General features: G+C 41.5%; 2 long non-coding RNA genes across 4 annotated transcripts; one reads left to right on the forward strand and one right to left on the reverse strand.

Annotated features, from left to right (window-relative positions):
- Positions 1-28439: 28439 nt before the first annotated feature.
- Positions 28440-49899, forward strand: LOC308058126. The gene is made up of 4 exons (XR_013925672.1): positions 28440-28494; positions 28541-28875; positions 41940-45906; positions 46308-49899. It is a non-coding gene; the product is annotated as an uncharacterized lncRNA (long non-coding RNA).
- An 87-nt stretch (positions 49900-49986) lies between these two features.
- On the reverse strand, positions 49987-54159 carry LOC308058127. Of its 3 annotated transcripts, none has more exons than XR_013925673.1 (3): positions 53748-54159; positions 52194-52915; positions 49987-51517 (listed from the first exon to the last, which is right to left on the reverse strand). It is a non-coding gene; the product is annotated as an uncharacterized lncRNA (long non-coding RNA). The 3 variants fall into 3 exon arrangements; XR_013925674.1 differs by lacking the exon at positions 53748-54159 and having other exon boundaries at positions 52194-52481; positions 52521-53544; XR_013925675.1 differs by lacking the exon at positions 53748-54159 and having other exon boundaries at positions 52194-53544.
- Positions 54160-72089: the final 17930 nt, after the last annotated feature.

The raw sequence follows: 72089 nt of genomic DNA on the forward strand, positions 1-72089 counted from the left end.
AAATCCCCCAGATACCTGTGAAATCACTTCTCCAGCACAGAAATAGGTCTGCCTTAAGCCACACCAGCCCGCTTGCCAAATTCACCGTGGTCAGAGCTCTGCAGTTCCGAGGAAAACCTGTAGCTTTTATGTAATGAAAAAGTAACTGGCACTGTGTTTACCACCCCTTCTCAGATGATTTTTGCATCTGGATTGTTTCCAGTGTACATATATGGTTCATATATGTTTATAGCTTTATAAAGTTTTAAAAACTTTGGCAGTCTCTCAGCCAGAGCTGTGATGCAGGTCTGGTGTGTATTTATGGGGCCTGAGCTGTGTACCAAAATACTGGGAAGTTTCAAGTGCCTTAATGGACTTGCAGGTAGAGCTAAGTGGAAGCTGTAACCCAAGTGAGGAGGATTTCTTCCATGTGTTAAAAACAAAGTTTTCCTACAACAACAAATTCCTGACAGCCTCACTGCAACCACTTAATTCACCTGATCCCAGGCAGCACACTCCTGCAGAGCCCCACAGCTGTCTGAATGGACACGCAGGCTCAGTGCCACCCCAGATCTCACACACCCTTGGCCCCTCTACAGCCCACGCTGCTTTGCACGTGATGATAAGCCTGAGTTACAGGGCTGGCCCACTCTCTAGCCTTCAGCAGCCTCATGTGCCATTACCACAGTCTTCCTCTGCCAGGTGGGAGGGCCCTTGGCATCACTTAACCCTGGCCTTGCTGTGCCTGAATCGTGGCAGACTCCACTGGGGGGTGGGAGAATAGAGCATCAGCAAGTGCCCATCTACTCTCGGATGCAGAATTTATGTTTAGTCTCAGCTTTGGTCCCACATCCCACCCCAAACATCCCTGGGCTACTTGTCAGTGGGTCCTCCTGCTCCCACCCTTGCTCTGTCCTTAGGCAAAATCATACACAGTGACACACTCCGCTCTGTGAGTACCTGGCAGTTGCATTAGAAGTCTTTTTCTGAAAAAACCTCACCTCGCATGCTTGTACCTTAGCCCCTATATGGGCTACACGTACAGTAATATTGTGGCTGTACTGGTTTTACCACCTCACTATAAAGGCTCTTGAAACCTGATAAATAATTTTTGATGGTAGGCCATAGCTGGCTTCAAGCAGGCAGTCCAGCAAGCAGTAGAGATTTTGCATATACAGCTATTAAGGTAACACGAAAGGTCAACTTCTTTCCGCACTGCTACAGGAAGCAGTGAGGAGACAGAGACAGAACACATTTATGTAATGAGTTAATTACAATTAATACAAAAGATTAATATCTACTCAAAGAGTCTGTATTCAACACTGCCAAATCTAGGAATGCTGGACACTGTCATTTTTGCTCCTTACAATACCTGAGCATCCATTTCAAACCCTTTCCTGACAATCTAATTTCCCCCTTGAAATTTTTGAATGTATAGGCACCAGTTTTGTCTCCCCTCACCACCCTCAGAAAATGAAGCACAGCTATTTTTACTAGCATTACAAAACACCTTTCATTTTAGTCAGACTTGTAAAAACAACAGAAGACCTTTATTGCTTTTTAACCTTATGCTGAGCATTGTTATTTCCCTTTTTGAGAAAACATCCTCTATGAATATATATTTAGAATTCTTCCCACAAACTTATGAACTGATTGCAATCATAGAATTACTAGAAAACTGACAAATTTTAAACAAATATTTCGAAAGGTAAACATACCTGATCTTTTATTAATGATGTACTAGCAGCTTCCTATAAAATAGTATCTATCATTTTGAAAAGACTAGATCCTCAAAATGCAAAGAAAACATATACCAGCTCAATGTCCATACTCATACACAGAGGAAGGTTTCAAGAATGTAATGAGAGAGATTGCACTTATTGTTGCAAATAATTAAAGAATCAGAATTTGTAAGCATTAGGAAGTTTCCCTCAGATAAAGAGGCAGAAATGTGCTAATTTCTGCCCTTCATAAAGCTAGCGGAGTCCTAGAATTACAGTTAAGGTGATGATACAACCTAGTCAGTCAATCATCTCATGTCTGCCCAGGTAATTATATTTTAACTGTTAAAGGGCTTTTGTAAAGGGAAATTGTCAGCCACGTGAATGCTTGGTTGATGCAGCACATGCATTTACTATCTTAAGGTGACTAATGTAATTCCCAGCCCAGGGGAGGCCAAATGATGAATTCAGTACCACCCCTGGTATTTAAGAGCAACTGACCAAGAGAAATAATGCAGGACATACCCACACTGCTCTTCATTTGTGGCAGATAAAGGAGTTTAGAGAAGAACCTGTATAACTTCCACTACAGACAGCTCCTTAGCTTTGACTGAACAGACTGAGGCTGTTTTACTCCACAAGGCCTCCACAGGGCATTAACTTTGCTCCTAAATAATTTAGCTGGTCAGTGAACAAGGAACAAATGCTTTTCAGGACTTGTATGAAGGACCAGGAGATGAAGTGGCATGTGCTGGGTGGGGATTTCATATGCAGTTTACCACTTGACTTAGCATGTAGTGCTGCGCAATATGAACAGTGTTGCTGGTCCCGTTTCCCTGCCTTTAAAAGGAAGAGGGTACCTGGGACCTAGATATGAGTTCCTCCTCCTAAGGCCATAAGGCTCAATGTTTGAAAAATAGCTTAGGAACTTTGGAAGAAAGATGTACAAAATCATTATTGATTCCAAATGTTTTGTATACTCTGTTGCTGCACTCAATAAAACACTCAAATATAGAACATGTTTCTGCAAAGCCAGCATGCAGAAAATTCTCTATTGTCTCTTTCTACTCTATCAAGCAGTCCATGGAAATCTTTATAGTCAATACTATTTAAAACATCAAGACTGATTTTACACTCCACATTCTTTGTAATTTCTCTTTCTCTCAAACAGGTAGTACACTTGTGGGAAGAATGCCTTCCTGTGGATAACTGGCTAACTGAAAAAGTTCACATAGACATAGTCCAGCTGGCTGGACAAAAATGCACACCGCTCTCAGCTTATCTGAAGTAAAGCAAAAATACACTGTCCTTGGCTGTTCTTGTTACACAATATCAGGAAGATTTCGGTGGGAAAAGAATGTTGCAGGTGGGAACAGATAACTACAGAAGAGAAACTAGGGGCGGACTTGATATTTAGGCAACTAACCATTGACTTTTGTAATATGTATGAGCTAATTATAACAAGGCATAAAAGGTGACTGTAAGGGACAATAAACGAAGCCTGCTGATCACTCATATTGAGTGACTGTGTCTTCCCTCCGTTGTGACACCTTCCCTTCATAATTATAACACACAAAGCTTCAGGCATGCACATTTGAGGTGAAGGCCTAAAATTCTGAAGGATCTCATTATCCTTCCAACACAAAAAGACTTTCCTGGGGACCACTGCTTTTCTGTGAAAGGATGTGTATTTTGTTTCCTTTCAATGTTACAGTAAAAGATAATGTCATGACCACCTCATAGACTTACTGGTAATCCATTTCATGAAAAATCAAATCCACCCACTGTATAAGCATACATTTATTATAATACAAGAACCCATACAGGGTAGCCTAGAAGCAAACTGGTTCCAATTTGTCCCTCCCAATCATTCAGCTTCCACTGCATGTCTCTTGGAGTCATGGGGCAAGCCAAGTGCATCTTGACAGCCCTGGAAATTATTCTAAACCAGTTCATCATATTCATCAACACTTCTGATTACAAAGTTAATAGCTTGAAATGGACATTCTGGAGTTAACCCTGTGACCTGCTTAGCAGAAGAGCAGCAAAGTGTGGTGCAAGTACCATGCTGAGAGTGACAACACCTAGTGATGCTTGAGGCTCCAGTACTAGAAGCAATGCCAGAAAATGGAGGTAATTGAGGGGATTTAATTTGTTCTTTCGTCCTGCATAAGTTTGCTTTCCATAATTGACTTTCACATGCAACTTATGATGTGTATTTCTCAATAGGAAAATACCAGTGATGAGGGCCGACGATGCAGCTTGATCAGGTATTTGGCTAATTCTCTACTGTCTGAAGGCATACTGGAATTTCTCAGAGAGTGTAGGGCTCTTAGGACAGAACATGTATTCAGAGCTGCCCAACAACTACTTTTGGCCAGTACCTGAATGATTCACATCCAGTCCAGTAACAGATGACATTAAAGTATTATGGGCCAGGGAAAAATATTTATTTCTTAGATAAAAAGGGGCTTTAAAATTTCCTTCTGAAAACAAACACCACCACCCCCCCGACCCCTGTTTAAAAAAAGGGATGTACACTCAGCAGGTTTAGCCAGCTCACCACAGGCTTGAATGAGCAACACTGGCACAGTAAAGGGGGCAGGAACACGAAACTAGGGAGCCGCAAAAGGAAGCAGGACTGTGCTACTGACCCCATGAACCCATTAGATTAACTTTGTTGTAAAGCCACTCTGCTCTCTGACTGATATCCAGGCTATCTGTAGAAACATGTGAGACAGGAATCAACTGAATGAGTCTCATTCTCCAAGTGTAAGACTTGACAGGTCTGAATGTGGGTTTTAAATGCCTGAACAAGGAAGAAAAGAGATTCTGGTGATGAAGACTTTTTGCAAAACAAAAAGATTCCAACCTGAATCCACACTGTGTAAAGCATTAAGGACATCTTTTTATCTTTGGAAATTATTTTACAGTTAACTGAATAACAACTCTGAAAACAAAGCCTCTTTTTATTCTCTCTCCTTGCATTTGCAATGGGAAGGATTTAAAGAACTGTATTTGATCCATTAGGTTGAGGAACTCACAGCACTGTACATTGGTTTAGTGTACTAAATTTAGTTGACTTCTGTCTCTTTCAATTACCCCTCTAAAAAGGACAGGTGAAAAATGTCTCTCTTTATATCATTTTGTTTGCTGTTAATTCTTCTCTTCTGGTGCTTGCTTGTTTTTTAGGGTAGGCAGAACAGAACAGCTTAAGGGGGAAAACAGCCCTATAAAAAGCTCTTTTGCTGCATTTGAGCTTGTAGAGTCTTCCATTTCATATTTATATCTCATCAATAAAGTGTCAGGATCGCTGATAAGAACTGAAAAGTCAGATGGAGAATGGACTGAATCTTAACTTTGGTAAAATAGGCTAACTGTAAGAAATCCTGAATGTAAAAATAAATTCCCATGCATGCTATCCTCATCATTAATGGGAAGCAAAACTAAATACAAGTTTTACATAATTAATCCACTGACTTGTCCATTTCTTCCACAGCAAAGAACTGTAGAGGAATAGCATGCCCTAATTCCCAGAACTGTGCTCCACATCAGAGGTGCTCTTAGACATTTCAGAAACAGTTTACATTCCATTTGGTATCACTTATGTGTATGCCCTCTGTAGGCTATGTGCTACTCTTAACACCCCTCGACCTCTCAAAAGGAGCTAGAAAGTAGGCGTGAATTCTGGGGCAGGTCTTGAACTCAACTTTTTCTTTGCAAAGGATATAACAGTGAGAGGCAAAAGGTTTCTGACTGTGAAGTCCTCTAATCATCAAATGGTAATCAAATACTTTGATGAGGAGGAAGCAAAAATATTGATGTATTTTAGTGATCTGTTTAAATTTCCAGAACAGTAATTGTTGAATTTGACTGCTCTCAAAAACCTTGTTCTGAAAACAGAAAGATGCAGCAATGATTTGTTCTGAGTTTCTTCAGAGTCTGAATGATCAAAGACATATTGAAGTTTAATTTCTCCACCTTTTTTCAGTGTTAGGACTGGGCTGATACTCCACAGGGACCAAAAACAAACAAACCCCCCACCCAAAACAACAACAAACAAACTACAACAACAAAACATTTTAGCCCCTGTCAAGCTGCAAAACCCAGCTGACCCACAGTGATCTAGTGGGTTCCCCAGTACCTGTGCAGGACTCTTACTTCTGGTCCCAGGGCTCTGAACATTGCAAGCACGGCCCTGATTAGACATCAGTTGTATGATCACAAGTGCATCAAATAGCGGTTAACATTGTCTGCACTTAAAGGGGGAAGAAATCAGATTGAATAGAACTGACAGAGATGAAGGGAAGACCCAAGGTGGATGGCTCTGTCTTGTTTTGTGGTGAAGAGGAAGCAACAAGGCAACCATTGTTGTAGGAAAGGCCCACACCTTGGAACTTCAACCCTAGGCAAGAATCAGAGAGCCTGTCCAGGAAAGCAATTCCATTTCCTCAGCTCTAAGCACAACGCTCTGGTGTGCCCTGGCCTGTTTCAATGCCTGCCAATGCCTCAGGTCTGCTATGGCTCCTCTCATTTTCAGTGCTCTTCAGGGCAATGCCAATTTCAATAAAGCTAATAATTAGCTTAATGAGGCTAAATAATTAGTCTAATAAAGCTAAACTACTGGTTAGAATAACCAAAAAATTATCTTGGAAGGCAGAAGGAGGAAGTATGTTGACATGAAGTAAGCAAAATACCTGATAAAAGAAAATTCACTTCACCATCAGCACTCAACATCTCACATTCTAGTACACGAGGTACTATGCACATGGGTAAGAAGACAACCACCTCTTGAAAGAGCTTAAAACAAAGCCAACAGGCAAAAACTGTGAAGAACACAGCAAAAACACGACACATTTCAATACATTTGTTTCTCATGCCTGTGGTTCCTCATTGCCTTGCTCACAGTACCTTGAATGTCAGAATGTCAAGTTCAAGCATAAGTTCTGTGAGTTAGCTTAAGAGTTACAGTCTTGCAGCATGCAATTTCATTAACAAATTGCTCATTCTTTGTTAGGGCCTATCTTGCAATTTTGCTTCTATCACTGCTCTTAAAGATAATTCAGCAGTGTGCTAAACAGCCAAAAATATCATCATCTTTCTTGCAGGCAAGGGGTATATTTTTAGAGGAACATAAACCTGATTTTCAGTGATACTGGATAACTGCAGCTCTTACTGGCTTCAAATGATATCTTGCGCACTACCACCTCAGAAACCTCAAGCTTTCCATAGAAACAATGGAATTCATCCCCAAAACAGAATAGTTTCCACACAGAGAAAAAAGTATTCTGGTCAGATTTAAAGAAAACCTTGTGTTGCACTTACACCAGAAATGGATGACAAGTTTCAAAGCTGTTTTTAGGAGGGCTTTGACCTGAGGAAAGGAAATAAGCAATCAGTGAGGTAACTCACTGCCGCACATGGAACCAGCTAATGTATGAAGATAACAGAGGCAAAAAATGTTGTCAGTCTCTAAAGTGGTATATCAAGTAACATTTGGTCTGGATAAGAGAGAGTTTTAAATTCCACCTCATCCCAGGTTTGACAACACTGATTAAAAAAACCCCAAATCCTACAAATTACTGATCATCAGCTCCATCGGTGACAAAAGGAACTAGTTGTTAGACCATGTCCAGATATTTTCAGCACCATATTGTCTTCTGAATGTGGTGCCGTTTACTCTATACCTTTCACTATGGCTATCGCCAAGCATTATTAGAAGTGAGTCAGGGACTGCACATGTGCTAGTGCAGATCCACCTTCACCATTCCAAAGCAAACATTTCCATAATGACAGATTAGTGAGAATGCAGGAATAAAGGCATTTTTATAGATATATCTGTTTTCAGAAAGGAATTCAGTTTATTAATAAGACTATTTTTCTTGAAGTTTAGCAGCAGATAGACAAAATTAGCTGGAGGGTTACTTACTTTCAAGTAGATCCAGTGTTCCACTCCTCTCCTGGCAGAAAAGAAAAGTACCTTCAGGTTTTCAAGGCACAGATTGTGTATTTCTTGTGGTATGAACTAATTTCTTTTAACATTCAGCTGTGCAACTCACCAGTTCCAAGGACTGCGTGTTATAGTTTGCATTCTAATAAAGCTAAGTACCTTCCCTTCCAGGGCTCTTTTGTCTTCTAAATGCATCCTCCTTGGTTGTATTTCATCTTACTGTGTTCTCACTGCTTCTCTATAAATGAACATATTAATCCTTAATTTTCTAGGTTTCTTGCTTCATTTGCCAAAGAAGCATTTTCCTTCTCTCAGGAGCTGCAGATGCAGATTACCACTGTGCCAGCTTCTTCCTGTCTGGAGCGGTTTGGCAAAAGGAATTAGTTCAGGAAAGTTCATAAACGTCTATTTTCTTTTCACTTCTACTACACTTCACAGCTGTCTCACTGTACTCTTGTCACTTTTCTTTCGGGTATACTTATGAAAACCCATCACAGCAGCTAAGGTCTGCAGGGTTGGAAAGCTGACCTTCCAACACAAGGGGCAGAAATACGGGAGGCAATCGTTCTCCCATCAAATAACAGTTCCTCCACAACCCTTTTACTGTTTGGGATATCGCTGAGAAAATGCAAAGCCTCAATTTTGGCTTGTTGCAGCATTCACAATGATGGAGAAAAAGCTGTCAGGATTCACTTGTCAGCAGCTTAGTTGTGGAACTTGAGGTCCATTTGAAAATGCTTCAGTTATTTGTATGCAGTAGACCTAAATGCAAGGGCATTAAAATCTGGCATGAAAGCCTATATGAGCAGGATATGCTCTAGTCTGAAAGAAGACAGGTTTTGATTGAGATAAGATGAAACACAGACAACTAGAAAGAAGTACAAGTGCAATACTGCTGGTTGACTTCATGTTTAAAAACATGGCACATCAGTGCAGAGAAAAACTAGTCTGTAGCATCCAATTAGAGCTACTGCATTTTTCTAAGCTGTCCGGCTTACTCTGCATCCAGGCAAAACAGTTCACAAAAATAGTATATTCCCTTTTTTATGTATCACTTCAGGAGAAAAGGAAAAAAAACCCCAGACAACAAGACACACAAACCCCCAAAACTGTTGCTATAGAGGTATCATCTACAGAGATAAAGAAGGCCTAAAATGAAGCAAGAATTCATAGAATCACCTTTCTAAATCTTCAGTTGCTCAGTCTTGAAAATATGGGGGAAGAAAACTGAAATGCATGTGAGTTAGCATGCGGTTGCATAAAGCTATCCATAAGATCAACTAGGACTCTAGGAATTTCCAAAGAAGCTGATCCCACCACACCTGCTTTCTCCCTACCTGTGAGAAAGGACATCATGAAAATCAACCTTCAGACAGATAAGATTCCTTCTCCCTTCGAGTACTGCATCATCACAGAGAGCCCAGCACCCCAAAACAGCAAGAGAGATGAAGGAACTGGCACTTACTGCCACAGAGCATTTCCAGTTGGTTTGATACTGCAGGTCAGCTACAAGCAACAGGATCCAACTCATGTTCAAAGAGCTCCAGCTCTACGTCTTATTGAACAATGGAAGTGGTGCACTCTGGAAACTAATTTAGATGTCCCACTATATATGCTGGTAAAAGCATATATATATATATATATATATAGAAAAATAAAAAAATACATATACACACACACACACTGATTATTCAGACATAATCTGGGGTTTGCCTCACACCTCCTGCAATGAATCTACTGATACTTACCTATCATCACACATACAGGGCATTGCAAACCATCCTTGAAACAACTCATCAGCAACTAGTAGACTCTGTATTAAAACTGTAGCAGTATTAATATTTGATGTCTTCACAACAGTAAAGATTTATTTATTTTTTAAAAAGTAGAAAAGTCTGAGAAAGCCATTATTTGTCATGGGATGATTCAAAAGCTGTTAATCTCCTGCCTACACCTTAAAGAAAGAAAAGAGGAGAAAAATCTAATTTAAACAAGTGTTATTAGGGATAAAAAATTCAGACTGATGTTACATTAAATTATTTGGGAGGCTGAGGTATCCAGCCATGGTCTTCAGTATAAAAGAAAATTATAGGGTCTATCAACTAGAGAAGCGGTGCTCTGAGCCTATGTGCTGGCATGCTTACAGGTTTTTTAATGTCTGGCAGGTTGTTTTACAAACTAAACTCAGCAAGATGACAATTCCACCAGAAGGTGCTTCAGATGGTTTTGCTAATAATTTTGATCAGCTGAAATGGAGAAAAACATAACTTCATTTATTTGGCTTTTCCAGAACCTGTCAAGTCTGAGCAGAACCATTAATTCCCCCTTCTGCATCTCCCCCACCTTCTTCCAGAAAAGACACACTTCAATTTTATTTTTTTTCTACAAGTATTCTGCATAATCAGCCTTTGTTCCCAAAACAAACTTTGGTCATTCTTTGTTCACTTCCTTTGCTAGAAGGAAGTGCCATTTCTTGAGAATATTCATTGGAGGCTGGTACTGCTACTGCTGCAAACATGGAAGTGCTAACCACATCTATTGGCTTTTGTTTTAAGAGCCTTTTAACCAACTTTGTTAATGGACTGAATGCAATTCAGATATGGAACTTGGCTAAAATGTAGCTTCAATTGGCTATGAAAATTTAAGATCCAACTAAGATAGCTAATTACAAAAAAGTTCCAGTGATAATGCTAAGCAGAATTAGTAATAGCAAATGACAGTCTGTCTAGTCTTATTCCCAAAGGGAAAGAAACTCTTAACTAAGAAGTCAACCAGACAACGTGCAGAAAACCTAATTGCACTACTGTTATTATGGCATCCCAAATCTGGCAGCTCACTAGGATAAAACAGTGAGTAAAGTCTGTCAAACTACTCAGGAAAGCAGCTGACCCCCTTCTTAATGCTAGCTGTAACAGACATCGGGAATTACATTATCATTTTATATTAACTTATTGGGAAATATTCCTGTAAAAATTAGCAAAGCAGCACCATCTAAAAAATATCTTATACCCATCCTGAATTTGATTCTTTCGCCAGATATTTTAGATTAAGGAAAAAAAAAATAGAAACAATTTGTCTGCAAAGTGTTCAAGCACTAAAAGAAGCATTCTGTGCTTCATTATCAATAGCCTCATCACACCATCAGCTGAAGTGCCGACTAGTTCTCCTAGTGGCCACTTTGAAACATAGGTAGCGGAGTCTTTAACATTCCCTACTCAAGAGTCTCCCTGCTGTGCCTGTAAATGTCAGTCCGTTTTTTTCACGGCTGTGCTCACAGATTGGAAACAGCAGGAGAGCTTGGGAGTATGACTGCAATACCAGTAAGGACACTTGTCTTCACGGCACTGCTCAAGTGGCTCTGGGAATGCAGGACCCTGCTGTTCTCTAATATTTACACACACCTGGAGCCATCAAGAGCAGTAGAAGCAGTCTAAAGGCAGCTTGCTTCTTTTGTGTTGGGGGCTTTACTTTCAAACAGGCATGGCAACAAAATCCTACTGTTTCCCTATCCCTGTTCTACAAAACAACACACACGTGTGCAAGCACATACAGTACGCGGTATGTACAGTAGTACTACAGGATTATCACAGCCTTCCACTTCGCTTATCCTGACCATCCCACACTTTAAAACATCATTGCAGGTCACAGTGAGCCAAAGGCGTTCTTGCTTGCCAAGGCTGTAGTTTTGCAGTCTCTTGTGAGCAAAGGCAAGCCCTGAAACAACATTCACCTAGGATGGAAAGCACCCCTTTTCTTCACAGAACACTTGCCAGTACAAACTTTTTCCAGAAGTTTTTTGGGGTGGGAAGAGGCAGGGATGGCTTACAAAATCTGCACCTCAGAACATTCTTTTCAAATATATGGAAATATCTGTGTTTCCTGCATTTGGCTTTGGCAGTCTCAAAAGAAAACACACTGCTTGTAAACTTCAAAATAAAGAGAGAAAGTTTACTGGTAAATAAGTTTCTAAAACAATTAAAATGTCAAACAACTAAAGTACAAAAGAATGACATTAACTTTGAGTATGCAAGACAGCAAGAGAATACAATATGCTTTCCTGACAACAGTTCTTCGGAATAGTGTGACATACTTTTTGAACAAAATGATTAAATGAAGTCATTAAAATGATAGTTTGGTTTGAGGAGTTTTAAATATGAGAGAGGCTTTAGCAGTCCTATTTTTGCATCTGAAATGAAAAGCATGCTATGCTTAAAGTCACCAGCCACACTTTGCTGATTGAGTCTGTATAGCAGCCAGAGTAGAAACGAACTTTTAAATATGTTATTCCAGTTTTATTTCAAAACAATGGATTCCCTTGTTTTCAAAACATAACCTCAGCATTCATTCAACATTTTATGCTACAACATATTTATTTCAGTAGCGATTCAGACATAAAATCAAGCTAGCAGAGCACTGGACATCCACACAAATACACCACCCACTGGCTCATATGCATTCGTTTTGGTTTGCCAAGCTTCATAAAGCACTCTCCCTGATAAGAATAATGTTCATGCCCTAACTGGTTTGGTTTTTTTTTTCAGTATCTAAATGTAAAGTAGTGGTATTTCACACCAAAATTAAACACTGCATTTTTTTACTTACAGCTCTGAAAACAAGACTCAAAGCCAGGCAAGGAAGTACTTTTAAGAAAGGTTATGGAAGGTTACATGCTTCTCAACTATGAAAAAAAGGTAAACCATTATTTTGTTATGAGAAGCACATGTGAGTCAAGCTTCCACTGGAACTAGACACTTTACAAAATTATTAATAATTACAGCTTTTCACTAACATAAAAAGAAAACCTGAGGGGGCAGTTGAGAATGGACCTTGGGTTTTGGTTTGTTTTCTTCTTTGCCCTGGGCCCTATGTCTGAAATTCTGGTCTCCTCCTTTCCAGAGAAAATCTGAATAATTAGAAAAGTGACACAAACACAAATACTATGAAAAAAATAACTAACATTCACTACCTGTTCTCCAAATAATTGTTTAAACATATTTTGTAAACAAACTGGAATGCAAGGATGTGATTTTTGTCTTACATTCTCTTTTTTTAATTCAAACACTTGAAAAATATTTAAAAGGTGTCTCTACCATTTCAGACTTCCTCTTGGTGTACATCTAAGTGGCCCTCAATAGGACTTACTCAAAATTAGAAGAAATCAGATGCAACACCACTGTTCTTTATAAAGTACCCACAACAAAAGTAAATGAAGCTTTATTTCTACATTATAAAGCAGAAAAAAGCACTTTAGTTTGCCTTTAAGATATGAATTTGTGTATATAAAGAAAACACATCCTCACTTCAAAGTTGGCAAAACTTTGCATTTGTATTGAAGTATTCATAAATTGTGCAAATATTTTAATAAAATGGTTATTTAATAAACATCTATTTTAATAAAACATGTATTCTTCAAAACAGGTACAAACATCATTTCAGGATTCATCACTTTATCACTTTATCACTTTATCAGGATTATCACTTTAAAAGGAATGAAATAGATTCCAGTGCTACAGTAACTGAAAAAAAAACTGAAAAAAGACAACCCAGAGGTAAGCCAAAGAGCAACTTAATCTGTTGTTCCATCTATAATTTACTTCTGGACTCCTCTTCTGGATGCTGTGCCTTTCTTGGCTTTTGGTGAGGTCATCTTCCACCGTCTGGTAGCTACTGCATCAGCAATTCAAACAACAACAACAACAAAAAAGACAAGACTTTCTAAAAAAATATCAGAAACATATCAGAAGAAAATATGTATAGTCTTAAAGAGGACAGATCTACTCAAATCATGCATTTAGTTTTGACTGGGGGGCAGGCGGACACATGATAGGGACTCAGAAGAATTTACTACAACTTCTGGGCACAACATTTTTTCCTGAAAAACATGTTGTACAATTCAGCTTCTCAAATGGTAGAATTACATACCTTGGAGCCAACTTAATAGCTCAGGTCCACTAAAGGATGAAGAATCAGATCCTCTTCAAAACCTAAACCCCTCCTTCGTCCCCACGCACCAACTTTTAGTTCCATGATCCCTCCCAGTATTAAGCCATTTTTGGTGCTCTTTAGCCCTTCCGCTAAGCTGATCCAGCTCCACAATCTGGCAAAGAACTTTTCTTTGGTCTAATAGTTTAGTGAGCTGCAGCATCTTAGAGCATTCTGAATGAAGCTTATACAAGGGGAGGTGGAAGGCACACAGGTAGAAAAAAGGAAGATTTTTGTTTGGCACTGTTGAGCTGTTAAATCAGCTCAGCTATCTGTGCAACTTCACCTACAAATTTCAAGCTATTATTTGGCAATATTTTATTAGCAAGTGTAGCAAACAGTGCCATCTAAGTAAGATTCCTAACAAACTTGGCGGGCAGGTTGTTCAAAAAGACCATACTCAAATGCAGCAATAAAAAACTCCCTGCACTTTGATTCTTTCCTGCCCACTAATAGGGAAAAGGGGAAAAAACCCCAACAAAACACCACAGCTCATTTCTGTAAATCACATTCAATTGTAGTCACTTTGAGAAAAAAAATATTACTTACCAATAAAATTGCTACCATTTTCACAAATGCAGTAACAGTAATATGTTTTTCATCTCTTAGCCACAGTATTATTTGGTTTACTTTTTTTTTTTAATCCTGACTTCACCCTTGAAGTCAGTATGCCTAACTATTTAAGTTCTTGCTTGTAAAACTATATGTAACTCTACAGTTCCTGTTAACCTTTTAATCTGGATTACTGACAAAGAAAAAAAGATAAAATTGAGTTTCATGGAAGTCTGTAAGAAAGAAGCTGTTAGCGTAAGACAACAGCCTTTGAGCAGTATGAGTCACTGATTGTCCAAGCTCAATGAGTATGTCTGGGGGAAAGTAAGAGGTAGAGAACAATACAAACCAAACCCAAACAGTTCTGAGTCTACCCAAAGCCAAAACCACACCAAGAAAAGCAGCAAACTACTGCAGACAGTTTTGCTTTCCTGTTTGCTTAATTTTACACACCTTAATTTGCTCTGAAAATGTTGATTTGAAATTAAAAATACCAAAATTTGCTTTGAAGAATTCTAGTCTTGAAAATAAAATGGAGAATGAAAAAATATTCTTGTTCCTTTTTTGTCCAAAAGCACTTGCTGCATTCAACACATAACTATAAAAAAATTGCCAGACAATACATCTTTGATTAATAAATCACTTTAAAAAAAACAACACAATGGACAGTTCTGGTGATAGTCTCTCATTGAGCAGAGCAGCTTTACCAATGAAAAATATGTTCTGGCAAAACAGACCGCTGCCTCCCCCCCAGCTGCTATGTAAAAATCAAATCCATTCTGGTACCCTTACATAGCTAAAAGATATACAAGCAGGTATCATAAACGGAAGTAGTAAATTAACTATGTAAATCTTTCCTTCTCTCAGCTAAATTCTGGTTTATGTTCAAGAATTATTTTATAATTTTCAGAGTCACAAAATACAGAAGTATTTCAGCTACTATAACTGTGAATTCTAGCAATAGACGGTTCTCCTGAGTTTTCAAATGGAGTATTCAGTGGTATGTAGGTCAAGCTGTCCTACCAACTGCATGAGCTGTAAGTTTTCCTCTCTCCACCTCTCCCGAGATTTTTTTTTTCCTGGCATCTTTGTATTGCAACAGAAAGCAGAGAACGACCCAAGTTTTCTCTTCAAGAAAATACAATAACCTGATCTTTTCCCCTTTCATTAATCCTCACCGGTTATGACTGAGGTAACCGTGATTTTTCTTCTCATCCAATCATAAGACTGTGTGATCAAACACGGCAAAGACAGGTCAAGTTCATGGTTCTATTATCACAAAGATGGTCAATATGAAAATGATGAACTTCAGTAGGAAGGTGTCGGTTTATAGAGAAAAAAAGAAATGAGTTACCAGATTTTCACATTTGTATTTCAAGAATGTAGTATTTCATGGTTGTCACAGACAATACAGGCAACTGCAGCTCACCCATTCCTCATTCAGCAAGAGCTTACCCGTTTCTAGTGCCTATGCTGGAACATCAAAAAGGAGAAGACAGCTGCCCTGTCTCTGATTTGTCCTTTATGTTTATTGCATTAATGAATTGTTTTCAAGGCTTTTCTAAACAAACCACGATCATGGAGAATCTCCAAGTGAATCATAACAAAAAAGGGAAAAAATCCTTGTCATGGTTCTTCTATTCATAATTTCAAATTTCAGCAGCAGAAAGACTCTCTTAAACTAAATTAATTATGTTCAAGTCAGAATGACTGCTCTGAACCCAGGTTTATCTTCAAACTTTTCAGCTATTTCAGAACTAAAGGTCTTTTGTACCAAAAAGCTTGTCTGCGTTTTCAAAATTAATTAGTTTGATAACATATACTGCCCCCTCCCCACAAACTTTTCGTGTGGGAGAAACGCCAACTCTATTCCTGAAAACAGGAGAAGTCCTGTGTGGGCAGCACCGAATGAGGACACAAAGCTATTACAAGGAAAGGAGAGAGTTTTTATAAAGCAGCTTAAACTGAATTAGGTTGAAACAGCAATTTAAATGCAGAAGAACTCTATAGGCAAAACCAAACCAGATGGTGTCACTGCACAGCTTGTTTTGAGACTGGAACAAAGTTCAGCAGAGGCATAGAGTCTCACAGGCTCTAGAGGAATTATTAGACGAGTTGACTCTGATATCTGTGTAAACAATATTATAAAGCAGCTTTAGAAAAGAAGCCCAGTATAGTTTTGGGCTCTATCCTTCAAGAAAGTTCTGAGCAAAATAGAGGTAGGGGAAATACCAGGAGTGGTGATCATGGTTTCTAGCTTTAGGAATAAATAAATAAATTGAATTTAACCAGTTTATCTGAAGAAAGGAAAAAATTAGAGAGAGATGTGATGTGCAAATGTGTACCACATGTGCAAAAGGTTGCTGCATAAAATTAGAGCAATTTTCATGTCCACAGTGGATAGGACAACTAATAAGCTTAAGGGAAATTTGTATTAGGTACTGAAGATATCAAAACAAGATACTCAGCCTTTATGGAATCCTTTTTAGTAGTAAGGACAGTAAAGTATTGCAAGTGGTGTTGACCGGGGCTGTTTTAAAACCTTAATCATAGAGGTTTTAACAGAAAATATGGGCACCCATGTAGAGAGATAAGCCTGTCCTTAGGCTGGTGTATAGAGCAGGTGACCTCTTGTCGTCCCTTCTCCTCCTGTTTTCCAAATCTACATACACTGTTTTAGAAACACACATAAGTGTTATAAGTAAGAGAAATAAAACTGTACTTGAATCAAAAAATGAGAGTTTTTATGAAATGACAGAAGTTCCTTTGGTAAAAATAAGCAGACACTGGAGTCCCAGGTTTCCCACTCAACTGCCTGTTTTGATGGAAATGAAGACAGTGAGAGATTCTGAGCAAGAAAACACAGCTAATGAGCAGATTAAATCAGGTATGATTTAGGTGATAATGGTGACTTCTAGGTTACATCATAGGCTAGCATATTTGAAAACATACATTTTTAGTCATATAGATTTTTAGACTCTAGGCAAACATCAGTAAGTGAAAAATCTCTAGTAGCAGGCGTGCTGGAGGTTACCAGCTGCATCACTTGCATATGCTGAATTTACACCTGACAGAGGCTGAGTACATGCCAGTCTCTGTAAAATGGCTGAAGAGTTCCAGGAATTCTAGTTAATGCAAGCTCTTAAACTAGGCTTGTAGTAATCATCATTAAAAACACACCTAATACCTTTCACCCTCAAAAGAAGCATATGCATCCAAGTACATTGATCACACACCACCAGGTTTCCTTTCTTTAAAAAAAATAACCTAATGTGTGTTTACACATGTGTATAATCTCACGCATACACACTGCTGTATGTTTATCTCTTTAAGAAGTAAAGGTCAACAGACTGGGAGTGTTGGACCAGGCGCTGAAGAATTCTCAAGTGGTTTCTGGAAGAGATGTTCTCTAGACTCCACATAGATGGAGACAGATCATCATTTCTGTATAGATACCTAGTGTGCTACAGCAGGACACCTATGACAGAACCGACGTTTCTTTAATGCTGGTAACTTCATGCCACATACACTGAACTGCCACAGTTAAGCTGAGAAGCAATGAAGTAGGAATGAGAGGATCACTATGACCTACCACAACTCTCCCTAGTCAACTAGATATGATCTTACGTATGTCACTAGATCAGATAAATTAATCCAAGAATATGTTTTGTTAATAGTCTAAGTAACTAATTGTGGACTTGTAACCTCCAGAGGAGACAAATTTAGGACACTGTTCTTCAAAATTCCTCCACCGACCACAGTGTCACTTTTTACTTGCAAAATGTGTTTCAGTCATATTTCAGCTGTCTCTGATGGTACCAAATAACCAAGTCATGTTGCTGGATGGCTCCATAAGAGACTCTTTTCCTTCAACAGCACCTTAAAAGGATTGTACAATCATCAAACTGAAAAGGGAAAACAAGAGAATAGAACCCATACAATTGCTATTTACATATGGAAGGAGTAAGGAAATGAATAGCATTGGAAGCTGAAAGACTACACTCAGCGTCCAGCTGCAAACATCAAATGGGAACAGAAGCCAGGCTGTGCAGCATTTGAGGAGAGTTAAGCATCACACTAGTCTACCATTCCCAAATCAGTTTGGGCAGTTCAAATACGGTACCAAGGAAGAGCTACTTTTCTTTTGAGATAAAATAAGGCAGAGTATGTAGTCCTCTGACAAACCCTTTCCCAACTTGGCCAGGGAACACTGCACAGCTGATAAACCTTGTAGTATAACACTTCTTAACCAAGAAATCTTCAGTACTTTGAAGGCTGTTGAAGGAACTGCAAGGGCAACAAACAGTAGTTTTGCTTATTTGGCATTTTCTCAGCAGTTCTCTTCCTCTACAAAAAAACAGAAGTATGATTCAGAAAAAAGAACAGAGAGACCAGAAGAATGCAAATATGGATGGGAACTCCAGGAAATATGATTGCGGGGTGGGGATGAGAGAGGAGAAAGTAAGTTTGAAGAGTTATGGGATGGGATTTTGCTTTCGGTGCTCTGTTCCTTCAAGCCCTCTGTTTCCTGCAACAAATGAAGCTGACATGTTTCAGTATTATCATATGGAAAAACATCAGGACACAAGAACATATTGTTTGATGACTTTATGCCTGTGTATTTCCTAAAGATAACATCAAATCTATGAGTGCTGTTTTAAAAATTTTAATATAGAATTGTTCCAGCTAAAACTGATTTACTTCCATTTGTAAAAATTGCTTTACTGAAGACATTCCAAAACACAATTGTATGTACACATATAAATCAGCAGTCACACACAGCATGCGTTTAAAATATCCCTCTTCACCTCCACAAAGCAATCTGAAGGAGGAACAAAAGTTTAATTCAAATATATTACTTGCAATCTTGAAAAAGGTTAGTACCCTGTAAAAATCTGAGTCACTGCAGTACAATTTTTCTTTCTTTACTGTAGAAAAATTTCACTTGCAAATTTTATATCCGAGTTTGAATTGCAACACTTGTTCAGCATACTGCAATACATCTTCAGGTTACATAAAAACAACTAAAAAGCAGACATCACTTTTATGCTTAAATGATTTAGTTCTACATGTAAAGTCATTATACAAAACCTTAATCCATGAAAAATTTTCCTCAGAAGGTTTTTGGTTTTGTTTCTTTTGTTTTAACACTTTTTTATTAGCAGCAAACACAAGACAATCCTGTGAAGTGTAACAAGGAACTTAAATGTATTTACATTTTAAATGTGTTTAAATGCTAGAAGCATTCTGAAGACATTGTATAGAAAGAAACTTAAAATACAAAGGAAGACTAAGTAGAAAACTGTTCTAAGCAGAGACAGGAGTAAACAGGAACACTCTCATACTTTACATCTTGGACATTAATGTTGCCTCTTTATTATAAGTGGCACACGTTCAAGGTGCTTTTCTGTGAATGTGTCACTTGCAAATTGTCATGGAAAACCATTATGCAGGAAGAACCACAAAGATACATTTGTTCTGTACCTAATTTACTTTAACCTTCCTACCCACAATACTTCAGGATCTTTATACTTCAAAAGCACCTTCTACCACCCCTCTTCTACTTTAAATAGCTTTTGAAGATCCTCAAACAATTTTGGGACAGGCCATAAAAAGACAGATCATATCATGTTTAAATATACTTAATGAAAAATACAGAAGCAAGTTTGTAGATATTTCTGAGAACTAAGCACAGTATTTCTCTGCTTTAAAACCTAAATCTTGCTGTTAATTTCTAGACACAACATAGCAGCACATGCTTTTAATTTTAACTTCTAAAACCAGATCAGGTAACTCTCATACTAGAACATTTAACTTGCAACATTCCTGAGGAAGGGAAGGGAAAGCTAAGAATGGCACAGAAAGGGACAGATCTTTAGGTGACTAGTCAGAGAAACAGATACACTGTTGTAAAACTACTATCCACTTACTCCTGGAGTGTGTTACTGATAATAGTATCAACTCCTTCACAAGAAGGAAAAGATGAATAACAGACAATTAGAACTACTGTACAGCTACAGGTTTTGTTGGAAATGTCTGTATTAGGGTATAAAATTAAGAGGTAAAAAAAATATCTACCTATAATGTGAACACTGGTGTGGAGTAGAAAGACAAGTAACAAGTGGCGCCATAAACAAGCTCAAAAAACCTGTATGATTTGCCTTCTCCTAAAGCTTGATGATAACGCCAATAATTCTTTAAATATAAAAATGAGCCTAAGTGCAGATTTAATCCAACATTAAGGAATAAATCTTGCTTGAATAAAGAAGCCATGCAATGTAAATAAACAAAGCTAAGTGCCTATTAATTGAGTAACACTAATAAACCTCCATTTTGGAAAGCCGCCTAACCAATTCATCAGTATAACCATTTTTACATTGGAGCTTTTTACATAGTTTTTATTTATACTGCAAGAGTATAAATAAACCCCAGTTAAAGCCTTACCATGCTAGATGCTATTCAGCAATGCAGACATGCACAATTCCTACCCTGAGAAGCACTGACTATTAAAAAGAAGTCCTTTAAAGAAATACGGTACTTTTGACGTACGGAATTAGACTCTATAACTCGAAAGTTATAAAGTAGGTATGTTTATTGCGCGCAGATGCACGGGGGATTGCTCCTCCACAAGCGTGCATACCCGAAGTGACGAACCATCCCACATTTATACAATGAAACAAATGAATATTCAATTAGCGCCTATACATATTTGTTACCTAAACCCCGCTTCGTATGTTAATTAGCTTATCAGTCCGTTTCCTGGAATGTGGTGGTCTTGCAGGTTTGTAGGTGATTCATGTTCTTGTGACCATCTGATCTTCTTCAGCAAGGAAAGGTGATTCATGTCCTTGTGACCGTCCAATCTTCTCCAGCAAGGAGACTTAGCACTCCCTCCCTCTAGATAGCATTTGAATGTCTCTCATCTTCTCTCATTCTCTTTTAAATAGCCCCTTTGTTAGAGGAAGAAGGGCAGGCGTCTCCCCGTCTCCCCTTTGTTAGAGGAAGAAGGGCAGGCGTCTCCTCAAAACTGTAGTTGTCTCCTCAAAGCTGTGTGCCTATGTGACCAGACACCGCACCCATGACTAGTCACCATACCCACATTCCTTGAGCAGACATATACAATCACAATCGATGTCCATTGTCCCCATTTCACACTATTTCTCCATATCAATCCCCCCTTTTCTATCAAACTAAGTAATTTCTTTTACTTAAGCAGTCTTCCCGAATGATATAAAGCATCATACATAAGTGTTACCCTTTTAAACATTCTCCAAACCCACAAATATAACATAATGGTTAGTATTAAGGAAATTCCTCAACTGATCAATAAGATAACAATGGGGTGTACCATAGTGTTAAGAATTCCTGTTGCAGAAGGTGACCAGCCAAAGAGAGTATTCCACCAATTATGCTTTCCATCCTGTTCTACCTTTTTTTTTTTTTTTTTTTTTTTTTTAAAAACTTTCTTGATCCCATCTACATCATGGATCATAAGAAGAGTTTCGTGTCCCTTTTCTTTGGTTTCTTCCAGTATACGTTGTAAAACTGCATGTTTTAATAGTTCTTTTATACTACTTATATTTAGTCCTATGGGGGTAGGAATTATCGTCTGTGATAGGGTAAAGTTAGATTTTAAGAATTGATGAGACACTACTGGGGCTGAGTAACTAAAATCGCATCCTGTGATAGTAGTAATATTACAGATACAGTAATTTGAATATTGTGCAGTCTCCTTTACCTCCCCATCTACGGTTATTGTGTTACACTTAGTTCTCAAACACGCACATCCCTTCCCTGCATATATAATTACTGTTTTCAAGTTTGCATTTGGTCTGGCCTCGAAATGACATATTTTCTGATCTGTATCTAAACAAGTATCCTGAGCCATTATAGTATTGCTTTCACAGAGGAAGCCCTGCTGTTCTCGCATAATACAAGATTCTAAATCTACTGTTTGCCACTTGTTGCCTGTCTTTCTGGCCTATGTTCTATGTTCAAAAGGATATTTTTCCTAGGCATATTATAAAGATGGGCTCGGTTAAGGTAAAATTGTGCCAACATTCCCGTGAATTAAAGCACATGGTTGTATTTAGAAGGGTAAATTCCTCATCTACCTTTCTGACATTAATCAGGGTGTCTCCTGAAATCTTGGTGTTATCTTTTTCATTATATGTTTGACACCCTACTTTTATCCTATCTCCTAATTTTCCCCATAATCAGTCGACTTTGCGTACATCCTCCCGATCCCATTGATTCCTTTGGTACACCTCATTTTCAGAAAAAACCACCATAGCTAGTTTCGTCTTTGAGTCCACCTTTCCCATTATTCCAGTGTGTTTTTTCTGGGCATGATTCCAAGGCCAGTTATCAGGCTCTTGGTTGTAGGCAAGAGAGAGGGTACAAAAAACCACAAATGGTTTAAACCTACTATTGATCATTTTAAGAATCTAAACGTTCCTCATATATACATATAAAATCTGTTTTGATCAAAAATATCTTTGTTTGAGTTGGGGCTTACTGATAACAAATTGGGCAAGACTGGCCACTGGCTCAGTCCCAGACTCCTTTGTTCTATATTGTTTGTTGTGGTGCCCTTCCCATATGGTGGATCCACAACCGCTCAGGTTCACTTACTTGCCACCCACATTGTTCCCATTTGTCCGAGTAAATTTAAGTTTCAGTTCTTTTTTATCTGGGGTTACTTTCCACGAAGTTGCAGGGGCTTTCTTGATCCGGGTATGGTGAATCCAAGAATTCTGTCCCTCAACCTTGATTGCAGTATAGGTGGTGAGTAGGACTTGAAAAGGTCCGGTCCACTGTGGTTCCAGGGTTTTATCTGTAAAAAACTTAACGTATACATAGTCCCCTGGTTGTATATCGTGAACAGGTCCATCCAGACCCCTACTGCGTGTTCCCATCACATGCTTCTCAATTCTTATTAATTGTTTGTTTAGTGCCACCATATAGGAAGTCATTGTTTCTTCACCAATCTGTGAAGACGTCCCCTTTTGTACCCCATAGGGTCATCCATATAAAATTTCAAATGAGCTAAGCCCCTCTTTTGCTCTTGGTCTAGTTCGAATTCGTGTAAGAGCTAATGGCAAAGACTGGGGCCAAGTTAGATTTGTTTCTTGACCTAACTTGACAATCTGTTGTTTGATTAGATGATTCATCTTTTCCACCTGGCCACTCGATTGTGGTCGGTATGGGGTATGTAATTGCCAATCTATTCCTAGATGGTGGCTGATCTGTTGCATTATTCTGGACACAAAATGTGGTCCTCTATCCGAGGACATTACTGCTGGGACTCCAAACCTAGGTATTATCTCTTGGAGTAGTATTTTGGTCACTTCCCGGGCTTTAGCAGTTCTGCACAGGAAGGCTTCTGGCCAACCTGAAAAGGTATCTGTTAGTACCAATAAATATCGATACCCCCCTTTTTTAGGAAGTTCCGAGAAATCAATCTGCCAATGTTGCCCTGGAACATTTCCTTTCCCAATTTTTCCCAACTTTGGCCCCTTGGTAATCTTAGGATTAGTCTGGAGACAAAGATCACATTGTTGGGTTACTTGTCTAATAGTAGTATACAAATTTCGTGCTATTATGTTTTTAGTGAGATCCTTATATAGAGCTTCTGCCCCCCAGTGCCTTTTTCTATGTTCTTCCCAAACTACTGACCATACCATGTAGGAAGGAATCACTATTCTCCCATGTGAGATTACAGCCCACCCTTCCTCATTATATGATCCCTCTAGGTCAGAAATCAGTTTGCGATCTTTAGTATAGTCTGGTTTACCTTCTAGAGATATTTGTCCATCGGGTATTAGCGCACCCTCTACCTTGATTGCTTTTCTGGCTGCCTGTTTTGCTTCCCTGTCCACCAGTTCATTTCCTCTTTCTAATTCTGTGCTCACTTTCTGGTGTGCCTTGATGTGCATAATTGCCACCCTTTCAGGAAGCTGGACCGCATTTAGGAGTTTCAAAATTTCTTCCGCATGTTTGATGATTTTTCCTTGGGAGTTTAACAGTCCCCTTTCTTTCCATATTGCTCCATGAGCATGTACCACTCCAAAGGCATATTTAGAATCAGTCCAAATATTTATAGGTTTTCCCTGAGCTCTCTCCAGAGCTCGAGTAAGGGTTATGATTTCAGCCTTCTGTGCCCAAGTGTCAGCTGGTAGCGGTCCCGATTCTATCACTTCTTCAGAGGTTGTAACAGCATATCCGGAATGTCGCTTTCCATTCAGCATATAGCTGCTCCCATCCGTGAACCAATGTTCAGCTCCATTAATAGGAACATCCTTGAGATCTGTCCTACTAGAATAAGTGGCTTCGATTGTTTCTAGACAGTCATGATCGACTGATTCGCCAACATTCCCATTAAGAAACGAGGCCGGATTGACGGTGTTTGTAGTCACGATCTCAACATCATCTTGTTCCACCATTATGGCCTGGTATTTTAGGAATCTCTGTGGGGAGAGCCAATGCCCCCCCTTTTGTTTCAAGGACTGCAGACACTGTGTGGGATACTAAGACAGTCATTTTCTGGCCCAAGGTAAACTTCCGGGCCTCCTGGATGTTTAGGATGACAGCTGCTACTGCTCTCAGGCAACCAGGCCACCCTTTTGCAGTGGCATCCAGCTGTTTAGAGAAGTATGCCACTGCCCGTCTGTATGGTCCCAAATCTTGTGCCAGTATTCCTAATGCCATTCCCTGTTTCTCATGGGAAAATAGGAAAAATGGCTTACTCACATCAGGAAGTCCTAGTGCTGGTGCCGACATCAAGGCTTTCTTCAGTTCATGGAAAGCTCTGTCTGATTCAGCATCCCACTGAAGATCCTTCTGATTAGCTGCTATCAGGGAATATAATGGTTTAACAAGCAAGCCATAATTACATATCCAAAGCCTGCACCATCCTGTCATTCCCAGAAATGTCTGCAGTTCCTTTACAGTTCGTGGTCGGGGGGCTTGGCATATGGCTTCTTTTCGGGCCTTCCCTAGGACCCGTTGTCCGGCACTGATCTCGTACCCTAGGTATGTGACTTGTTGTAACACCACCTGTGCCTTCTTCTTAGAAACCCGATATCCTTGTAGTCCCAGAAAGTTCAGCAGGCTCACAGTCCAAATAATACAAGATTCTTCGGTTCTGGTTGCAATAAGAAGATCGTCTACATATTGTAACACTTTCCCTTCTCCTGACGGTGGTTCCCATAACTCCAAATCCTTTGCTAATTGGTTTCCAAAAATTGTGGGGCTATTTTTAAACCCCTGTGGCAGCACCGTCCATGTGAGCTGGGTCTTTTGACCGCTTATGGGATTTTCCCATTCAAAAGCAAAAATTCTTTGGCTGGCTTCATGGAGAGGGAGGCAAAAGAAGGCATCTTTTGAGTCTAAAACTGTGAACCAAGCTAGGTCAGGTGTCAGGGTGGTTAGTAAGGTATAGGGGTTAGCTACTACAGGATACAGATCCTCTGTTATTTTGTTAATGGCCCTTAAATCTTGAACTATCCTATAAGACCCATCAGGTTTTTTAACTGGGAGGATAGGTGTGTTAAATTCTGACTCACATTCTTTTAGTAGTTTTAATTCTATGAATCGCTCTATGTTTGGACGAATTCCTTCCCTATCTTCCCTTTTCAGTGGGTATTGTTTAATTCTTATCGCACTCTGTCCTTCCTTTAATTTTACTATAACAGGTGATGCATTCTTGGCATGTCCCGGTATGTCAATTGCCCATACTCCGGGATATACCTGATCAATAATTCTGGTATCAATTTCCCTTTTTATAGGAGTACTGGCCAAAGATAGGCTCATAACCTGTATGTATTGGTGATCATTTACTTCCAGAGTAACTTCCGCTTTTTTAAATTTGATTGTTGCCTCCAATTGTTCTAATAAGTCCCTACCAAGAAGGGCCTTTGGGGAATTTGGCATTCTTGTTTGTTTTCTTAGTTTGTACTTTAAAGGTTTCAGGATGTTTTCCTGGTGGCCAGCAGCTCCCACAACTGTAACAAATAATCATTTTTTTACTGAAGTTCAACAAATAAGTTGGTTTCGTATTCACTAAAATTCCACCTCATACGCATTCCCTGCCCTAAAGGGCAGTTATGGGTCCTGTTATACTGCAAATGCTGCAGCAATTGGGGTGACATTGTCAGGTCCTTCTGCTCAATTGTCAGCAACAGCAATCCCCTCCTCCCCACCATCAGGAGGATTCGGGGCAGGAGATGCTCTTCCTGCTCTGCAGGTTACACAGGCCTGCCTCTGCAGCAGCATTTCTGTTTTAACTCTTTCTTACCCTGAATGCAAATCTGCTACTTGTTGCTTTAAGTCTGTGTTATTACATATCAGCCTTCGCAGGCAAATAGCAAACACCCTGCCATGCGTCCAGCATGCACCTTCGAGGGGGTACGGGGGTTTGTACAAACTCACCCCAATACTTTAACACTTTCACAAGGTCTTTGATTCTCCACCCACCCCCGCCTCAGGTTTTACATACATTAGTACAAGTTTTTATCTTACAACGTGTTTCATTCTGGTTGCTCCACAGAAGGAACCGCAACCTGAGCTTTTAACACAAAAATTTCAACAAGAACATCTTTCTAGTTTAGGTCTCAATTGTTGTTTGTTTTTGTTTTGTTTTTTTTTTTTTTTTTTTTCTATCCTTTTCTAGAGCCATAATCAAAGATCAGGTGATGTTAATCCCGCACTCTTTCTAGTGTTAGTACCATAGGATCCCGAGGGGGTACTAATCCACAGTCCTTTTGCCACTCAGGTTTGTCCTGGAGGACGAAGAACATGTCTGTATACGATACTTCGTCCCATTTTCCCTCTCTCCTCAGAAACAACATTAATTGCAGGAGAGTGTTATAATCTAACGTTCCTCCCTCCTGAGGCCATTTCGCATCACTCCCCAATTTAGACAATACAAAGGCCACCATTGATTACAATATTTAATCCATTTCCTTCTATTTTCGGTACCACCATGTCCTACGATATCACTCCAATGTTTTAATATGCAACCCAAGGGCGATTTTTCACAGGGCTTACTCCTTCCATTTCCCATTTTACAATTTTAATTACTTTGTTTTTCTCCGGCCGCCTTAGCCACCCAAGGTCGGAAACACGGATAGAGCTCCTTACCTGTTTTGCACTCAAACGCGCGTCTCAAGCACTCTTGCACTCACACTCAGTCAAAATAATTAAGCTATACACGGAAAATCAAAATGCGCATCTCAATCACACCATTCACACTCTCCGGGCAGCCCTCAGTCACACAAGCAGTATGTTATACGGTACCGTGCACTTATGTACAACTTTTAGGAACACTGACAGTTCACAAAGTATGCATTTCAATGAACAATTGCCAAAAAACAAACAACAAACAAAACCCCACATTTTTCCTGGTCTTAAGCAGAGTGTTAAGTTTTCCGCTATTTGCCACGAATTACCAGAATATTATTATTTTTCAACATACATTTCATAACTCCAAGTTTTGAACATGTAACAAGACAATACATAGAACAAACAAGACACAGAGCGCTATTTCAGTTGTTGCATTCTAGGAATTCCCCAATTCTTAAGACAACCCAATGGAATTTTTTATCTTCCCCCTTTTTCTTTTTCCTACGCAAAAGTTTCCCTTTTACTTTTGCTAAGAGGTCCCTCTTGTTACTCTGAGATTCCGCCTTATTCCGTCCCGCCCCCCGCTTTCCGTCACGAGGCCTCCGGGCTTTTAGGAATGGCAGTAACCTCGGGTTTGCTCGATCTGCCCTCAAGATCGCTAGCGGCCACCCCTTCCTTGGTCAGCAAACCCGCTCCCAAGGTACCTTTCCTCCTGGGGACTACGCTGCGCGCCGGACGTCTCCGTGCGTCTCACCAGCCGCCCCGTTACTAAACATACCGTTTTATCCGTGGATCCAGGGGTTCTCTTCTGCTCCCGGGTGAACAGCTGAGAAGAGGAGGCTCCTCCGAGGAAATCTCCCGGGGCGCGCCTAGGAGCGTCCGCTCCGCAGCTGGTCCCTCGGCCGAGCAGAAATTCTCCTGCCTGGCTCGCCAAAACTGACGTGCGGAATTAGACTCTATAACTCGAAAGTTATAAAGTAGGTATGTTTATTGCACGCAGATGCACGGGGGATCGCTCCTCCACAAGCGTGCATACCCGAAGTGATGAACCATCCCACATTTATACAATGAAACAAATGAATATTCAATTAGCGCCTATACATATTTGTTACCTAAACCCCGCTTCGTATGTTAATTAGCTTATCAGTCCGTTTCCTGGAATGTGGTGGTCTTGCAGGTTTGTAGGTGATTCATGTTCTTGTGACCATCTGATCTTCTTCAGCAAGGAAAGGTGATTCATGTCCTTGTGACCGTCCAATCTTCTCCAGCAAGGAGACTTAGCACTCCCTCCCTCTAGATAGCATTTGAATGTCTCTCATCTTCTCTCATTCTCTTTTAAATAGCCCCTTTGTTAGAGGAAGAAGGGCAGGCGTCTCCCCGTCTCCCCTTTGTTAGAGGAAGAAGGGCAGGCGTCTCCTCAAAACTGTAGTTGTCTCCTCAAAGCTGTGTGCCTATGTGACCAGACACCGCACCCATGACTAGTCACCATACCCACATTCCTTGAGCAGACATATACAATCACAGTCGGTGTCCATTGTCCCCATTTCACACTATTTCTCCATATCAGTGGCAAAACAGGAATGTGTGGATAAATAACATCACTAATCGGCAAATGAAACAAAAGATTACTGTAATGAAGAATGACTGTTTGAAAATGGAGAATGAAAACACGATAGAAGTAAAAGACAAAAAGAGTTTTTCATCTGGGGAGCACTCAAAATTGATTAAAATGCCAACGAAAGGGTAAGCTAAGGAAATAATCTCTAATTCTTATTTGTAGTGCTATGTAAGTGTCTTAGGTTTTCTAATACTGTAGTAGTTGAAGTAGTTTCCTCAGTGGTGAAAGCCATAGTGAGTAGTCCACTGCTTCTCAAAAAACGAAGAAAATTTCTTTTTAGAATACACGAAGCGTGTGATGGAGGTTCAAATTTATTGCCTGCTCTAAAAAAAGAAAAGGGGGAAAAAAAAGAAAACCCCCACCCAAATTCCTGTGATTTCCTTGTCAATACTGAGGCAAAATGCATCTTCAAAACCAGAACTGAAGACTGGAAAAAGCAGTTATTTTTGTAGGAAATGGCCACCTAGAAAAGAAAAGTAGGAACTCGCGGTTTGCTACTACTCCCTTTTCTAGGTGATTTTAGTGATCTCTGTGCAGTTGGTGTTTTCCTTTTCATTAAGTTAATATGCCTTTTGTCAGAAAAAGATGATATTATCAAACCAATCTCAAAAGTCTAAAGGCGGCACACATATTTTAATGTAAACTTAAGCAGGAGTTTTTTCCTGTCTGTTCTTCAGAGGAATCTCTGCTCTAGATGCTTTCTGTACCGTGGCTACTTGGATATAGTCCAGCTTAACCTGGATCTAGCTCAGATTCCCTGTGTCCCCCTGACTCCTAGGGCAAGGATTTTAAATACTTGGGTATCTTCCATGATCTTTGCAGTTAAGTCTGTGATTTTATCATAGATATTTGTCGTCTCAGTTGTTTCTGGACATCATCTTAAGTATGTCTGTTTCACAGAAATATTTTTTGCAAACCTAGTCACTTGGTGATTTTTTTCTTTCTGTTTAATGCAGTAAAATTGCCCTGAATGCCAAAGTTGCAAAGAAAAATAAAAGCCTTGAAAGCAGAAGGCTCATCAGCAGATGAGCTCTTCCAGTGGCAATCATGGTCAAGTACTGGATGATAGCACTTCCAGTGAAACATCTCAGGATGAAGGAAGGTATGCATATAAGGAATGTTACAAGTAAAACTTAATGATATAAATTGACCTGAGAGCTGGAGGCAAGTTTGGGGTTTTGTTGTGTTTCGGGGTTTTTGGCAAATATGATGCATATGAAGATTCTTGTTCTTCCGTGTGACCACACTAACTGATGTGCTTTGTGTTGACAAACACTTCTTTTTTGTTTAGAGTGCCTTGAGCATGCTGGCCAAGTTAACGATAAGGTCACGTGCACAAATTCTGATTAATTACATGAGTGTGTGCACAGGCATAGAAGTATTTCATGTGTTTAAAAAGGGTGAGGTATCTCAGGTTTTTGCACTGCAGGTATCTCAGGATTTTTTGTCCTGCTTCTCGCTCCACCTTTTCTCTTACAGCTGTGTACCCTCCTGACTTCTTGCCCACCCTGAACTTACTTGTGTGGGTTGTGGCAAAGTGAGAAAGAGAAGTTGTTGACGCTGTTCAGCCTTAGCTAAAAATCTGGTGTGTTATCAACACTGTTTTGGGCAGAAATCTAACACACAGTGCTGTGTGGGCTGCTGTGAAAAAAATAAACTGCATCCCAGCCAGACGCAGGACACCAGAGAATCCAAAATTACAGTTCTTTGACCTGTAGGAGGAGGGATTCTCAGTACTGAAGAGAGCTAAACCCCTGGTATTAAACAGGGAATGCACGTAAGCGTATAGCTACATGTCTGTAGCTGTAAGATTTCTGTCACTTTGTGTGAAGTTGGGAGAACAGTTATTTCAACTATTTGCTTAATATCTTGTGGGAAAATTAGCCTTCCAGTATACATAATAGTACACAATAATTGTTTCAGTCTTGAACTATATCTAGCAAAGTTACTATACTAGATTTTAGTTTAATTCACTTCTGAAATGAACTTTCCAAAGCAACTTGAGGTATTTTCATAATGCAATGTAAGCATTCCAGTACTGAAATACCTTTCTGTTTTCTAGACCTGCAGCAACAACCAGGAGTGAAAAGAACAAGGTACTGTAAAACTAGTTTCTTGATAAACTGTTTCTATCAGCTTTTAATCACTTAGATGGGAGCAGTGTTTATGTAGTGATCAACCAGATGTACAAATTGCTGCTGGTATTGATATGGAGAAATAGTGTGAAATGGGGACGCTTAACACCGACTGTGATTGTATATGTCTACTCAGAAATGTGGGTATGGTGACTAGTCATGGGTGCGGTGTCTAGTCACATAGGCACACAGCTTTGAGGAGACAACTACAGTTTTGAGGAGACGCCTGCCCTTCTTCCTCTAACAAAGGGGAGACGGGGAGACGCCTGCCCTTCTTCCTCTAACAAAGGGGCTATTTAAAAGAGAATGAGAGAAGATGAGAGACATTCAAATGCTATCTAGAGGGAGGGAGTGCTAAGTCTCCTTGCTGGAGAAGATTGGACGGTCACAAGGACATGAATCACCTTTCCTTGCTGAAGAAGATCAGATGGTCACAAGAACATGAATCACCTACAAACCTGCAAGACCACCACATTCCAGGAAACGGACTGATAAGCTAATTAACATACGAAGCGGGGTTTAGGTAACAAATATGTATAGGCGCTAATTGAATATTCATTTGTTTCATTGTATAAATGTGGGATGGTTCATCACTTCGGGTATGCACGCTTGTGGAGGAGCGATCCCCCGTGCATCTGCGTGCAATAAACATACCTACTTTATAACTTTCGAGTTATAGAGTCTAATTCCGCACGTCAGTTTTGGCGAGCCAGGCAGGAGAATTTCTGCTCGGCCGAGGGACCAGCTGCGGAGCGGACGCTCCTAGGCGCGCCCCGGGAGATTTCCTCGGAGGAGCCTCCTCTTCTCAGCTGTTCACCCGGGAGCAGAAGAGAACCCCTGGATCCACGGATAAAACGGTATGTTTAGTAACGGGGCGGCTGGTGAGACGCACGGAGACGTCCGGCGCGCAGCGTAGTCCCCAGGAGGAAAGGTACCTTGGGAGCGGGTTTGCTGACCAAGGAAGGGGTGGCCGCTAGCGATCTTGAGGGCAGATCGAGCAAACCCGAGGTTACTGCCATTCCTAAAAGCCCGGAGGCCTCGTGACGGAAAGCGGGGGGCGGGACGGAATAAGGCGGAATCTCAGAGTAACAAGAGGGACCTCTTAGCAAAAGTAAAAGGGAAACTTTTGCGTAGGAAAAAGAAAAAGGGGGAAGATAAAAAATTCCATTGGGTTGTCTTAAGAATTGGGGAATTCCTAGAATGCAACAACTGAAATAGCGCTCTGTGTCTTGTTTGTTCTATGTATTGTCTTGTTACATGTTCAAAACTTGGAGTTATGAAATGTATGTTGAAAAATAATAATATTCTGGTAATTCGTGGCAAATAGCGGAAAACTTAACACTCTGCTTAAGACCAGGAAAAATGTGGGGTTTTGTTTGTTGTTTGTTTTTTGGCAATTGTTCATTGAAATGCATACTTTGTGAACTGTCAGTGTTCCTAAAAGTTGTACATAAGTGCACGGTACCGTATAACATACTGCTTGTGTGACTGAGGGCTGCCCGGAGAGTGTGAATGGTGTGATTGAGATGCGCATTTTGATTTTCCGTGTATAGCTTAATTATTTTGACTGAGTGTGAGTGCAAGAGTGCTTGAGACGCGCGTTTGAGTGCAAAACAGGTAAGGAGCTCTATCCGTGTTTCCGACCTTGGGTGGCTAAGGCGGCCGGAGAAAAACAAAGTAATTAAAATTGTAAAATGGGAAATGGAAGGAGTAAGCCCTGTGAAAAATCGCCCTTGGGTTGCATATTAAAACATTGGAGTGATATCGTAGGACATGGTGGTACCGAAAATAGAAGGAAATGGATTAAATATTGTAATCAATGGTGGCCTTTGTATTGTCTAAATTGGGGAGTGATGCGAAATGGCCTCAGGAGGGAGGAACGTTAGATTATAACACTCTCCTGCAATTAATGTTGTTTCTGAGGAGAGAGGGAAAATGGGACGAAGTATCATATGCAGACATGTTCTTCGTCCTCCAGAACAAACCTGAGTGGCAAAAGGACTGTGGATTAGTACCCCCTCGGGATCCTATGGTACTAGCACTAGAAAGAGTGTGGGATTAACATCACCTGATCTTTGATTATGGCTTTAGAAAAGGATAGAAAAAAAAAACCTGAGACCTAAACTAGAAAGATGTTCTTGTTGAAATTTTTGTGTTAAAAAGCTCAGGTTGTGGTTCCTTCTGTGGAGCAACCAGAATGAAACACGTTGTAAGATAAAAACTTGTACTGATGTATGTAAAACCTGAGGGGGTGGGGAGGGGGTTTTCAAAGACCTTGTGAAAGTGTTAAAGTATTGGGGTGAGTTTGTACAAACCCCCGCACCCCCTCGAAGGTGCGACTGAATCATGCTGGGATGCATGGCAGAATGTTTTCTGTTTGCCTGCAAAAGCTGATATGTAAGAACACAGACTTAAAGCAACAAGTAGCAGATTTGCATTCAGGGTAAGAAAGAGTTAAAACAGAAGTGCTGTTGCAGAGGCAGGCTTGTGTAACCTGCAGAGCAGGAAGAGCATCTCCTGCCCCGAATCCTTCTGATGGTGAGGAGGAGGGGTTTGCTGTTGCTGACGATTGAGCAGAAGGACCTGACAATGTCACCCCAATTGCTGCAGCATTTGCAGTACAACAGGACCAGTAACGGCCCCTCTAGGGCAGGCAGTGGGTCTGAGGAGAATAAAGGTGAGTCTCTGATGGGAAATTTAGATGTTTGAAAGTTGGTTATGAAAGATTTGTCAGGATGATCTAATAGGACTAGATAAAGGTTCGAGTTACTAGGTAAGTGTGATATAGAAAAGTTGATAGAAGGAACAGGGAATGTGTACAGATGGTAAGAGAATAAGAGCTGGATTGTGCTAAACTGGCAGAGACAGGAGTGTCAGGCAGAAGAAAAGAGTGAAGCCTCTCCTATGGGATCGGATCACTGTTCCTATTGTAGGGAAAGTGGACACTGGAAGCAAGATTGCCCTGAGCTAAAGAACCAGCAAGGGGTTCTGGTGAACTAGGGACTAGGAAAAATGAGGTGGAATTTTAGTGAATACAAAAACAACTTATTTGTTAAACTTCAGTAAAAAAAAATAAATAATTTGTTACAGTTGTGGGAGCTGCTGGCCACCAGGAAAACATCCTGAAACCTTTAAAGTACAAACTAAGAAGACAAATAAGAATGCCAAATTCACCAAAATCTTTGTTGGGATGAGATTTATTAGAACATCTAGACGTTTAAAGAAGGAGAAATGAAACTAAAAGTTAAAAATGATCAAGTAATTGAAATCTTGAGCTTATCTTTAATTCAACAGAAAAGAGGAAAAGAGGACCTCCCTGAAGTAAAAGAAATTTTTAACCAGGTGTATCTGAAAATAAAAGGTGAAAAATGCTTTACCTGTTACAGTAAAAATGATAAGGGGGAGACTTGCCCAGTTCAGATAAAAACAATATCCCTTGGTCAGCAAGGCTGTGGGGATATTGGCAGAAAAACTGAAATAAAATACACTCTGTAGTAGTTCTACTAATGTAAATCTGTGTGTTTTGCCATGACAGTGACTTGTTATGGGATGTCCAGATGAAACTCTGCATTGACAACAAAGTACAAGGAATAAGGTTGGTCAGGTGCCTCCTACCATAGTCAAGGGCAAGACTGGGTTGGCCTCTGTGTTTGCTACCGAGAAGAATCTTGAGCTCCGCTGTTGGCTGCAAGCTAGTAGGTGTTGAGCGGTGGGGACATATGCCATGCCAGACCTTGATGTGAGGAATGGCCCCCTCTGTTATAAGAGGGTCACCCAGGAAGGAAGAACATAAGATGACCCATTGAGGCACTGATTTGGAAATTGGAAACCACCTGGCCAACCATGAGGCCAGACAAGTAACAGGAGGTAGAAAAGGAGGAATTATCCTTAATACCAGACAATAAAAACCAAACTGTAAGTACAGATCAGGAGCCAAACTATTCTAAAGAAAACTTAAAAGGTAATTCAGGACATGAAGGATAAAATAAAAATAAATAAGTGGACTTATTTAAGGGATGGTCGTATAGTAGTACCATCCAATTTAATATGGACCACAGCCCTATTATTAATAAGATGCATTGGGGAGCTGATAATTTATATAAAAGTCTAAATCAGAAATTGATAGGGCAAAACTTGTATACTGTAATAAAACAGGTGACTCAGCAATGTGAAATGTGTTTATGCAATAATCCCAATACAGCAAATAAAATAAAACTAGGGAACATTAGTAGAGGAAATGTTCCAGGGCAACATTGGCAGATCGATTTCTCGGAACTTCCAAGAAAAGGGGGGTATTGATATTTATTGGTACTAACAGATACCTTTTCAGGTTGGCCAGAAGCCTTCCCATGCAGAACTGCTAAAGCCCGGGAAGTGACCAAAATACTACTCCAAGAGATAATACCTAGGTTTGAAGTCCCAGCAGTAATGTCCTCGGATAGAGGACCACATTTTGTGTCCAGAATAGTACAACAGATCAGCCACCATCTAGGAATAGATTGGCAATTACATACCCCATACCGACCACAATCGAGTGGCCAGGTGGAAAAGATGAATCATCTAATCAAACAACAGATTGTCAAGTTAGGTCAAGAAACAAATCTAACTTGGCCCCAGTCTTTGCCATTAGCTCTTACACGAATTCGAACTAGACCAAGAGCAAAAGAGGGGCTTAGCTCATTTGAAATTTTATATGGATGACCCTATGGGGTACAAAAGGGGACGTCTTCACAGATTGGTGAAGAAACAATGACTTCCTATATGGTGGCACTAAACAAACAATTAATAAGAATTGAGAAGCATGTGATGGGAACACGCAGTAGGGGTCTGGATGGACCTGTTCACGATATACAACCAGGGGACTATGTATACATTAAGTGTTTTACAGATAAAACCCTGGAACCACAGTGGACTGGACCTTTTCAAGTCCTACTCACCACCTATACTGCAATCAAGGTTGAGGGACAGAATTCTTGGATTCACCATACCCGGATCAAGAAAGCCCCTGCAACTTCGTGGAAAGTAACCCCAGATAAAAAAGAACTGAAACTCAAATTTACTCGGACAAATGGGAACAATGTGGGTGACAAGTAAGCGAACCTGAGCGGTTGTGGATCCACCATATGGGAAGGGCACCACAACAAACAATATAGAACAAAAGAGTCTGGGACTGAGCCAGTGGCCAGTCTTGCCCAATTTGTTATCAGTAAGCCCCAACTCAAACAAAGATATTTTTGATCAAAACAGATTTTATATGTACATATGAGGAACGTTTAGATTCTTAAAAAGATCAATAGTAGGTTTAAACCATTTGTGGTTTTTGTACCCTCTCTCTTGCCTACAACCAAGAGCCTGATAACTGGCCTTGGAATCGTGCCCAGAAAAAACACACTGGAATAATGGGAAAGGTGGACTCAAAGACAAAACTAGCTATGGTGGTTTTTTCTGAAAATGAGGTGTACCAAAGGAATCAATGGGACCGGGAGGATGTACACAAATTCGACCGATTATGGGGAAAATTAGGAGATAGGATAAAAGTAGGGTGTCAAACGTATAATCAAAAGGATAACACCAAGATTTCGGGATACACCCTGATTAATGTCAGAAAGGTAGATAAGGAATTTACCCTTCTAAATACAGCCATGTGCTTCAATTCACGGGAATGTTGGCACAATTTTACCTTAACCGAGCCCATCTTTATAATATGCCTAGGAAAAATATCCTTTTGAACATAGAACATAGGCCAGAAAGACAGGCAACAAGTGGCAAACAGTAGATTTAGAATCTTGTATTATGTGAGAGCAGCAGGGCTTCCTCTGTGAAAGCAATACTATAATGGCTCAGGATACTTGTTGAGATACAGATCAGAAAATATGTCATTTCGAGGCCAGACCAAATGCAAACTTGAAAACAGTAATTATATATGCAGGGAAGGGATGTGCGTGTTTGAGAACTAAGTGTAACACAATAACCGTAGATGGGGAGGTAAAGGAGACTGCACAATATTCAAATTACTGTATCTGTAATATTACTACTATCACAGGATGCGATTTTAGTTACTCAGCCCCAGTAGTGTCTCATCAATTCTTAAAATCTAACTTTACCCTATCACAGACGATAATTCCTACCCCCATAGGACTAAATATAAGTAGTATAAAAGAACTATTAAAACATGCAGTTTTACAACGTATACTGGAAGAAACCAAAGAAAAGGGACACAAAACTCTTCTTATGATCCATCATGATGTAGATGGGATCAAGAAAGTTTTTAAAAAGGTAGAACAGGATGGAAACCATAATTGGGATACTCTCTTTGGCTGGTCACCTTCTGCAACAGGAATTCTTAACACTATGGCATACCCCATTGTTATCTTATTGATCAGTTGAGGAATTTCCTTAATACTAACCATTATGTTATATTTGTGGGTTTGGAGAATGTTTAAAAGGGTAACACTTATGTATGATGCTTTACATCATTCCGGAAGACTGCTTAAGTAAAAGAATTTACTTAGTTTGATAAAAAAGTGGGGATTGATATGGAGAAATAGTGTGAAATGGGGACAATGGACATCGATTGTGATTGTATATGTCTGCTCAAGGAATGTGGGAATGGTGATTAGCCATGGGTGCGGTGTCTGGTCACATAGGTACACAGCCTTGAGGAGACGCCTACAGTTTTGAGGAGACGCCTGCCCCTCTTCCTCTAACAAAAGGGGCTATTTTAAAAAAGAATGAGAAAAGGATGAGAGATATTCCAATGTTATCTAGAGGGAGGGAGTGCTAAGTCTCCTTGCTGAAGAAGATCCGATGGTCACAAGAACATGAATCACCTAAAAATCTGCAAGACCACCACATTCCAGGCAATGGACTGATAAGCTAATTAACATACGAAGCGAGAGTAAGCGGGTTTAGGTAACGAATATGTATAAGTGTTAATTGAATATTCATTTGTTTTATTGTATAAATGTGAGATGGTTTGTCACTTTGGGCATGCACGCTTGTGGAGGAGCGATCCCCCGTGCATCTGCGCGCAATAAACATACCTACTTTATAACTTTCGAGTTATAGAGTCTAATTCTGCACGTCACCACGGCCTGCACTTTTGAACATCTTTGTTTGCTTTTTTCCTTCTCAACCTACAAAAACAAAGTTAAGCTTCATGTGTTTCTAGAAGACAGAAACTCCACATCCAAGATTGATTAATTCAGGGTTTACCCCTCAAATAATATAAAATGATATCTTTTTTTTAATTCATAGAGAAGCATTTTCACAAAATTACACTACAAATTGTATTATTTGTCATTGAGAGTTCTTTAAATTCACTCATCATGAAAGACATAACAAAAATACAGCCCTTAGAAAGAAAACAATATCTTAAAACATGAACAACAAAAAAAGTGAAAGCATTACTGATGGACAAAGAGTTAGGAGGACTGCACAATGTTAGAACACCACCAGAAAAAAATCAAGTGGAACTGTGCTGGGCTACTGCTCCCTGATCAAGGGGAGGAAAGAAAAAAAGATCCCAAACCCACAAACACAACTGGTTTCACAGGAAAGAGGAATTTTAGTGCAAGACAATGAAGACACACCATGCAGATATCACAGCACATGAATTATTAGTCAAGACCCTGTTCAGAAGCTATTTTCATTCTTTGATTCAGAAGCGGAACTGATAGAATTTTATGGATTCCTTTTAAAGGGAATGAAGTGATAACTACTTGCACTGGAACCGAGTGCCACCTACTGTTAAACTGGAACAATAATGCATTCTGTTTTCTAAAAATGGGGAAAAAGACAACTCTCCACTTCCCTCTTTATTCACCAGTCACCTATTTCCGTTAGAACAAAACCCAGTTCGTAGGAAGCATCTTCCCTTCATGACGAATAGCTAAAGTGAACAGGAAATATTCTGCCTGGCTCCAGAAGGCTGCAGGTCTCCCTAGGCTCTTTTACACACGCTCCATCTGCTATTGCTTCAGCAGAGGTTTTACCTCCCAACAGAGACTTCCTTAAAAACATGTTCTGACTTTCCTGAACAGTGGATTGTATCTCACAGTTTCATTGATTTGCACAGCAGAATCCTGCAGTTTCCGTTGAAGCTAACGAAGACTGTGTGCTTTCAAAACCAAGCACATTCAGCACCTCCATCATAACTCTGAATTAGAGCTATTGCCTAAACAACTACATGTTGCACACGCTGCCCGTGCCAACCCTGGCTAGCCCAGCCCTGTTTTACTGATTCATCCAGGCACTTGCATCAGTGCGTCTGACTTGGTGAATTTACACATGAGAAACCAGGCATTTCTGACCAACACCCATGCTCTTTAACTGCACTGGTTATTTTTAAATTAATGACACATTACTCATAGTCAAAATCACATGCGCCGCAGATTTTCCCTGAATTTCTTCATAGAATCACCTATGATCACTGTTGTCAAATACATGACTGCTGCTTTCTTTACCTGCAGAAAGCTTGGCACAACACGTACAATATTGTACAACATACAGCTCCATCTGACAGTGAGACCAGAATGACCTTCCTACAGTGCAGGCGGGCTGCGTATCTCCAGTAGCACCCACAGCCCCAGCCTGCACTGCTTTAGAGACAGCAAAGATCCGCGCTGATGAGAAACGCTCTCATGCACATGGCATTTCACCTTGTCCACGGATTTGAAACACGGGTTGCTTTGCGCAATTTAATTTTATGGTTTTGTTCCAAAGCAAAACAGACTGTCCAACAACTTTTGACTTACACTAAAAAACATAAATATCCACATTCCATATGAACGGATACATGCCAGGATATGTACTGCTGATGAATTTTTTCGCATGTTGCTGGGGAGCAATACCTGCACGTGTTCATCTTTTTGTCCATCTCTTCTGGGATTCCTCCTAGCTGGGTACGTTGCATCTCAGGGTTGTATGGAGGGGATTACCTCCAAGCAGTGGGACAGATCACCAGCCACCCCTGTCGCTCCTAAACTGCCTCTGCTGAGCATCTCAGTGCCTCCCACAGTGGTGGCTTGCTCAGGAAGAGGTGGCTTGTGATGGCTCCTCTCCAGTACACATGCCCACAGGACCACCGAGCAAAGGACTATCCCACACCATCTTTCCCCTCTTTGAGAAAGAACGCACGTACGTATCTATGGCTAATCTCCCTTCTGAAGCAGTACAGCTCAGCTGAGACCTCAGACTGCTTTTCTGCAGCATCTGGGATTCTTACCAAAAATGTCTCCATGGACTCTACCTGGACTCAGTTTTGTGCAGAGGAGGTATTTACTGCCGCATGCACAAGAGCAACGGCAAGGGCAGGCAGTGCAGCGATCTCCTGTTACCGAACGTGCTGCTCTGGGCCTCCCAAACAGGCAGTCAGTTAGATCCCTGGCAAAGTTCTCCAGCAAAGCCACCCCTGATTTGTATCCACCTCAGCTGTACAAACACGGTGTAAACAGAAGCCGAGCAGCTCTTTACCTCCAGCACTGTATGTCCCTTTCCTTCCCATGTCACCACCACCTGCAAAAGCGCTCATGGAAATGAGCAAACCCCACGCACCAGAAAGAGGCAGGGCTTTCAAAGGAAAGGAGGGTATTCAATGGGAAGCTGCAGATGTGCCCTGCCTGAAGAAGGCACCACTGGCAACCCCTCCTCTGTGAGAGCTGTGGAGATGCAGAGGGGGCAGGAAGGCAGGCGTCGGGGAGTAACTAGAAGCCCTGGTTTGCTATCGCTGCAGTATCCCTGGCTGGGGGACAATAGAGCTCTCCATGAAATAACAATCAACCAAAAAATTTCAGAGGGAGCACAAGCTGCTGGGCATCAGCAAAGGGCTGTGCTCAGCTTTTCTGCGGCAGGTTGTCATAGGCAAGGTGAACACAAAGCACAGGGAGGATCTGCAGTTCTACCTGCCTTGCAGGGGTTTGGCCTGAGCTCCCCCTTTGCAAACCAAGTCACCCTCCGACCACACGGCACAATCTCTGCTTACTGTATGTCCCAGCAACTGGGGTACCCCATGCAGATAAATCTGAGAGGTCCCCCCTGGTCACAGCCCTAGTCATCAGTGGTTCCAACAACTTCTGATGCTCAGGGTGTCCCCTGCGCCAGTGGTCCTCCCTCCAGGCGCCCCTCCTCCTCTCCATTTGCCCTGGAGTAGACAAACTCAACATCACACCCATTCTGTGGAGATTTAAGCCCCAAAGAGCTCAGAACTGGGGGAAGCCAGCACAAAAGCCTATCTTCTCTCTTGAGAGTTGCAATGTCCTTACACACCCCATGTCCTTCCCGCTCAGATCAGAAACCAAACAGGGGAAGCGGTGCATGCAGATACACAGAGAATACTGAATGGGACACATTGGCTCCTCTTTTAACTCCTTTATTGTCTCAAAGGTGATTTCATTCTGTTTGAGGAAAAAGATAGAAATATGTATAGTCCTCAGGTTTATCCCTAGTAAGCACTTTCACATGTTCATTTAGTAAAGCAGATTAGATTGATTCCTCAGATTTTTTATTTTTTTTTTGGGGGGGGGATTGTAATGAACTCATTCAGTTTTAAAATCAGGCTTAGGAGCCATGACTCACTGGCTACGAATACATGTACACACATGCGTGTACAGGACAGCACAGAATACTCTATTTACTCATATGGGTCTGAAAAGACATTTTTTTTTTTCTATCATTTTTTGTTCTGTGCATCGTTTATGGCTGGACTGCATGAACAAGATGGTTTTCTTAATTCTCTGAAAACACTTGCATCTATTGACGCCTGCACCTCTGAACATAGTGATATGGTCATACAGCCAAATTTGCAAAGCGGATTACTGTTCTTACACCATTCTGGGCATAGCAGACATACCCATAGAAACACCCCTAATGGCCTAAAGGTCATGCCTATTTACACATTTATTTCTGCTATTTCATCGTCTGTAAAGAACAAGTGCTCCTTTCCTCGACCTGTCTCAGAAGAGATCTGAATATTTAAGGAATTAAAACAGGTAAGTCGGCCAAAGGAAAATTTAAACATACTTACTTTAACAGTGCCAAGGTGTTATTACTAAAATGCAAGCACTTTGACAGCAGGTATCTTAGGAGTGCTGTGCAAAGTGACAGAGAAAAGCCTCAAGAAAAATCTACTAGAGTTTGGGTTAATACACTAAATCCCAGCACAATGGTTCAAGGGTAAGGGCACTTTAAAACAGAATGTGTCCTGAATCATGTTAGGAAGAAGACAAAGAACATATCCTGCTGGGAAGATCATTAATGATTAGGAAAACTCGACCAGGCTACTATAAATTTGTCCCAGGTTAGAAAAGGCCAAGAATCTTTTAAAGGACACTACAAAAAAATAACATTTAAGACAAAAGGCAGCGTAGTAGCAAATGGAATTAAAAGGAGTCCTAGAAAGTAAATCTTTCAGTAATAAACAAACAAAGCTAATCACAGTCTAGGGCATAGAAAAGATTAGTTCAGCAGCAGGATGCACAGCAGACAGGAGAGCAAATTAGTTCTGTCTTACCAAAATGTAAATGGAGGGGGGAAAAAAATTCCGAACTTACGTGTTTCTCTTTATTTTTCCTGCATCTAATTTTTAACTGTTAAGAGAAATAACACAAAAGCTTTATTTTTGCTAATGCCAGGCAACTGGAATCTGGAATTTAAATTAATCCTTTACACACTGCCATTTGGGGATCATTTCTATCAGATCCAACAAGGATACAAGGGATAGGACAAGAGGAAATGGCCCCAAGTTGCCCCAGGGGAGGTTTAGATTGGACATTAGGAAAAAATTCTTCACCGAAAGGGTTGTCAAGGACTGGAACCAGCTGCCCAGGGAAGTTTCAGGGTGGCCTCGCCATCCCTGGAGGCATTTCAAAGATGTGTAGATGTGGTGATCAGGGACACAGTTTAGTGATGGACTTGGCAGTGTTAGGTTAATGGTTGGACTCAATGATCTTAAAGGACTTTTCCAACCTAAATGATTCTATGATTCCACACTGTTCAAAATGACCTACAGTCTTCCTTCAAAAAAGAGGGTTTATACTGCTGTTCCAATTGTACTGGTTATCAGGTAATCCAGCCTCGTAGCGCTCTTTAATTTAAAGTTTACAAGCACCAAGATGTCCCCCAGTGACTGCACTTTAGCTAGTTTGATATTAAGCTATACATTTTTCTTAACATGGTTAGCAGCATATCTCAAGCTATGTTTGAACATATTCTTAGGTGAATGGGAGATACTATCAGCTTTTCATTAGACAGAACATGAGTATTTTAAAAAGCCATACTCCAACAGAATACACAGCACAAGCATGTGTTTCTGCCAAGGTATTTTCTATTAAGCAAATCAAATGCATATGTTCATTCTCTCCCTCTTCTGTCCATACTTAAAATCCAGGCAAATCTGCAGAAGAACAGCACAAAGAGCAAGGTGTTAGAACTTAGAGAGAAGTCCCACAACTTCTCTTGCACATGCTCTTCTGCTACCTGTAGCTACGTGCTTACCTTTGCACTCCCATTTGTTACACAACACACTTTGGTGCCCCGGAATTTGATTGATTTAGATTCGGCCTGACAGAAAGAAACCTTTTTTTTAAACCGTTTGACCTTGTTTCACTTCTAACTGGAAGATCAGTCCTGCCAGGAAGGAGAGGTGAAACCTCACGACAGCTAGAGGGTGAATAATCTCTCTTCAAACTTTAAAACTCTCTGTATGAAGTTTCCTTTACAATTTGTACTCCACCTGGCTATTAAAAATGTAAGAAAAGCACAGCAAGAAATCAAGCCGACTGTTAGTACAGAAGTTGCCAGCAGCTCCTCCTCATTTCGCGAAAATCCAGCCCTCACACTGAGGCTGTGGGACCAAATCCTGTGCAGGTGCAAGTGGCAGCGAGCCCTGGCCCCGGGGAAGGGCAGCTCAGCACCCTGCAAAGACGAGGCGCATTGCTCTGCTCCTCGCCACCCCGGGATGCCACACAGCCTCGATGCCGGCCAGCGGCGGCAGCACGGGCTCGCTGACGGTAACAGCGACCCTCCTGCCTCCCCCGAACGCGTAACGAGAAGCGAAAGCACCGTCTGGACCGGCGGGCAAAGCACCTGGAGCCGCATCTCCCACCCCGGCAGGACCGCCACCCACCGCGCCGCCACCCCCCTCGCACCCAGACGGGGGGGTGAGCCCCGGTAACGGCCGCTGTCACACCGGGACATCGCGCAGCCCCTCCGAGCACCGAGGCCAGCCAGGGCTGGCAGCGACCATCTCCTTGGGACCTGATTCTGCCGTCAAATGGCCGGATCCCATCGCCTGCTGTGCAACAGATCGAGCACCCGCACGGCCGAGGGACCAGTTACGCGTGTCTGTGGGGATGGGAGCTGGGGGGCAAACCCACAAAGCTAGCACAGCTCTTCGCAACAGGAAAATACTTTATACACCTGGAAAAACCGTTTACGATGACCTTTAGTCACACTTAATCCTCACTGGGTCTTATGAGCTTCGTCCCCATTTAAAAGCACAGTGGTCTTTAGTTTCACTAAAGTGTTCATGCATAGTTCAAGTAATTTCTATTTGGTCTTGATATGGAGAAATAGTGTGAAAGAGGGACAATGGACATCGATTGTGACTGTATATGTCTGCTCAAGGAATGTGGGTATGGTGACTGGTCATGGGTGTGGTGTCCGGTCACATAGCCACACAGCTTTGAGGAGACGCCTGTCCCTCTTCCTCTAACAAAGGGGCTATTTATAAAAAGGATGAGAAAAGGATGAGAGACATTCCAATGTTATCTAGAGGGAGGGAGTGCTAAGTCTTCTTGCTGGAGAAGATCAGATGGTCACAAGGACATGAATCACCTACAAATCTGCAAGACCACCACATTGCCTGCAAAGGACTGATAAGCTAATTAACATACGAAGCAAGAGTACGTGGGTTTAGGTAACAAATATGTATAGGTGTTAATTGAATATTCATTTGTTTTATTGTATAAATGTGAGATGGTTCGTCACTTCGGGCATGCACGCTTGTGGTGGAGCAATCCCCCGTGCATCTGCGCGCAATAAACATACCTACTTTATAACTTTCGAGTTATAGAGTCTAATTCCGTACGTCACTTAAGAGTTTTAGGAATAAGTCTTATGGTTAAGTCTTAGAGCTAAGTATTAAGGTTAGGTTTAAGGTTCAGTCTTAGAGTTAAGTCTTTGGGTTAAGTCTTATAGTTAATTCTTATAGGTTTAGGCTTAAGGTTGAGCCTTAAGGTTAAGTCCTAGGGTCAATTCTTAGGGTTAGGTCTTTAGGTTAAGACTAATGGTTACGTCTAAATGTTAAGTCTTAGGGTCAAGTCTTTAGGTTAAGTCTTAAGGTCAAGTCATAAGGTTGAGTCTTAGGGTTAAGTCTTAAGGATGAGCCTTAAAGTCTTAGGGTTAAGCCTTAGGGATAAGTCTTAGCGTTAAGTCTCTACAATTAAGTCCTTAGATTAAGTCTCAATGTTAAATCTTAGAGTTGAGTCTTTAGGGTTAAGTCCTTAGTTTAAGTCTTAAGGTTGAGCCTTAGGATTAAGCCTTAAGGTTGAGCCTTAGAGTTAAGTCTTAGTGTTAAGGATCAGGGATAAGTCTTAGGGTTAAATAACTAGGGTTAAGTCTTTAGGTTAAGTCTCAATGATAAACCTTAGGGTCGAGTCTTAGGGTTAAGTATTTGGGTTAAGACTTAGGTTTAAGTATCAAGATTAAGTCTTAGGGTAAAGTGTTAAGGTTAAGTCTTAAGGTTGAGTCTTAGGGTTAAGAATTAAGGTTCAGTCTTAGGGTTAACTGTCAGGTTTAAGTCTTAGGTGTAAGTTTTAGGGTTAAGTCCTTAGGTTCAGTCTTAAGGTGCGACGAGCGAGGGGAAGCAAGCAGCCGACTCAATGTGAGTGATAAAGCAAGCTTCGATTTATTATGGCGCGATTATGTCTTATATACAGTTCCAGTTAATTATGCCTACTAGTCATCTGCTAATTGGCTAAGCTCTAAAGGGTTACATTTTCATACGTCCTCCTACTTGCGGTTTCTGCGGATAGCTAGCTACATATATTTTTTTCTCTCTTGTCTACGCGAATTCCTCAAATTTATTTACAACATTAGGCACAAGGTCAGTGCCTTTCTCAGCTTCCTTATCAGCATGCCTCAGCACAGCTGCAAGGCCTGCTTCAGCTAACTTACGCTAACTTTGTTTCACAAAGATCTTTAAGGGAGTCATGGCCGTGATCACACAGCCATTCTGCAACATTAAGGTTGAGTCTAAAGTTGAGTCTTATGGTTAAGTCTTAGGGTTGAGTCTTAGAGTAAATTCTTAAGGTTAAGTCGTAGGGTTAAGTCTTTAGGTTAAGTATTAAAGTTAAGTCTAAAGGTTGAGTCTTCAGGTTAAGTCTTAGAGTTAAGTCTTAGTGTTATGTTTTAGGGTTAAGTGTTAATGTTAAGTCTTAGAGTTAAGACTTAAGGTTAAATATTAGGGTTAAGTCTTTAGGTTAAGTCCTAATGTTAAGTTTTAAGGTTCAGTCTTAGAGTTAAGTCTTACGGTTATGTCTGTAGGTTAAGGCTAATGGTTATGTCTCAATGTTAAGTCTTAGGTTTAAGTCTTAGGGTCAAGTCTTTAAGGTTAAATCCTAGGGTTAAGTTTTAGCATTAAGTCTTTAGGTTAAATCTTAAGGTTAACTCTTATGGTTGAGTCTTAGCATTAAGTCTTAGGGTTATGTCTTAAGGTGGAGTCTTACAGTTAAGTCTTAGGGATAGGTCTTTAGATTAAGACTTAGAGTTAAGTCTAGAGGTTAATTCATAAGGTTGAGTCTTAGGGTTAAGTCTTAAGGTTGAGTCTTTTAAGGTTGAGTCTTAGGGTTAGAATTAGGGTTAAGTCTTAGAGTTAAGGTTAATTCTTAAGGTTGAGTCCTAGGGGTAAGACTTAAAGTGCAGTCTATAGAGTTAAGTCTTAGGGTTAACTCTTACGGTTCATTCTATAGGGTTAACTGTCTGGGTTAAGTCTTAGGGGTAAGACTTAGGGTTAAGTCTTAGAGTTAAGTCTTAGGATTATGTTTTAGGGTTAAGTCTTACGGTTGAGTCTAACTGTCAGGGTTAAGCCTTAGGGTTAAGTCTTAGCGTTAAGTCTTAGGTGTAAGTCTTAAGGTTATGACTTAAGGTTAAATCTTCAAGTTAAGTCTAAAGGTTAAGTCTTAAGTTTGATTCTTACTGTTAAGTCTTAGGGATAAGTCTTAGGGTTAAGTCTTTAGGTTCAGTCTTAAGGTTAAGTCTAAAGGTTGAGTCTTAGGGTTAAAACTTTGGGATAAGTGATAGGGTTAAGTCTTAAAGTCTTCAGGTTAAGTCTTATATTTAAGTCTTAGCATTAAATCTTAGAGATAAGATTTAAGGTTAAGTAATGAGGTTGAGTCTTAAGGTTACGTCGCTAGGGTTAGGCCTTTAGTTTAAGACTTTGCTTAAAGCCTTAATGTTAAGTTTTAGGGTTAATTCTTAAGGTTAAGTATCAGGGTTAATTCTTATGGTTAAGTTTTGCGTTTAAGTATTAAGGTTAAGTCTAAATGTTGAGTCTTAAGGTTAAGTCTTAGGGTTAAGTCTTAAAGTTGAGTCTTAGGGTTAAGACTTAGAGATAAATCTTAGGGTTAAGGCTTAAGGTTAAGGGTTAAAGTTGAGTGTTAGGGTTAAGTCTTAAGGTTAAGAAAGGGTTAAGCCTCCATGTTTTGTCTTACAGTTAAGTCTTATGGTTCAGTCTCAGGGTTAAAGTCCTAGGATTAAGTTTTAGGGTAAGTATTAAGGTTAGGTTAAAAGTTTTAGCCTTAGGATTAAGTCTTAGAGTTAAGTTTTAAGGTTAATTTTTCAGGTTGAGTCTTAGGGTTAAGTCTTAAGCTTGAGTCTTAGGGTTAAGTCTTAGGGATAAGTCTTGAAGTTGAATCTTAGGCTTAAGTCTCAGTGTTAAGTCTTAGCGTTAAGCCTTAAGGTTAAGTGTATGGTTTAAGAATTAGAGTAAGTTTTAAGGTTAAGTCTTAAGGTTAAGTCTTGTGGTTAAACTTTGGGTTAAGTCTTAGGGTTAGGACCTTACCTTAAAATAATGGTTAAGTCTAGATGTTAAGTCTTAGGGTTATGTCTTAGGGTCAAGTCTTTAGGTTAAGTCTTAAGGTTCAATCTGTGGGTTAAGTCTCAAGTTTGAGTCTTAGAGTTAAGGCTTTGGGTTAAATCTATAGAGATAGGTCTTACAGTAAAGTATTAGGGTTAAGTCTTTAGGTAAAGTCTTAAGGTTAAGTCTTAAGGTTGAGTCTTAGGGTTAAGTCTTAGGGTTAAGACTTTAGGTTAAGTCCTAAGGTTAAGTTTTAAGGTTCAGTCTTAAGACTTATGGTTATGTCTTAGGGTTAAGTCTTCAGGTTATGTATTACTGTTAAGTTTTTGGATTAAGTCTTAGGTTAAGTTTTAGGGTTAAGTCTCAAGGTTAGGTCTTTAGGTTAAGTCCAAATGTTGAGTGTTAGGCTTAGAGTTTTAGGAATAAGTCTTATGGTTAAGTCTTAGAGCTAGGTATTAAGGTTAGGTTTAAGGTTCAGTCTTAGAGTTAAGTCTTTGTGTTAAATCATATAGTTAATTCTTATAGGTTAAGGATTAAGGTTGAGCCTTAGGGTTTTAAGTCCTAGGGTCAAGTCTTAGGGTTAGGTCTTTAGCTTAAGACTAATGGTTATGTCTAGATGTTATGTCTTAGGGTTAAGTCTTAGTATCAAGTCTTTAGGTTCAGTCTTAAGGTCAAGTCATAAGGTTGAGTCTTCGGGTTAAGAATAAGGATGAGCCTTAGAGTTAAGTCTTAGGGTTAAGCCTTAGGGATAAGTCTTAGGGTTAAGACTCTACAATTAAGTCTTTAGGTTAAGTCTCAATGTTCAATCTTAGAGTTGAGTCTTTAGGGTTAAGTATTTGGGTTATGACTTAGGGTTAAGTCTTAAGGTTAAATCTTAGGGTTAAGTCTTAAGGTTGTCTTAAGGTTGAGTCTTAAGGTTAATTCTTAGGGTTAAGTTTTAGAGTTAAGTCTTAAAGTTAATTCTTAAGGTTGTGTCTTAGGATTAAGTCTGAAGCTTCAGTCTTAGAGTTAAGTCTTAGGGTTAAATCTTAAGGTTGAGTCTTAAGGTTAAGTCTTAAGCTTGAGCCTTAGGGTTAAGTCTTAAGGTCAAATCTTAAGGTTAAGACTTAAGGTTGACTCTAAGTTTTAAGCCTTAGAGTTAAGTCTTAAGGTTAAGGCTTAAGGTTGAGTGCTATGGTTAAGTTTAAGGTTGAGTCTTAAGGTTAAGTCTTACGGTTAAGACTGAAGGTTGAGTGTTATGGTTAAGTCCTTAGGGTTAATTTTTAGGGTTAAGTCTTTAGGTAAATCTCAAGGTTAAGTCTGAAGGTTGAGTCTTAGAGTTAAGTCTTAAGCTTAAGTGTTAGAGTTAAGCATTATATGTAAGTCTTATTGTTAAAGTCCTTAGCTTAATTCTTAAGTTTAAGTTTTAAGTTTGAGGCTTAGGCTTAAGTCTTAGGGTTATGTCGTAATGTTGAGTCTGAGGGTTAAGTCTTTAGGTTAAGCCCTAAGGTTAAGTTTTAAGGTTGAGTCTTTAGAATTAAGTCGTGGGGATAAGTCTTAGTTTAAGTCTTAGGATTAAGTCTTAAGGTTAAGTCTTAAGGTTGAGTCTTACAGTTAAGTCTTAGGGATAGGTCTTTAGGTTAAGACTTAGGGTTAAATATCAAGGTTTAGTCTTAGGGTTAAGTCTTAAGGTTGAGTTTTGCAGATAAGTCTTAGGTATAGGTCTTTAGGTTAAGACTTAGGGTTAAGTCTTAAGGTTGAGTCTTAGGGTTATGTCTTAGGGTTAAGTCCTATAGTTAAATCTTAAGGTTAATTCTTAAGGTTGAGTCTTATGGTTCAGTCTTAGAGTTAAGTCATTGTTAAGTCTGAGGGTTAAGTCTTAGGGTTATGTTTTTGGGTTAAGTTTTAATTTGAGTCTTAGGGTTAACTGTTATGGTTAAGTCTTAGGGATAAGTCTTAGGGTTAAGTCAAGTCTTTAGGGTTAAATCTTAGGGTTATGTTTTATGGTTAAGTCTTAGGGTTAAGTCTTTAGGTTAAGTCTTAAGGTTGAGTCTTAGGGTTAAGTCTTAGGGTTAAGTCTTAGGGTTAGTTCTGAAGGATAAGTCTTAGAATTATGTTTTAGGGTTAAGTATTAGGCTTAATTCTTAGGGTAATTTCTTAGGGTTTGGTCTTAGTGTTAAGCCAGCATTAAGTCTTAGATTTAGGTCTTAGGGTTAAGTTTTAGGGTTAAGTCTCAAGGTTGAGTCTTAGGGTTAGGTCTTAGCATTAAGTCTTAGGGTTACATCTTAAAGTTAAGACTTAGGGTTAATTCTTAGGGTTAAATCTTAGGGTTAAGTATTAGTGTTATTTCTTAGGGTTAAGCCTTATGGTTAAGACTTAGTTTTAAGTCGTAGTGTTAAGACTTAGGGATATGTTGTAGGTTTAAATCTATAGGGTCTTAGTGTTAAGTCTTATGGTTAAGACTTAAGCTTGAGTCTGAGAGTCAAGTCTTAGTGTTAAGTATTAAGGTTGAGTCTTAGTGTTCAGTCTTAGGGTTAAGTCCTTAGGGTTAAGTGTTAAGGTTAAGTCCTCAGACTTAACCCAAAGACTTTATCATAAGACTCAACCTTAGACACTTAACCTTAAGACTCTAACCTTAAGACTCTAACCTTTAGACTTAACCTAAAGAACTAACCCTAAGACTTCTCCTTAAGAACTAACCTAAAGGTTTAATCTTAAGACTTATCTCTAAAGACTGTACCTTGAGAGTTAACATTAAAGACTTAATCATAAGACTCAATATTAAGATACAACCTTAAAAGTTAACTCTAAGACTCAACCTTAAGAATTAACCTTGAGACTTAACTCTTTAAGACTTCACCCTAAGACTCAACCTTAACACTTAAGTTTAAGACTTCACCCTAAACTTATCCCTAAGACGTAACCCTAATATTTAACCCTAAGACCCAACCTTAACACTTAATCTGTAGACTTAACCCTAAGACTTAACCGTAATACTCAACTTTCAGACTTAACTCTAAGATTCAATCTTAAGACTTAAACTTAAAAATTAACTCTAAGACTTAACCTTAAGACTTAACCCTAAGACTTATCTCTAAAGACTGAACCTTTAGACTTAACCTTAAGACTTAGCATAAAGACTTAAACCTAAGACTTAACCCTAAGTCTCAACCTTAAGGTTTAACCTAAAGACTTAATCCTAAGACTTAACCCTAATACTTATCCCTATGACTCAAACTTAAAAGCTTATGACTTAGCCTAAAGACATAACCCTAAAACCTATCCCTAAGTCTTAACCCTAAGATATAACCCTAAGACTCAACCTTAACACTTAACCCTAAGACTTAACCTTGAGACTTAACACTAAGACTTAACCCTGTAGACTTAACCTTAAGACTTAACCTTAAGACTTTACCATAATACTCAACCTTAAGACTTAACCTTAAGACTTAACTCTAAGACTTAACCCCAAGACTCAACTTTATGTCTTAACCTTAAGACTTAACCCTGAGAGTTAACCCTAAGACTCAGCCTTAAGACCTTACCTTATACTTAGCCTAAATACTTAACTCTAAGATTTAACCCTAGGCCTTTAACCCTAAGACTGCACCTTTAGACTTAACTGTAAGACTCAACCTTGAGACTTAACCCTAAGACTTAAGCGTAAGACTTAACCCTGATAATTATACTTTAAAGACTTAACCCTTTACATTTTAACTTAATATTTAACCTAAAGACCTAACCCTAAGTCTTAGCCCTAAGACACAACATTAAGACAAAACCTTAAAACTTTAACACTTAATACTAAGACTCAACCTAAAGACTTAACCTTAAGACTTAACCCTAAGACTCAAAATTAAGACTTTAACCTTAACACTTAACCCTAAGACTTAACCCTAAGACTAAACCCTAAGACTTAACCCTAAGACTAAACCCTATAACTTAACCCTAATGCTTAACTCTAACACTGAACCTTTAGAACTTAACCTTAAAACTTAACCTAGACTTAACCCTAAGACTTAACCTAAAGACTTAACCCTAAGACTTAACTCCAAAGACTTAACCCTGTAGACTTAACCTTAAGACTTAACCTAAAGACTTAACCCTGTAGACTTAACCTTAAGACTTATCCTAAAGACCTAACCCTGAGAGTTAACCCTAAGGCTCAGCCTTAAGACTTAACCTTATAACTTAACCTAAAGACTTAACTCTAAGATTTAACCCTAGGCCTTAATCCTAAGACTTAACCCTAATGCTTAACTCTAACACTGAACCTTTAGAACTTAACATAAAGACTTAAGCCTAAGACCTAACCCTAAGACTCAACCTTAAGACTTAACTCTAAGACTTAACCCTAAGACTCAACCTTAAGACTTAATCTTATAACTTAACCTAAAGACTTAACCCTAAGACTTAACCCTAAATCTTAACCCTAATAATTATACTCTAAAGACATAACCCTTAAGACTTAACCTAAAGACCTGCCCTTAAGAATTAACCCTAAGACTCAACATAAAGACTTAACCTTAAGACTTAACTCTAAAACTCAACCTTAAGACATAACTCTAAGAGTTAACGCTAAGTCTTTACCGTAATTCTCAACCTTAAGATTTTAATCTAAAGACTTAACGCTAACACTTACCCCTAAATCTTATCCCTAAGACTTAACCCTAGGAATCAACCTTAAGACTTAACTTTATAACTTTGCTTAAAGACTTAACTCTAAGATTCAACCCTAGGTCTTAACCCTAAGACTTATCCCTATGACTTAACTCTAAAGACTATACCTTTAGACTTAACCTTAAGACTTAACCCTATGACTCATCCTTAAGATACAATATTAAAACTTAACCCTAAGAATACTAAAGGCTTAACACTTTAGAGTTAAACTGAAGACTTAACCCTAAGACTTAACACTTATACTTAACCCTAAGACTTATAAATAAAACTTAATCCTAAGAATTAACTACAAGACTTAACCCTTAGATTTAACACTAAGACTCAACCTTACGACTGAACCTTTAGACTTAACCTTTAAGACTTAACTCTAAGACTTAACCCTAAGACTCGACCTTAAAGACTTCACCTTACCACTTAACCTAAAGACTTTTAACCCTACGCCTTAACCCTAAGACTTGACCCTAAAACTTAACCCTAATAGTTATACTCTAAAGAGTTAATCCTTTAGACTTAAGACTTAACCTAAAGACCTGACCCTAAGACTTAACCCTAAGGCTTACCCCTACGACTCAACCTTTGGAAATAACCTTAAAACTTAACTCTAAGACTTAACTCTAAGACTTAACACTAAGACTCAACCTTAAGACTTAACCAAAAGTCTTAACCCTAAGACTCAACCTTAAGACTTAACCCTAAGACTCAACCTTAAGACTTAAACTTAAGACTTAACCTTAAGACATAACTCTAAGACTTAACCCAAGTCTTAACTGTAATTCTCAACCTTAAGACTTTAACCTAAAGACTTAACCTGAAGTCTTAACCCTGAGACTTAGCCCTAAGACTCAACCTTAAGACTTAACCTTATAGCTTAGTCTAAAGTCTTAACTCTAAGATTTAACCCTAGGCCTTAACACTAAAACATTACCCTAAGACTTAACTCTGAAGACTATACCTTTAGACTTAACCTAAAGATTTAACCATAAGACGTAACCCTAAGAATCACACTCTAATGACTTAACCCTTTAGACTTAAACTTAGACTTAACCTTAAAGGCCTAACCCTAAGACTTAACCCTAAGACTCGTCCTTAAGACATAACCTTAAAACTTAACTCGATAAGACTTAACACTAAGACTCAACCTTAAGACTTAACCTAAAGACTTAACCTTGAGGCTTCTCTTACCACTTGTCCTCCTGCAGTTCTGAGTGCCCTGGCTCCTCCTTTGAAAACATTAAGGGCAAAAGGAGATCTAAGCATCCGTTATTGGGTACTGGGGGAAACATAGGCACTTAGGGACATGATTTAGTGGTAGAATATGCAGTGCCATGTGTTGGGTTGGTTAGGTTTATGGTCCTTGTAGCCAGAGGGGGTTGGAGCCTTTCTCCACCTCTCCTTGACCGCCTCTCTCCTGGGCTGGGCTGGAGGGTGGGGAGTCCAAGCGCCTCCAGTGCCGAGTGCCTGCCAAGGAGCAGACGCTCTCAACAAAGCAGACGGCATCCACAGGTGCTGTTTCCCAGAGGACCTCTTGAAAGGAGCCTGCAGCAGGACCTGGCAGCAGGGAGACCCAGCACTGCATGCCCGTCATCACAGCTGATTTTGCCGCTTGCATCCTGCTGCCAGTCTCTCCCTCATGTGCATGAGCAGGCAAACCCCTGCCCTGCAGCCAGATGTCTGTCCTGCTCCCCACCTCTGGAGACCTGCCGCCCTGGGTGCCCCGAAGGAGAGGGTCGCTGCTGCCCTCAGCAGTGTCAATCGCTGCCCGTACCTGGGGTTGCTGTCAGTCCTTCCCTGCAGACCAGGCTCCCCACGCCGCCCACTCTGCCTTTGCTTGCTTGAGCTGCTCTTGCCACTTGGGCCTCACTTGCTCCCACTCTGCAGACAGCTGCCAGACCTCCTGGAGGAGATGGCAAGGCAGCAGAAGGCAGGATTAGTCTCCGCTCCTGGAACGGGTGTCCTTTGGGTCTGACCCGTGTTGCTGCCCCTTGCCTCAGCTGGCCGGTTGGCAGGGCTTTGCCCCTAACAGACTGGGGGCTGTGGGGTCATTCTAGGCTCCTGGCAAACACAGCTGTGACCAAAGCCCTCCACTGTGAACAGCCGAGAAAGGACTTGGGCATCTCCCATAGGCCCTGGGCCAGGAGAAAGTGCTTTGTGACAACCCAGGGGGCAAGGAACATCTGAAGGAGGTGACAGACAGCTGACAAGGAGCACATGTCCAGGGGTCCTTTCAGGCTGGCTCTCTGCACAAAGAGGCTTTTGCCGAGTCCCCAGCAGCACGGCAGCTACAGCAAGGCACGTACCTGCAGCGCTCTCTGGCAGTCGTCTGAAGATGGGAGTGTAGAGGTGGGTTTGGCTGGAGAAGCCGGCTCCTGCCTGCCTGCCTTGCCTGCCTCCTTCATCCTGGGCGAGCTGCCTGGACACGGGGGGAGCGCACTGCAAAGAGGCACCAGGAGCAGTCGGCATGAGCACGGGGCAGTTTGCTCTCCCACCTTCGCCTGGTACCAAAGCTCCCCAGGCTGGCAGAAGCAGCACGGGAGGTGGGGCCATTTCTGCTGGCAGGGGGAAGCCTTTCCTGAGCCCCCTCAGATGGACGGGGGAGGACTGCACCTCAGCTCTTGTGTAAGGGAACCACAGGGACGTGGGGTGCACTCAGCGTCCACCACCTTCCTCAGTGAGGGGCCCACAACAGGGGAAACAAGCACATAGGAACCATGCGGCATGTGTCAGGGACCTTGCCGCGTCCCTGCAGCTGGAGTGTTCAGAGGGGATGTCTCTCCTCCATGGGTGCAGGATCCCTTTCATCCCTTCCCACCAGGGTCTCACCTCTCAGAAGTCTTCTTGCCCAAGTCTTTCTGTCTTGTGCCTGGCCCCTGACTTGGCAGTGCAGCAAGGGAAAGCTTCATCCGTCTCTGCAGCAGCTTGCCAGGATGCTCCTCTGCACCTGGCAAAGGAAGAAACTTTGCAGAGCAGCCCCCTGAGGAGTGCCTTTTGACGGAGCTGTGGTCACCCAGCGCAGAGCAGGGCCTCAGCTGGGCAGCAGAGACCTGTTCCCATACCTTGTCTGAGCCTGGACTTTGCTGCAGCCTTCTTGGCCCAGGTGGACAAAGCCTTGGCCACTGCTCTGCTGACCACCGTAAAGCAAAACCTGGGCAGGAAATGATGACACAGGCTTGAAGGGTGACCCCTACCCTCTGCAGCTTCCCAGCACTAATCCTCACAACTCTTGTGTGAAGCATGGCACACCTTCTTCTCGTGGCCATGCAGCCATGCATGGGTTTTATTAGCAATCTCCCCCCAACACCAGACGGCGTAGCTTAAAGCCCTCCCTGTGTGCATCTGGCTCTCTCTGACGGAACGGCGGGCAGGCTGGGCATGAGAAATGCAATGATGGTGCCTGGCCACTCCAGGGGAACACACGTGTAACCCCAACTCGTCGTAAGTTAACCAGAAACCAGCCCCTTCAGGTCAGGCCCCCTCCCAAACTCAACGCGCAATGCCGAGCCCTGCAAGGCGCACTCCTGATCAGGAGCTGGGAATCCGCCCGCTCGGTCAGTTGAGGGCTGCAGAGAAAATGCACTCACCTGGGGAAAGCGTGGGCAGGAGCAGCCTGCATCCCTCGAGTACTGGTCGCTCCACTGGAGACAGCTGCACTGGGCATCCACAGCCTCTGTAAAGTGACACAGAGCTGCTAGAAGGTTTCCAAGGCACTTTGCTCTTGGCTCCCAAAGGAAGCAGACCTGCCTCCTGCTCCAAAAGGAAGCCACTTCTCCAAACCCCTTCTCCAAATCTTCCTCCGTGAACATGAGCCCTTGCTTTGCTCTGGAGAAGCTGCACAGCAAACACTGAGACTGCGCAGTAACGCTGCCAGCCTTTCTGTAGGGCAAGAACTCAGAAGCTCAGAATAAAACTTCTTTTCCAATGGAGAAGTCAGTGCGGGTGAGCACGTGGAAAGGTGTCGGACTGGCCTGCCATGTGCAGGCTGGCCAATGGCCATCGGGTTGCTCACCCTTCAAAAGGCTTCCCAAAGTCACTGCATCACCCTCAAAGCCTGAGCAACTCGCAGTGTTGAGCAGAGCAGTCCAGCTGGCCTTGCTCTCCAGCCCTGTGACGCAGTTGCGATAGAACTGCATGCACAAGACATCGTCGGTGAAGGACAGAATGCCAATGTCCTTGAAGGCGAAGGCAAGGCGCTGCCTGTTCCTCAGTTGGAAAGAGTGCAAGAGTATGGTCTCTTGCACACAGCTCTGCACCACGTGCCATGGGAAGGAAGTGGCTCGCCATAGCCACCTGTAGTTCAGTGGCTCGATCTTGACATTGTCTGCAAGGAGGAGGAACATCGTCACTGGCAGAGCGGGCTGAATTTCCATGTAAAATTAGAAACGGAATGCCAGAGAAAAGGTCGTTCATGGAAACGGCTCTTGGGGAGTGGTTATTTTGGGAGGAGCTCAAGCTGTCTGCCTAACTTTGGAGGGAATTCTCTCCAGAGAAATTCTGAAATCCCAATTTCTTTGTGCCCTTTCTGAAGTGCAGAGAGCATGCACCCAGTCCCAAACAGGGCGCGGGAAAGTGGATGGTGTCCGTTGCCTTCTCACCAGGGATAACCTCTGTGGGGAACGCAAGCTCCTGCAGAGTTAACTCACCAATGTCTAGCTGGGAGACGGGTCTTCAACCCACGTACACCTCTTCCTCACCTTGGAATTGCTCTTGGAACGTAGCAAAGGTCTGAGTCCTGTGACCAGGACCCCCTGCCCAGGAAAACGACACAAAGGCTGACCACAGGGAAGAGCAAAACTCTATCACGTGCCAAATGCTTTCTCAGACTAGATCTGGGCATGCTTTCGCTCCTTGTTGACCAAGAAGCAAGAGCAGGAGAGCTGCTGAGGGACTTCCCTGAGAGAGGCCTGCTGTGAATCCTCCCCGGGAGGAGCAGCAGTGCTTCACCTTTCTTGGCCTTGGCCATCGGGCTGGGTGAGGGTGAGCTTTTCAGCAGCTGCGGGTCTCGGTCGCAGAGTGCAGCGAGGGTGAGGGCAGGCAGAGATCAGGCAGGAGAGGCTGTGCTCACTGAGGACATCCCTAGGGAAACAGGAACTCTGCAGTGACACACTAGGGACACCAGGACACAGGCAGGGACAATATTATGATGTTAGGGACTTCCGGGGGGACACCAGGACTCCCAAAGGGATGTCACTGGGACATTAAAGACACCCACTGGGACACACTGGGACACAAGAACACACGGGGAGACACCACGGCGATATATAGAATGGTCTGGTAATATCTGGACCCCTCCAGGGACACCACTGTGACATTAGGCATTTCCCAGGGACGCCCCCTGGGACATCAGGGACCACCCCCTCACCTTCCCCGGGGACACCAGGACCCCTACCAGGGACAGCACTGGGACATTAAGGACCCCCCTTTAACACAAGCCCTACCCCAGGGACAATGTAGGGGCATTAAGGACTCCTCCCGGGACACCAGGACCCCCGCAGGACCAGAAGCGCACAAGAGACATACTGGGGACACAAGGACATTCCTGGGGACATCACTGGGACATCAGGGACACCAGGACCGCCCCAGTGACACCACTAGGACATTAAGGACCCCCACAGGGATACCTTGGGACACAAGGACATACTGGGAGACACCACTGGGACATCATTAGAATAGCTTTTAGGACATCAGGACCCCTCCAGGGACACCACTGTAAAATTATGAATTTCCCAGGAACCCCATCCTGGGACATAACGGACTACCCACTTGCCTCCATGGGGACACCAGGACCATGCCCAGGGACACCCCAGAATGTCCCAGGGACACACTGGGACACCAGGACTACCCCCCCACCCCCACCCACCAGCTCCCCAGGGACACCATTAGGACATCAGGGACTCCCCTGAGGACACCACTAGAACGTTAAGGACCCCCAGAAGGACACATTAGGTCACATGCACCCACTGACAGACACCACTGGGACATCTAGAATGGCCTGGGGACATCAGGACCCCTCCAGGGACACCACTGTGACATTAATGACCCCCACCAGGGACACATTGTGATACACAAGGGCCCATTGAGACACACAACTGGGACATCTAGAATGGCCTGGGGATGCCAGGACCACCTCAGTGACAACACTGGAACATTTAGGGCCCCCCTGGAAATACACAACCTGCATCCAGGGAAACTGTAGGGGCATTAGGAACTCCCCCTGGGACACCAGGACCCCCCCAAGACACACTGGGACACCCAAATGCCTATAGGGACACCTGAGAACACTAGGACATCCCTGGAGACATCTGTGGGACACCAGGGACAATCCCGGGGAAATTAGAACCTTCCCAGGGACACCCTAGTGACATTAGGGACATCTTGGAAGCAGAAGGACCCCCCACAGAGCACTCCTGGGACATCAGGACCCCCCAAGGGGACCCTCCAGCAGGTCACTCTCATGCAGTTGTCACGCAGAAGCTCCCCCTCGATGGAAGTCCTTAGCAGCAGGGCAACCCTCAGATCTGCGCTGTCAATGAAATGGAGCCCAAAAACCAGACCCCTCCCCATCCCAAAATGGGAGGACCGCCTCCCCACATGACACTTGTTAGTTTAACATTATGCTAGGGGCCAACCAATGTCCTCCTTTATCTTCTAGTGCCGTGACGACTGTGGGTGGTACATGGACGGTCACCTTCTGCCCCATGGTGAACTTAGGGGCCTCCTGCATCAGTAGCACAGGTGCTTCTCCTGCTTTAAGGCATCCAGGCCATCCTGAGCTCACCTCATCCAGCTCTTTGCAGGAGCAAGCTACAGCCCGCCCCTGAGGCCCTAAACAATGTGCCAGAACTCCAAAGGCAATACCTTTTCCCTCACGCTTAAAAAGTGCAAAGGTCTTTGTCACATCAGGTAATCCCCACGCGGGGGCCTCCACCAGAGCTCACTTTTTTCAGACACTTGAAAGTGGCTTTACCCTCCTCTGTCCCGCCAATAGACCCATGGCAGGAGGTTTTCAGTAGCTCGTACTGAGCTTTCACAAATAAAACACAATTGCCTCCCCAAAGCCAACGCCATCCGACCACCCCGAGAAATCCTCGTAGTTCCTTGAGAGTTTGAGGCTCCGCGAGGCAGCAAATAGTCTCCTTCTGTTGAGATCCCAACTGTCTCTGGCCTTCCAGCACTTCAAACCCCAAATGTGGACGTGACTCCTCGATAATTCTATATCCACTAATTCCCAAGATATTTAGAAGGCTTATCATCAGGGAAAGACACAGCTCCCAAGTCCCTGCTGCGACCAGAACTCTTCCCTGATCATTTTCTGTTCTCCAAATGTCGAACTGCTTTGCCAACTGATTCCCAAAGATTGTCGGGATATTTTGAAAGCCTTGTAGTATAACCACCCAAGTGTATTGCATTTTCCTTCCCGTTTCTGGTTTTGCGCATTCAAAAGCAAAAGGCTTCTGACGGTCAGTGCCCAGGGGAACACAGAAAAAGGCATCCTTCACATCAAAACCTGTACACCATCCCTGTTCCCCTGTAAGGGTGGTTTCATATCTGTGTGGATGTGCTACTACAGGATAAATACCTTGAGGTATGTGATTTATTGCTCTTAAATCCTGCACGAAACGGCAATCTTGACCCTTGACCTTTTTCAGTGGCAAAACAGGGGTGTTGGATTTTGACGCACAGCCCACCAACAGGTTGTGCTTCAAGAATTTCTGAATTATCGCTACCTACCCATTCCTAGCTTCATATTCTCAGCGGGGATGATCCAGGCTTTAAGTCAATCCTTACAGGTTTTGACCTGTGGGATTTTCCAGGAACCTCTCCGGCTCGTACAATAGGAATCACAGCATCTCTGACCTCCGGGCGTATCTTTCTCTTTTCAAGGCAGCATAGCCTGTAATAACAAAGCTGCTGCCTCGACACAAACAGTTTCTGGAATTAAGATTTCTATTTCCTCGTTTTAAAATCAGATTTCTGCTTCCAATTTTTTGGAGTAGATCTCTCCCCAAACAATGCTTTTGGAGAATTTGGCTAATATAAAAACTGATGAGTAACCCACTGTTTTCCCAGCTTCATGGCTAAGGGTTTCAAAAATGGCCAAGTTTCATGGGTCCCTGCCATACCAGCAATGCTTATATTCTTATTGCTTAGTTCCCCTCTAAAGTCTTCTGAACAGAGGAAGTAGCCCCAGGATCTACCCAAAGCTCAACTTCTTCACTTCCCAGCTCTGCTTTAACCAGAGATTCCTCTGGGGAGAGACTCCTCCGCTCCCCCTCATTCCTCGCTTACTGGGAGCAAAGGAGCAGAGGGGCTCCAATCCTTAAGCAGATGGTCTTCTTCTGAATGCCCATCCCTGTTGCAGAATGGATGAAAGAGAATGGCCACGGTACTATGGAAGGACTGTGTGATACGACTTTTTGACATAAGTCTGGCTTAGGTCTGAGTGAACCAAACTAGGCCGCAGAGAGAAAAAAACACTAAGAAGCTCAGCTGCAGTGGAAAGTTACCAGGATTACGAAAGAGAGAAGAGAGATAAGATTGTGCTGACCTTGTACAAAAACAGAAAAACAACTTTAAGGGAGTAAGCATGAAGAACAAGGTGTAACCCGAACCCGCTGTAGCTATCCGCTGTAACCGCAAATAGGAGGACGTATAAAAATGTAATCCTTTAGAGCTTAGCCAATTAGCAGATGATTTGTAGGCATAATTAACTGGAACTGTATATAAGACATAATCGCGCCGTAATAAATCGAAGCTTGCTTTATCACTCACACTGAGTCGGCCGCTTGCTTCCCCTCGCTCGTCGCAAGTGGCGCCCGAACAGGGACCCCCAATCCTTGTTCTTCACCGGACAGCGAGGACGGAGAAGCACTGGTAGCAGCGACCAGGGAGCGAAGATCGACTGATGCAGGCATCGTAACTCGATCCGTGCTTGAACCGACGACTAATCAAGGAAAGGTTCGCCGTCCGTGAGTGTCTACCCAGGGAAAAGGCTGCATCTTAATCAAGGAAAAGGACTATTTAAAGCGCGCTATGGAAAAAGAGGTAGCACTCGATCTTTTACAACGCTTTTTAGAAAAGCGGGGAGTAGGCCCTTTAAAAGATCTGGCCGGGTTAATTGCGTTAGGTAAAGTGAAAGGATATTTTACAGATCCTGAGCATATGTTTGAAGTAGATGAATGGCGTAATTATGGAGATTGTTTATGGGACTTGGTAATTGATGATGATAAAGTTGCTAAGAAATTAATGAAACCTTGGAGGGAAGTTATTAACTGCTTAAAGAGATATAAAGTTGAAAAACAAATGGCAGCAGCTGCTTCCAGCCGACTCGAGCGGTCTGACCCAGCTGCTGGGCGTTTTACGGCAGGAGGTGACTATTTTACCCCCCCTGCCTCAGGAATCCCTGTTCCTGTTGTCCGTCAACCCTCGAATCATTCTTCTTCTCCTCCGGAGGAGAAATCTTGTTCCCCGGCACCCCCTCAAGAGGAGGTGCAGGGAGAATCGCAAGAGAGTGATTCGGAGGAGAAGGCAAATGATAAAAACGTAAAAATGAATAAGGAAAAGTTACAAATTGACTTAATCACTAAAACTTCTAAGCCATCTTGCCCTCGTTCTCAGCGACGACTGATTCAAGTCGGTTGGGACAAAATAATCCGAGAGGCAATGGAACAACAGGAATTTGATGTTGTAGCTCAAATTGATCCCCAAGCCTATCCGGTCCTTTATACTGTTGATAATGCTGGCACAATGACAGGAGAACATCATACTTTAGACTGGAAAATATTGAGCCAATTACGAAGTACTGTTAATGATTCCGGTTTGCATGGTGAACCTGCCAGACAGATGTTAAATTATATTTGGGGTAGCGGGTTGCTTTGTCCTGAAGACATTAAAAATATAATGAGACTCATTTTAAAACAATCGCAACAACTGTTATGGCAAGCTCATTGGCAAAGGCTTTGTGAATTGTCTGTGCATACACTGCGCGCGCCAAATGATCGTTTAGCAGGTTTAACTGTAGAACAATTGATGGGAACTGGACCTTTTGCTTCTATAGAAATGCAAATGCAGACCGGCCCAGATGTTTTATTAGAATCTATGAGGCTAGCAAGAGAAGCTTTACAAAAGGTTAAAACTACACCTGTTACACCCTCTTATATGTCAGTTAAGCAAGGAAGGGACGAGTCCTTTGCATCTTTTGTAGATAAAGTTACGGATGCTATTAATCGAGCTGATGTATCTGATTTTATGAAGGGACCTTTGTTAAGACAATGTGTGTTAGAAAATTGTAACTCTTACACAAAAGGCATTTTAGTTACTCTTCCTCTAGATGCTTCTATTGAAACCATGTTAGAAAGAATGAGCAGGGTTCCTGTAGGGCCTCAAGCTTTGTTAGTTGAAACGCTTAAAGAAGTAGGGGACAATTTAGTCAAAGCTCAACAACAAGCATTTGCAGCGCTCGCTCCACTGAAACCTCCAGATGAGCGCCAACATAAATCACGCCGGCAAACGGACTGTGTATGTTACCGTTGTGGACGTTCAGGTCATATGCGCCGACAGTGTCGAGAGCGTCAAGTATGGTGCCAGAATTGTCAAATGAATAATCATAATACTGCAGCTTGTCAGCGTTCGGGAAACGGGAAGCGGAGCGCCAAGAGTCGCGGTGCGCTGACCCCAATAGCGGCTCCAGCAACTTACATGCCGACAACTGTCTCCAATCAGCTTCCCCACCCAAAACCGACATCTCCCGCCCTCGACCAGCCACCGACTTACAACCTGCAACCCGAGGGAGCCTCGGACTGGATTTGGCAACGGCAATAGACATTACCTTACTTGATACTCGTCCACAAAAAGTTGCTACAGGAGTCCAAGGACCTGTCATGATAAACGACCAGCCTCATGGAGCTTTGTTACTGGGTCGCTCTTCGAGTGGCCTCAAAGGACTCTTTATTTTACCAGGACTTATCGACAGTGACTATAAAGGAGAAATTTTTATAATTGTACAAACAAATTTTCCACCTATCTATATTCCTAAAGGTAGTCGCATAGCTCAATTGATACCGCTTCAACAGCTGACTCACCACATGTCGACGATGTTTGACCATGATCGTGGAACCAGTGGTCTTGGTTCCACAGGAGGCTTGGCACTGCTAACCATGCCTATGAACCAACGGCCACTCGCCCACATTATTCTTGTACATGGAACTGACAAAAGACGTATGACTGCACTTTTGGACACTGGTGCGGATATTACCATCGTCGCACGTGCTCAGTGGCCTTCTTGCTGGCCATTGCAACATGTTCCTGGAGGATTTGAAGGAGTAGGAGGGATGGCTCCTGTCCAACGCAGTCAGCGAAGAATACAAGTCATCTTAGACGGGAAAACAGCGCTTCTGCATGTCACCGTCATGCCTTTACCAAATGGAGTAAACGCCCTCATCGGAAGAGATGTATTGAATCAAATGGGAGTAATCCTTACTACAAGTTCGCCTTTTTAGGAACGGTCACTGTCAATTGGACTTTCTCGATTCCTTTACAATGGCTAACAGAAGAGCCTCTTTGGATCGGACAGTGGCCGTTGAAAAAGGAAAGTCTGTGACAGGCACATTTACTAGTTCAAGATCAATTAACACAAGGTCATCTTAAGCGTCGACCAGTCCTTGGAATACGCCTATATTTGTCATTCAGAAAAAATCAGGAAAATATCGACTTTTACATGACTTAAGAGCAGTGAATCGACAGATGCAAGCGATGGGAGCCTTACAACCAGGCCTTCCCAATCCTGCCATGTTGCCCAGCGAATGGCATTTGTTAATAATCGACCTGAAAGACTGCTTTTTTACAATTCATTTACACCCCAATGACACTCAACGATTTGCATTTACATTACCATCAGTGAACAGAGAAGGTCCTGACCAGCGATTTGAATGGACTGTGTTACCACAAGGCATGAAAAATAGCCCTACCTTGTGTCAGTTATTTGTTGATGCCGCTCTCCGACCTATTCGAAAAGCATGGCCCCATGTTATTATTTACCATTATATGGATGATATTTTATTTGCGCAAGAACAGCCCTTTACTGCGCAACAGGAACTCTTTTTACGACAACAGTTAGAACAACAGAAGTTAGTCATAGCAGCTGAGAAAGTTCAGCGTTCACCCACATGGAAATATCTTGGCTGGAATATTACTCATTCACAAGTAAGTCCACAGAAATTAACTATTCGTCAAAATTTACATACTCTCAATGATGCTCAGAAGTTATTAGGTGATCTCCAATGGTTACGTCCTGTAGCAGGCATCACCAATGACGAATTAGACGTGTTACGCCCATTGTTAAGGGGTACAGACCCATCTCGCCCTATTAATGTTTCTGAAGAGCAACACGTTATGATCCAACAGCTCAGTAACCGGATTGTAGAACGAGCAGTAGATCGCATTGACCCTACCTTTCCTGTAGACCTCACTGTCTTAAATGGTCCCTCACATTTTATCGGTGCACTTACACAGTGCAAAAAGGAAAAGGGGGAGACTGTAAGAGTGTTAGAATGGATATTTACCAAAATGCAACCAAAAACCACCATCCAAGAAAAAACACAAAATCTGGCGGAAATCATTCAAAAGGGAAGAATGCGAATTTTACAAATCACCAGAATGGAGCCAAATGCTGTGTATCTACCAATACGCAGAGAAGACTTAGAGTGGTGGTTGCAGAATTCATCGGTTTTACAGTTAAGCTTATTAAGTGAAGCTCTAGAGATTAAAGTCGAGCCTTTGAAAACACCAATATTAAAATGGATTAGTAATTATGATTGGTTAAAGTGTCCAAAACAGAGTGAGAAACCTTTAACAGATGCTATTACAGTTTATACAGATGCAGGAAAACGCTCAAAAAAAGCGGCAGCAACATGGTACGAAAACAATCAATGGCACCATCAAATTCTCCCCGCAAAAACAGGAGATTCGTTACAAACCTTAGAGCTAGCTGCTGTTGTATGGGTCTGTACCCAATGGATGCATACAAGATTAAACATTGTAACGGACTCAATGTACGTTGCTGGAATTGTAAGCCGAATTGAAGATGCTCGTCTTAAAGAACTACAAAATCAACGACTGTTTGAACTTCTTAGGCAGTTGTTGTCAGCAATACAACAGCGCACGCAACCCTACTGCATTATACACATTAGAAGTCACAAATGGTCTGAAGGTTTGGGGGAAGGGAATGCGCGCGCTGACCAGCTCATGTCTGTAGCGGCTCCTATAAATGAGTTTGTTAAGGCACGAGAATCACACAACACATTTTACCAGAACGCTCGGGGTCTGCATCGACAGTTTAACATTACAATGGAGGAAGCTAGGGGAATTGTACGAGCTTGTCCTACGTGCAGTCATCATGGACCGGGTTTAGGTATCGGTGTGAACCCCAGAGGACTTAAAGCCAGAGAGTTGTGGCAAATGGATGTCACTCATGTTCCCGAATTTGGTAGATTAAAATATGTTCACGTTACTGTTGATACATATAGTAAGTTTGTATGGGCCACAGCACAAACAGGAGAACGTGCACTTCATGTAACTCGGCATTTAACAAGTTGTTTTGCTGTTATGGGGGTGCCTCAATCAATAAAAACTGATAATGGCTCTGCTTATGTCAGTGAAAAAATGAGACGTTTTTGTCAAGCGTGGGGAGTGCGACATAGTACAGGCATTCCTCATTCTCCCACAGGGCAAGCAATCATTGAAAGAACGCATCAGACATTAAAACAATATTTAAAAAAGTTTGAAAAAATTACAGATGTACAAGAAAGACTTGCTAAAGTTCTTTTTGTGTTAAATCATCTATGTATCTTTACAGATCAACAGGAACCGCCTGCATGGTTACATGGGTATTCTAAGCTATGTAAAGATGATGTTCCAATGTTTGTTATGAATAGGGATCCTTCAACTGGTTTGTGGAAAGGACCAGCAGAAGTGAAATATGCTGGAAGAGGTTATATGTCTGTACTTACTTCCACAGGACCACAGTGGATCCCAGCAAAGTGGACCAAAGCAGCGGTGACCAATGTTCCAACAACCAGTGACAGTTGTGATTAATCTTTTAGTGTAAATTTATCTATATTCTAATCATGATGTTAACAGCTGTTGTGTTAATTAATCTTATTGTTATAGGTGTAGCTTTTGTATCTAAATCACTGTTTGATGTGCGGGAAAATGTATGGGTAACCTTAAGCAGAGCTGTCAACACAACCACATCTTGTGCAAGCGTGTCAACTCCTAGTGTACCCTTTTTAACTTGTTTAGTAGGTGTGCCATTAAATGACTCAGATTGGATCACCCTTAACCAGTCTCTTAGCCAGACAAAGATTACCCAATTAGCTCGAGGTTCAAATATGAGTGAGTTTTTTGATAAATTTGATAATTGGGATGACAAACTTTCTATTGGTCCTAATCCTCAAGAAATTGAACTAGTCGACTCATTGAATGCCTCTTATTGTGTATATCTAAATTCTTCTAAGTATCCTTGTGCTGGTGAAAGTTCTGCCACACCTTGTAATGCAACTGCTAGCACTCTTGTATACCCAATTGGAAATCAGTCTATTTGGAGTGGTTGGTGTAACCATACCAGTCGAAACCTGTCAAATCCTGCCCCTGGACTATTATATCCTAGAAAGTTACCCCCTGGTCTATTTTTTATTTGTGGTAATAGAGCATGGAATGGAATACCCTCAATGCCTGTAGGGGGTCCATGTACCATTGGTCGCTTAAGCTTAGCTTTACCACATCATCATCCTAACAAGTCAAATCCAACAAGATGGAAAAGAAATGTTATACAAACTCTTCAAAACACCTGTGACGATAGTGTACAACTTTGGAATAAATGGGAAGTATTTTTTACTTCGTTTTTTATCCCAGGTGCTGCTGCTGCTCGAGCCCATAAAAACTCAGAAACACTGTCTTGTTGGATAGTTAAACAAGCCAACCTCACCAGCCGGATACTATCAGACCTAGCTGATAGCCTAACCACTGTTCAACATGCTGTTTTACAAAATCGCATGGCCATTGACTTTCTATTATTAGCACATGGACATGGCTGTGAAGATTTTGAAGGCATGTGTTGTATGGACCTTGAAGACAATTCCAGCTCCATACACAAAGAAATTAAACAGTTGATGGAACATTCTCAAAAGATTCAACAAGATGTTGGATTCTTTGGCCTAGAAAGTTTAGCAAATTGGTTTGGAATAGGAGGCTGGTTAAAGGGACTTTTACAAAGTGTATTACTCATAGTGATAATTGTTGTCATCGGATTTATATGTTTAAGTTGTGCTCTCTCCTGTATTCAAAAATTGTTTGAACGTGTAACTGGACCAGTTTTCCTTGTCCAAAAAGAAAAAGGGGGAATTGTTGCAGAATGGATGAAAGAGAACGGCCACGGTACTATGGAAGGACTGTGTGATACGACTTTTTGACATAAGTCTGGCTTAGGTCTGAGTGAACCAAACTAGGCCGCAGAGAGAAAAAAACACTAAGAAGCTCAGCTGCAGTGGAAAGTTACCAGGATTACGAAAGAGAGAAGAGAGATAAGATTGTGCTGACCTTGTACAAAAACAGAAAAACAACTTTAAGGGAGTAAGCATGAAGAACAAGGTGTAACCCGAACCCGCTGTAGCTATCCGCTGTAACCGCAAATAGGAGGACGTATAAAAATGTAATCCTTTAGAGCTTAGCCAATTAGCAGATGATTTGTAGGCATAATTAACTGGAACTGTATATAAGACATAATCGCGCCGTAATAAATCGAAGCTTGCTTTATCACTCACACTGAGTCGGCCGCTTGCTTCCCCTCGCTCGTCGCACATCCCTTTTGCACTGTGCACACTGATTATCACCCAACCAAGGGCTGGGCCGCAGTCCCCCTCTCGGGGCTCTGCCCCATCCTCAGGCCCTTGCCCTCACCCTACTATTTTGCTCTGATACCGCCAACAAGCAACAATTTACTCTTCCCTTTTGACTCTCTATGATGATATGCAATCCAAGCAACATCCAACAGCTTTCCCCTATCTTGAGCAATCACTTCCTTTTAACTTTTGTAATTTTCTTCTAATACCATCCCAGGATTGGCCCACCAATAGAGGGGCCAATTGATCTCATCCCTCTTAAGATTCAGGGTCAATACTTGTAGAGTTGCGGGCTACCTCCTTCATTCTGTTCTGCAGATCTGTGGGGGGCTCTTGGCTATCGTGCCTAGCCTTGTACCATTCAGACATGGTTATTGCCTTAGCCACAGCATTTTGAATGCCAAATATAATCCCTTTCTGATACCGAGTCCAAAGCTGCCTGGGTCCGTTAATTTGCAGGTCCCAGTTCGGACCAACAGGGGAAATGATGCTCCACAGTTCCTGTTTTAACCTCAGCTTCCACATGTATTCTAGCTGCTTGACAAATCATCTCCTTCTCACTACTATCAAACAAAACCTGCAGTATTGCCTCTATATCCTTACACTCTGGATCCTGTGTTTTAACCATCATTATTTCAAAAACACCAGCCACCTTCTCAGGGTTGTCTCAGTAATTTCCTGCGGTTGCTTTGCAATTCTTCAACTCTGTTATTGAAAACCGGACCGTCACCGTAATGAGTCCTTCATTTCCCACAGTCTCGCGCAGGGGAGCCTGTACCACTTCCCCTGGTTTGGCCCACTCCCACCCTGCGGCTGGGCTAAAACCTTCTGCCCCACTAAATTGCTCTCCCTCTTCACAGCCGCTTTCCCTGTGTGAAATGTGTTCAATTGATTCGTGTCGATATGGAACAATGCTAGGACCACATGATGAAATGTAACCTTCTGTCTTACATACCCTTGTATAACCACACGCTTAAGAAAAACAGAGTGATCAATGTATATAGTTCCTGTATCTTGCAAAGAACATCTGGCTACATACCTAATTTCTGTATCTTAAAAAGGACATCAGGTTACACACCCTGATACGCAGGCTGAGGTGCTAACAGCATAGTGTTAAGTAAGAGAAGTTTACAGGGCGCATGCGTAAAATCTAGGGTCATCCTAAAGGTGAGCCGAGGAAGACTGCTGACTTCATCCACCGACCACCAGACAGGGCTTAAGAAGACCCTCGGAGATAGAAAGAGCATGCGCCACGAAGTACACGCCTATTCCAAGGATCCATTTACATAAACTGACCCTTTCTTAGAAATAGCTATGAATATGTATTGGTTTAGGAAATATAAACCAAAAATAAACTTTGTACAGCACGCGTCTTGGTGGAGCGGAGACTCCCAGTGCACCCAGCGCTGTTTGCTTGCCTCTATTTGCTTAATAAATTGCAAACTTTGATTGTAATCCTATTTTGGGACTAAGTTATTTATCACAACGACGTAAACACAGTTCCCATCTAAGTGATTAAAAGCTGATAGAAACCATTTATCAAGAAACCAGTTTTACAGTACCTTGTTCTTTCCACTCCCGGTTGTTGCTGCAGGTCTAGAAAACAGAAATGTATTTCAGTACTGAAATGCTTACATTGATTATGAATAACACTACAGTTGCTTTGAAAACTTCATTGCAGAAATGAATTAAACAAAATGTAGTATAACAACTTTGTTAGATGTAGTTGAAGACTGAAACAGTTATTGTCTACCATTATGTCTATTGGAAGGCTATTTTTTCCACAAGATATTAAGCAAATAGTTGAAATAACTATTCTCTCAGCTTCACACAAAGTGACAGAAATCTTACAGCTACAGACATGTAGCTATACGCTTACGTGCATTCCCTGTTTAATACCAGGGGTTTAGCTCTCTTCAATACTGAGAATCCTTCTCCTACAGGTCAAAGAACTGTAATTTTGGATTCTCTGGTGTCCTGCGTCTGGCTGGGATGCAGTTTATTTTCTTCACAGCAGCCCACACAGCACTGTGTGTTAGATTTCTGCCCAAAACAGTGTTGATAACACACCAGATTTTTAGCTAAGGCTGAACAGCGTCAACAACTTCTCTTTCTCACTTTGCCACAACCCACACAAGTAAGTTCAGGGTGGGCAAGAAGTCAGGAGGGTACACAGCTGCGAGAGAAATGTTGGAGCGGGGAGCAGGGCAAAAAATCCTGAGATACCTGCAGTGAAAGAGTAATTTTGCTTTTCTGTAAGTCTCTCCTCGTCCTTTTTAAACACATGTAATACTTCTATGCCTGTGCACACACTCATGTAATTAATCAGAATTTGTGCACGTGACCTTATTGTTGACTTGGCCAGCATGTTCAAAGCACTCTAAACAAAAAAGAAGTGTTTGTCAACACAAAGCACATCAGTTAGTGTGGTCACACAAAAGAACAAGAATCTTCATATGCATCAGATTTGCCAAAAACCCCAAAATACAACAAAAATCCAAACTTGCTTCCAGCTCTCAGGGCAATTTTTATCAGTAAGTTTCATTTTCAACATTCCTTATGCATCTTTCTGGTTTGGAAGATGCATTTTGCCTCAGTATTGACATGTAAATCACAGGAATTTGGGTGGGTTTTGTTTTCTTTTTTTTTTTTCCCTTTTCTTTTTTAAGAGCAGGCAATAAAATTGAACCTCCATCGTCAGCTTTGTGTTTTCTAAAAAGAAATTTTCTTCACTTTTTGAGAAGCAGTGGACTACTCACTATGGCTTTCACCACTGGGGAAACTACTTCAACTACTACAGTATTAGAAAACCTAAGACACTTACATAGCACTACAAATAAGAATTAGAGATTATTTCCTTAGCTTACCCTTTCGTTGGCATTTTAATCAATTTTGAGCGCTCCCCAGATGAAAAACTCTTTTTGTCTTTTTCTTCTATCGTGTTTTTATTCTCCATTTTCAAACACACATTCTTCCTTAGAGTAATCTTTTGCTTCATTTGCCAATTAGTGATGTTGCCTGGTGGTGTATTTAATCTATCCAGACATTCCTGTTTTGCCAACGCCTGTGCTCTTGAACATCTTTGTTTGCTTTTTTCTTCTCAACCTATAAAAACAAAGTTAAGCTTCATGTATTTCTTAGTATTTCTAGAAGACAGAAACACCACATCCAAGATGGATTAATTCAGGGTTTACCCCTCAAATAATATAAAATGATACCTTTTTTTTAATCCACAGAGAAGCATTTTCACAAAATTACACTACAAATTGTATTATTTGTCATTGAGAGTTCTTCAAATTCACTCATCATGAAAGACATAACAAAAATACAGCCCTTAGAAAGAAAACAATAGTGTATCTTAAAACATGAACAACAAAAAAGTGAAAGCATTACAGATGGACAGT

Source organism: Falco punctatus (assembly GCF_963210335.1).
Source record: "Falco punctatus genome assembly, contig: scaffold_25, whole genome shotgun sequence".
Taxonomy (NCBI): Eukaryota; Metazoa; Chordata; class Aves; order Falconiformes; family Falconidae; genus Falco; species Falco punctatus.